Here is a 67,168-nt window from a genome sequence, read left to right as displayed (position 1 = left end):
CTCTATAAATTAGACACAGAACTTTCTACAACGCAGGCAGCAGAGTACAGTTCTGGAGACTCTTATGGGCTCTCGCTACGGCTGAAAAGGTAGTGCAGACGTGGCGCCTAGAGAGAGGTACCAGCCTCCGCCACCCGTGAGACCCACAAAAGGACAATTATAGACGGGGGTGATTGTTGGTTGTTGCGTCAGAGAAAACGTTCCTCACCCTATGCATAGGCTTACACCGCGTAATGGTTAAATACACCAAGTACGGGAGGGGAGATTATTTTTAAGGAGAAGGCTAAGATGTAATGTGAGGTATGGTACATAGAGTGGTACATAAGTGGAACAGCCTCCCAGCAGAAGTGGTAGAGGGTAATACAGTGAGGGGATTTAAACACGCATGGGATAGACATACGGCTCCTGAATCTAAGACGAGACCAACGACTGATGAAGGTTTGAGTCTTTACAGCAGGAGAAACGGGTAGACTAGATGGGGGGCCGGATGGGGGCCGATCTGCCAGCTGGTTCCATGATTCTATGTTTTCTGTAGATCTGAAATTGATGGATGTGAAGCACAGTGATGTTTATGATGTTTGTTCCATTATTCATGGCTGGCACGAATAATGGAGAGGAGGGGGTGATGGTGACACATTTAATAGGGTGCATGTGAGGAATAAAATGGCGGCCAGCGACCAAATAAAAGGGGCGCACGCAGAAAGGTTTCTCAGAAGGTCTGATAGCAGCGCTCGTCGTAATGTCTATACACCCTGTTTAGGGGGATTCTCCCGCGTTGGATGATCATGCGCTGGATAGCAGGTTGGAGAAGCGGGATCCAGAAGAAGCAATTAACCGAGATGACTAAGTCTTCACGTCTCCATCGCTTCTGCCCCTGTTTTCTTTGCTCTTACATGTTATGTGCAAACACGTAAGAACGGTTCTCCTCCTACACATGGGAGATAGACGTGACAGGCTGACAGACCTTGAGAGCGTGTCACAAAGCGGAGGAAAGCTGGTGATTTACAGATGGGGCGGAAAAACAGTTGGCTATTGGGAGGGGGGGTAGGGATTCCCTCTTATGCGAGAGCTTTAAGCTGATTAAATGCAACCACCGTCGAATGAAACGGACACTCCATCCCGTCCGTCTATAAATGTCTCTCTATATCTACAGAACCACAATAACCCATTAGACTCCGCGAGGGCCAAGCGCAAAAATAAAAAATGCCCCGTTATTACTCTGTTGCGATAACGTTCTAAAAGACTCTCTGGTTTTGACCTTCAAACGTTCTAAAATGATCCGTGTAGCGGGAGGAGGTTAAAGAGACCGGAACAGAGAAAGGATAGGAAAGAGTTAAGATGACAAAAATGGCAAAGAGCTGAGAAAAGCGGAGTTCATAACCACGGGTGGTCGGAGCTGTATGGAGGCAAATACCAGAAGCGCGAACAAAAGAGGGAAGAAAGGTTCCCCGTTGCGTTTAATGGATTGGCAGGAGATTATTGGGATTAGGACTCATTAGAGATTACCCTGTGACTGGATGTCTTCTCGCAGGGTGCCCTTAAATATAAAGCCCCCTGGTCTTGGAAGGAACGCGCTTCCACCTATTTGGAGACAGGGCCAGGTGGATAGTCCAGATGTCCTAAATTCCCACCGAGGCTTCGTCCGCAGGTCACAGGTGAAAGAGCGGTGGGAGATGACCGCTGTCAATTGAAACATACTGGGAAATGGTGGGGTGCAGCTGGAAGTGGGGCGGTTCATCCAGTTCTATAAATATACACCACCCTTCAAAGGTTTGGGGGAAAACAAGAACATTTCTGGCTGTAACAATCGCAAAAAGGGTTTTCTATCCATCAATTATCCTTATAAACTTAAACTTGGATCAGGGAACGCAACGTGCCATTGGTACACGGGAGTGATGGGAGTGATAAAGGGCCATTGGTACACGGGAGTGATGGGAGTGATAAAGGGCCATTGGAACACAGGAGTGATGGGAGTGATAAAGGGCCATTGGTACACGGGAGTGATGGGAGGGATAAAGGGCCATTGGAACACAGGAGTGATGGGAGTGATAAAGGGCCATTGGAACACAGGAGTGATGGGAGTGATAAAGAGCCATTAGAAAACAGGAGTGTTGGGAGTGATAAAGGGCCATTAGAAAACAGGAGTGATGGGAGTGATAAATGGCCTCTGTACGCCTATGAGGATATATTAAAAACATGCTTTTCTTTCTAAGTGACCCCAAACCTTTGAAAGACGTTGCCTCTTTCCTTTTAAGATGTTACTCCCTTTGTCTGAAACATGTTTGAAGGATTGTGGAGGAGCCCGGCATCCGTATATTAAGATAAACGTTCAAATATGCGAATCAACATTATATTTAATAATTTATGGGACAAATCTTTGTTTTAACCATTCTAGAAATCACTTTGTATAAATGGAGTGCGGGAACTGAAGTTGGCCTAAAATGGCATTGAGAGCTCCAGTTGCATATAGGGTACAGCTTTTCTTTTCCGGCTAGCCCAGGCTCTCCATACATTCTTAGTTTTTTTCATATTTTATGGGAGTTTTGGGATCAAGTTTGACAAGACAGAGAGGAGATGAGAAATAACAGACGGTCATTCAGCTTCCCACCACTCTCGTCCTCGTCAACCCTTCACCGCGTCCCTCTGGCTTATTTTTCCTTACCATGTAATATCTTCTTCCTCACATTTTTCGCCCAGCCCCCATTCCCTGCCATCTCTTCCTTTCCTCCGTTGTTTTTCTTGCATACGCACATTACACCTTAATCCTGTGAAATTGTCTTTTTTTCTGGATTAACTGTTTCTGTATGGATTCATTCAAAGCTTCTCCCAACACCACGTCCTTCACCCTGTTTGTTTAAAACTTTGTTCATTATTTTTATTCTTTTATGACTTTTCATGACATTCTATGAAGCTTCCTCCCTATCACTTGAGTTATTATGAAGTTCCTTTTTCCTTTCTTCCTTTTTTCATGTTTCTTCTTTCCTTCCCATCTCATCTTTCCTCCTGAACCCTCGTTATTCCTTTCCATTGTCCCTCCCATCCCCAACCGCTCCTTCTTCCTCCTTTCTTCTCTCCCGTTATTTTCCATCACTTTCCCGCCGTCTCTCTCTCTCTCTCCCTCTCGACCTTGCTCTCTGTGGTATTTCAGTAAGGTATTTAAAGTAATCCTGATTACAGACTTCCCCTCACCTGAGACACCTCTCACCTGAGATTAGAAACTCAATTGAGGTCACAGACTGAGTCACTTCAGCAGAGAGATGTCTAAGCCAGCAGACTCATTAAATGATGATGTTCTGAAGCCCTCATATTCACATGGTGACGGGGGAAACGTAGCACCAGGTATCTCAACTTACATCCTACTTTATCCCACCGCATGCATAGAGGCATAGAGTTTGACGTCAGATCAGGCCCACCTAGTCTGCTGGTGGTCCCGGGTTTCTGGCCAAGTGAAGCCTATAACGTATCGTTGTCAGACCAGTTTGATATTCTTGGACCCATTTGCAGATCCGCAATCTCTTTTCCAGCGATTATTCCTGGCATTGTATGTTTGTTCCTCTAAATTGCTTCGAGAAGAACAATAGGTCAGTTGTGGTTTGGACCTGGCCTGGTTACAAAGTATCTTCTTCCTCTTTAGAAGTTTGACTTGGTCCCACCAAACGCCTTGAGGTTTTTTTTTTTTTACCATAAATACAGTGAAAATGTCTCAGCTTCAGCTGGCTGTATAGATTATTCCCTTCTGATAATCAGCCCCTTCTTCTAAACGCGTAAGAGCCATCTTGGCACGCTGCTAAATGTTGCGAGCCTCTTGAATCGTTTTTTTTTTTTTCAGCCAGCTCTAAACTTCAAAATCTCACACAATGAAGACAAAGTATCTTTAATTACGGGGATGTGCTCCGGATATAGCAATTGTCAACGCGCGCACGGTTTAATCCTAAAACAGGCGCTGAGTCACTGCCAGCCGATTTTAATCTTTTACATTTTAGGAGGATTTGGTTTTTTTTGGTTTTTTTTGCAGAAAAATGTTAATAGCAATTAACGTAAAACAGAATTTATACAGAAGGTGGTTTGGGGTCATGTACGATTATAATGGATTTATGTTTTAAAACTGGCCGGCCAAGACAAGCATATTATGATATTTAAAGGGACCATGGAGTCTCATCCCATTGGTCTACAGCCAACAGTCTCCGTCGAGCTAGAAAGGACAATTTTACTAAATCATGTATTTTATATTGTATAGTAAAAAAAAAACCTTCACAAGGGTGTTTGCAGATTAAAACAGCCAACGTTTATGTATTAGGACCTTCGTAGACCATTGGATCAGCAGTGATCATGCTGTATGATGTGACGTTAACGGAAAGTATGGTCCTTCCTCAAGTTTACGGTGTCTTTCCATGAGGAACACTCACCAAAGGCTGTGCATTTTTAGGATGTTGAGCACCCTTAAAGTATTCTGGCTTAGGTGATCCTCCTGCCCCCCCAATCTACCCACTTCTGTGGGGACAAAGGCCATAGAAGGGCAGCCAGGCATTGGCAAAGTGCCCGTTGGCAAGGTTTGTCAAAGTCCATAGAACAACATTAACTTGTCCACCACAAACCCCAATACATGTCCACCATGAGTAATGTTGGTGCCAGCCCCTGGGGGCAGCTGGGGACACTGCCCTGGGTCAAGCCTAGGACAGCACCCAAAGTAAATATGTCCCTGACCCTAGGAGATGTAGTGGTGGTGCCTATCGGGCCAGGACCAGCCATCTAGCACAAAGTGAAAATGCCTGGTATGTCATGGCTGACGGCACCACACGTTCTAACCCAACCTGCCGCTCCGCCTATGTCATCAGGTGACTGCTGGTCTTAAAGCTCCAGGGCCACCTCGTGGTTGCCCGGTCTGGCACTGGTGGCCATATTTCCCTTCCATAAGATGCAAGAACATGCAGGGAACATCCATTAGCACGATATCTCTGCAAGCAGAGCTTAGTAGAACTGGTTATGGTTACATCTTTTCAGAGAGAGATTTAAAAAAGGAGATTAATGACATTCTCTCTAGTTAAATAAATCTATATTTTTATCGTAAATATCATGCTAATCCATCAAAGTCCTCCCTAGGATTTCCCTGAACCCTCTTAACCTTCACGGCATTGATCCACCACTCAGAGCTTGATATTTATAGAATCTCCTGCGATTATAAAAGAGGAGAAGCAAAAAGGATAATAACAAAATGTTCCGAACATATTGAACAACTTAAATCTTTATGGATACTTATTTAACCGGCACGGGGAATCTGCTTCAAACGGCATCCGAAAGAGTATTATGAATGCTCCTGATCCCTGGATGGTCGGCGACCACTTAAAGAGACTTGACCATATAAATGTCCATTAGAAAATATTTTTAACCTGCTTTCTCTTGAAAATCCAAAAATCAGCTAGAATTCCTAATTTAACAAATTCTGATCCTATTTAAAAGACAAAAATTCAAAAGAAAAATCATATTTTAGGAAATAAATGTTTCTGGGAATAAGACAATTTTATAAGTTTATAAAACAAAGTTGGGGGTAAATTACAAAGTTTCTTATAAAAGGTTATATAGTTAATATATTATATTTTTAGTATAGGGGGGGAAAACTCTATTTTGACAACTTTTAGAAAGTTCTGATATTTTTAGTTTAATTTGTACCACCATTTAAAAAACTGTTATTGTGATTTCAAGCTGATCTTCGCAAGGTCTCGTCCAAATCTCCTGCGGTGACTCGATTTTCCATCTGAGAGCCGGGGGATACGGCTCCTGTGAGCGATGATGCCTGCGTTCTGACAGCTGCTTTATGATATATCCAAAGTCAATCAAACGGAAAATCCCTAACGACAGTACGTGGAGGGATTGCTACAAAACCGCAGATTTTAAACGCTGTGCCCTTAATTTCGCCAGAACCATCTGTGGCTCTCCAGACGCGACAAGCCCATTTCAAGGTTATTTAACGTAGACTGTGATACCCCACCGGGGTGATTTTCCTGACCCAGAATGGCCACTGATTACGCTGCAAATTTCCAATTTGCACGTAGGTTAAAATTTCACGTGTGTAGGAACGTGATCATCACACCGAATTAAATCACTCTACAGCCATAACGGTGGTTTGTTATATAAAGAATAACAATAGAATTGCCTATTTTATTCCAAATCCATCCATCATTAACTCAGTTAATGGTAAGCCATGGTATTAAGAAGCACATGTCTACTGATGAGCATTTCCAGTAGTGTGCATGGTGGAGAGACAGACTCACCGGCGTGTAATCACAAGACACCAATACAGACAGACCCTATGTGCTACATCTGGCTTACATTCTACACACTAGTAATTTCTTTAGAACATCACCAATATTGATCTCTGGCCAAATCAATAGCTTCGCCAATGCCTGTGGTTATTGCACGGGAGTTAAACTCGATACTGTATTACCATAGACATCGGTGTTTATGCAGTATTGGCATTTAATAGAATTACAGTGTCTTAAAACTATCTGATTAATTACCCCAGAATTAGCACCAGGAGTAGATGAGAGGAATGACAGGCTCTGTCTGGAGAGAGATATAGAGAAGAAACCCATGGAAGCAGATGGCGGCTGGTTTTTGTTGAGGACCCATGGGTGACTTTGGAACCCAACAGGCTGAACAATTTGTTGAAGGCATCAAGAAATGTGTATTTATTAAATAAACATTGTTCTGTTGAGACTTTCTTGGCACTACATGGAAAGTTGGCTCCTGGAGATTGTATGTCCGAACCTCAGACCAAGATAACAGAAGAATTGTAACAACCAGTAGACTTCATAGTTGAGCCAAATAATAGGTCAAAGTATGAAAAGAAAACCTTCAATGAATTGACAATTTTATGATAATCCCAAGAGTGCACCAACATATGGGCAATAAAGCACCCTGTGCCTGGGTTTCACCCTTTCCCAATTGGTGGGCATTAAGGTCCTAGCATCTGGACCATGACCCAGGACACAGGTTGACTTCAAGTCTACCCTTGTGTACCCAGCAACATTAGCACCAATTCACGTTAATGCCTAAAGAAACGAGTGCAACGGACGGCAACCGAGAATTAAAAGGAAAAGCAGAGGAAATAAACTTTAAGACCAAAAGCCAAAGTGAGTTATGTCCCTCTGGAAAGAACAGGTGCCCAAGGGGGTGGTCTGATTATCAGGGGGAAGGGATAGGAATACCGAACGCTCAAAGCAATAGGATGTCCCTTTCTATAACCGGGAACATTGTGTCACCTTCAGCATAACGAGGGCTGATACATTACTGAATATCTAACCACGGCGATAGCGGATAGAGTGGATACATTTAGAGCGTTGTGTATGGTACAAATTGGAGTATGTGTTAAATGAATGACCTAGAAGGCGTAACGTTGTTTCTTTTTGGCGAGATGACCCCCATGAAGGAGAAGAAGAATGGAAACCAAAAATCTGGCTTTTAGAATGATGTCATCTTTGCGACACAATAAAAGTCGGCATATAAGGATCGTGCCTGGATTACGAAATAACCGGTTGGGTCAAAAACGAATTGACGCAGGCAACGTAGGAGTCGAACGTATAAAATTCCAAACAAATGTGTTCTAGATATCCAAATGTGATGTGAATTCATTTTATGCTACAGGAGATACATTGCATTAGCGCCCGCTGCCACGTCCTTGGGTTCTGTGTCCAAGATATTGGGATGAGACCCAGACGGATATCAGCGCCACGATGACAGATCAAAGCAACATTGTAACTGCATTTGTCCCACATTCGGCTGGTTTAAAGCATTATAATTATAGGATTTTAGAGGAAGGTAAAATAAATGTATTTATCACAGATTAGTCGCCACGGGCGGCGCTGCTATGAAGGCAATTTAAGCAGAATTGATCAGATAATTGTGATTATGTGAATGCGCGCATGTGGATAGTTAGAGGGTTTATTCACAAACCAGAAGTCTGCAAGAGATAAATGATTTCAGCTTTCTGGCTTCACTCTGCATTACCAACGGCCAGCTCCAGAGAGCTTTACCAGCAAGAGGGGCTGAGCTGGCCACGTAGAAGGAATAGTTAAAGCTATTAGATAGTGATCAAGAGCTTACAGGAGACGTCCCATGGAAAACAAGTATTTTTCTCCTTGACCATAGACTCCAGCGCTGTATACAGTAATAACCCGCCAGCGCTGTATACAGCAACAACCCCCGTGGCTGTCAGTCATGTGATATTTTGGGTGACTTTCGTGCTCAAACACCACACTGAGCTGACGCTTTATGGCGATGCTAATGAAGTCCGTTCCTCCATAGACTTTCATTAGTACGAGTGTCTTATTAGGTGAATAAGACTGAGCCATTCTATTCGTTCACACAGGCAGTATGATAAGGAGTCGGGGTTTGTCTAGTAGCTTGGGGTTCAGATAAGCGAGAACTCATACAAACGGCTAATATGCAGCTGCCTGAAAACAATATTACGGGGCAAAAACTACAACTGGGGTAAAAAAGAAAACAGGGCGATAATGATGAAAACGTATTTTTAATCTGATACTAGAAATAAATAAAAAGCGATCTTGATCACAGTCTCCAGTTAGAGGGCTAACAGTTGAATGTTTAAGACCCGCAAGTGTTGTCTCTTTTAAAAAAATAAAAAAAGACATTATATATATATATAATATTTTACACAAAATGTTCTATTTTGCAATGAAACCCTCTAGCCGGTGGGTACGATACTCGCCACGCGCCTCCAGACACACACGCTTGTGTCCAATTATCCCGCGTCTCCTCAGATAACCTCCGTAATTAGAGAGAACGTTTCCTCTCCCAGAACATTAATCTCTGGGTCACTGTGTCACCCTCCTGGGTCCCGGATTTCAGGAAATTACTTTTCATTTCCTACGTTTGTGGAAAATTCCAGAATCTACAGGTTCGTTTAATGAGACGTAATCATGGTTCACACGAGAAAGGCCGACCTATTCAGCGGCGCCGTACAAATGTCCGAAAAATTATTCAGCCAAAGTCCCCGAGCTGAGGAGTAAAGTGTTAATTTTTTTATTTATAACTACCCTACTTAGCACAAAGAATTACACGTTTGTGTTAAAAAGGCAGCAACAATTCCTGGAATTAATAAGCACGTTGGGGGGTAATAAAGCCCCGTACCCCTAGGACCAGAGGGCAATGTGTATAGACCAAATAGACAGTCAAGAGGTTAATCAAAGTGATTTGCACCTCTAAGACCGAACGCCGGGGGCCTGTCTCGCCCACGCTAACCTCTCATGTCACCTCCTTGGCTGTCACTCCTAGTTTCCATGACAATAAATGTCAGCCAATGGGCACCTGCCATTAGGGCAGAATATGTTGCCATGGTAACCTCTCCATCAGCAGTCCAGCAATCTCCATGGCAACAGGAGGCAGGATCGCCATGGTAACCTCAGGGCAGGTCTCCCGTTATCCACCCAGAACAGATGGAGGGGAAATTAGCGTAGGCGCGACCTTTAAGGGCGATAGAGGGTGACCTCTAGGACACTGCGCAGGGGCTAATATGCTGCATTGAGACAGGAAGTGGGGTATTTATTGCATGCAATGTCGCATCATGCATCGCATTGCATGCACCCAACTCAATTGCCTCTGTGCAAATATACAGCCAGCAGATTAACCATTCGTCTCCCGCGCCACGGTGCTTTCCCCTCCATCTATACGTTATGCCTGAGGATTCCCTCTCTCACCACACGCTAGGCCTCCAGGAGCAGAGCCCACATTTACCGCCACGTTACACGTATAAAAATAGAAATTATGTCAGCAGTTACTATGGAAACATAAGGGATCTGACTTCCCTGTCACGACTGCCCCCCCCACTCACTGGTATTTCCCCTGATCTCCCCATTAAGCTTCACTAAGGGGGTCTCCTGGAACCTTGAACGCAAACTACAGGACTCAGGGGGTAGATGGTTAACCCTGTGACTCCCAGAGCTTTTATGACTTTATTAAAGATATTTCCCAGGGTTTGGACTACTACTTCCCATGAAATGTTCACCCCTCTAACACAAAGAGTTAAGGCTGATACCCCTACAGATGCATTAATAATTTAATACTACTAGCATATCTGCTTTTTATTTAGTTTTTACCATTTGAAGGGTTACAGAGAAACAAGAGCCAGAATTGGGATCAATAACATGGAAGCTAATAAAATTGATGCAGGAATGCCAGAGTATTTACTATTTACCCCCCTCGGGGGTGATTTAAAGAAGCACAATTATCGGCAAATTTTTTCCAGAAACAGCTCTGCGGGACAGAAGGTCTTCAAATTACCCTCAAGAACCTACTTTTCAACCCTATTGAAAACCTGCACTTGTCCTCACCCACGCCATATTAAATCAGGACGCCAAGACCCGCCGCCCGGCTGAGCCGGCTTCAAAGCACTTACCTCCAAACGCGGGGGCTTATAACGGAACCTATTCAATTGCGGCGATAATGTTTAAACAAGTCGTGGAGTGTTAAAATCTAGATGGCCATCGGTTTGTGCTTTACTCACCTTTGGGGACTCTGAAACGGTTAAACGCAGGTTTCCAAAAGCCTGGTCTCTCTTGATGCCCCAGTCAGTGTGTGTTCTTAGATCTCCTCAGCCTCACCTGTGATCAGGGTGATCAATCCACCTGTGTATTTAGAAAATACCCTTCCTAATACCCCCCCTGCTGGCGAGTTTTGCAGGTGCCCCTGGCTTTAATGTGCTTATTTCAGTGGGCTGCCAAACCCTGGGGTGGAAAAATCAGGATTAGCCTATTATCGGTTCCCTTTTGGTTCCATACTTTAAAGAAGCTCAAATGAGATTGACGACCTTTCATCTAAACTAATACACATGTAATAAGCACTTGAAAGGCTACTTACTCTATCTAACCCATTGTCACATCAAAACGGGGAATATTTGCTCCACAAGCATCAATAAATGTGATTTACATTTCTTCTTTATAATTTCACGTTTGAAATGCTAACTACTTGGGAGAACCTGAATGGAGGCCCTCAGATCTTTATAAAAACATGGAGGCGAAGCCAAAAACTCAACGACTTCAGTGGACTAGGGGTTTTATATCCCAGATGTAGAGACCACCGTCAGAGGGACGCGGCATTTCCAAAAACATCCCCCAAAGAAAGCATCCAATCTTAGCCTTCATGAAGGATGTCCATGTCTGTTTTTTTCATAAAGCCTCTTTCATGCCCTAATTGTACTTTGACTAGACCACCAAGAGATCACAAAGACCAAGTAGAAGCTGTCCATGGGTTTCTTGTGAAAACATCAGTAAAAACCTGTTCATCTTGGTGTTACGCACCATTAATTTAAGAGCACCCAGCAAGTGTGCCAATGTCTTTGAGTAATAGCCATTATTAAGAACTTTGGGACCATGTGGTCAAATTTGACCACGGTAGGTCTCCATAAATGCTCCACAGTGTATCTCAGACTGTTTGCTCAGATGATGCATCATATAACGTCATGACATGGATCGCTTTATGATGTGAACAAGGAATGGCATTCTAGTTTGGGGGTCTTAAAGGTGTATTCGGCCATCAACATGGTTGACCACTCCAACATCTTCCATCTACAGGGAAAGAAGTCTAGAAGAGAAGACGTAATTCTTTTTGTGTCTGCTGCCATTGAGAAAGAAACAGTGATGGGGAATCTGTGATCACCTCTGATGGATATTGCCACAGAATGGTATAGGGATTTCCATGTCTGGGCCGGGGGGGGGGGGGATCAATGCCACGTCAGGTCTTCTAGAACAGAAAATGCACTAATGTTCTAATTAAGTATTTATTAGCAAGGCTATAAAAATCAGTATAGCTATTAAATGGAGTGACAGCGCTAATAGATGCAGAATTAGCAAATGGTGCACATGGGATATGATCCTGTAAAACAGAACCTGTTCTCACGTTTACTACCAATATTTAAGATGCACAATGATCGGTGTCTGCCTAAGAACGTGTGTCTTCAATGTATATGAAAGTGTATGATATCTACGCACCTTTTCTTCAGGTTTGGGCTGGAGAACAGATCCTGCTCAGCAGCAAGGTATCAAGCTAATGATGCTAAATTGTTTGCTTGGACATTATGAGCGTGGCAGGAACAGACTGACGGGCAGATGGCCTCTGTTATCTGGGAAACCCAAGCAGCAAACTCTCCCCAATCTGCTGAACAAATGCTTATATCACATAGAAGACAGGTACCAGAGTCTGATACCAGAAACCAGAATTCTAGCCTCGCCCCAGCTACAACCCTTATGTCTTCTTACAGAGTCTGTTGGATCTGAGGATATTGTATTACAGCAAGGAGGTCATAACGGAGTGTGTGATCATAGGAGCCAATATCCAAATATTCTCTTGCTTCACAACGTTAACACTATTTGAGAACTGTTGGGAACCACAGGATAACTCTTCTTGGTCTATTCCAATGAAGAACACCTGCTTTTGTTAGATCTTCTGAGTTGCTCTGTTTTGGCATGATCTACGCATGAGATTCCCCTGCCCTCTCTGCAAACCCTCTAAAAATGTGGGGTTGGTTGCCCATTTCAATTATGACAGGGCCAAGGAGGTTCTCAGCATAAGGTCCAGACTGGACATCTGGCACACTTGGGAAATCCACACTCAGCCAATGTACTTCTCCAGGGTTGAGGCCATCGGCTGGATATGCCTGGCCACGAGCTACATGAGCATCATCAGGAGGCAACTGGCCTTAAAGTGCCAGGGCTTCTCCATCATCACAGTCAGGCCTTGCCCAGCCTGGTTTTCATTGTCTCACAATAGAGCCTTGTCCTACAAGATCTTATGAGAAATGTTTGTTGAGTAGAAGTTGACAATTGACAGTTTTACCCCTTCCTTGTGCATCAGTCTAATACATGGATTCATTCCCTGCCTGATGTTGTCCCTCGTCCCTTTTCCTTTTTTTCTAAACGCTTGAACATTCAATAAACTCAAAAAACCCTGAATACTGTAACTCATCTGCAGGAGAATGGTTCATTTTTTATTACATTATGAATGATGCTGGAAAGCGAAAAGGTAGCAGATACCGACCGAGAGATGCACATTTGGAAGATTCGCCGATTGTGCACCACAACCCAATTCACCAATTCACGTCCAATCACTTTAACCTCTTTCTCTGTAGCAAAAAAGACTCAGATCCCAATATAAAGCCAAAAATGCCATTTCTTTCTCGTAAAGTGACCCAGCTGCATATGTATGTACCCCAGGGGGCACTAAATGATATTTTGGAGAGCTGTGTATATAACAATGTCCTTCAATTAACATTCTAACTCCTTGGATCTTTGTTAAACATGTTTGAGAAACATTGCAGATTTCGTTCTGCTCCCTTTTGGTGATGTCTCTTTGTCACGCCTTAGAAGATCGCTAAAAACAGGCACTAAAAAGTATTTTGAATGAAAAATGTATGAATGAGGACTCTGTACCCCCCAATGTTTCTGTTCTTATATTGTGTTTTACAGTTAGTTGAGATATATGAACTGTGTACACAGAATTCATCTCAGGAAGGACTACCAGTAGACATAATTCCCAACTAACTTACTTAAGAAGACAAAGAGGGAGTCTAAGAATGGTTGACGCATGATGGAGCTTCTATCCCTGGTGGAGCTTCCATACACGGTGGGGCTTTACCCCTGATGGAGCTTCCATACATAGTTGGGCTTCCATCACTGGTGGAGCTTTCATACATAGTGGGCTTCACCCGTGGTGGAGCTTTCATACATAGTGAGGCTTCCACCCCTGGTGGAGCTTTCATACATAGTGGGCTTCACCCGTGGTGGAGTTTCCATCATTGATTATACCTTATGATGCCTCATTGCTGTATTATAGACAAGGATCCAGGCTCCAATGCTGATAAGTAGAAGTTTGAGCAATTTGTGATCCTCTTGACCTGCTGGGTATGTTGCTTGACAACAACCCCACAAGGTGGTTAAGGGGTTTCCTTATCACCTACACCCCACAGTCAGCGTCTTCACCGCATTAAAAGCCGATGATCTGTCTATCCATCTATCTCCATCTCTTTATCATCAATCTATGTTCTGTTTCATTGTGTATGATAACATCTTTTGGAACACTCTATCAGGACAGCTTGTATTAGTTCCCTTCAATTAATATGACTCCCTGTTTGCAAGATGTTGGGCACTTCCCAGGAGCAAGTCCTAGCATTCTGCTTCCTTCACAATAACAATATTTGGGGAAGCTCCCACAGCTTGTTAAAAAAAGATCTGCACCATCAGCTAAGATCTTTCCCCCCACCGTTTCCCAACAACTCTCTCCAACACAGATACCTCTGATCCAGAAGGATTCCCAAGAAATACATTAAAAGGACACTCCAACCACTATAAGCACTTTAATGTATGTGATAGCTGAGTGGCCCCCTTGTCTCCCTTGCAAATGCATGGGGGTGATTGTGCAAAATCCACCTATATGCATTAACCCTTTCCTTGTGCAATGGCCTCCCCAGTGAACACTTCATAGGGGTCTTTGTAACATTATATCTTGTTGCCACCCCCCATTATCCAGCCCCATGATGACCATACCAATGGTTTTACCCCACGTTGAAGGATATAGTCACCAAGTGACCTCTTGTAACAGTTAGTGTAATAAATGCAATCTACCCCCAAATTCCTTAGTGTTTTGTGTAGCGTTACATATTTCAAACTATTAATAATTAATCCAGTCCCATCGCTTTCACTAAAAGGGTAAAAAAAAGTGAGGGGAATACCATCTGAATTCTGATCCGCTTCTTATCTGAAGGTCATTTACTGCTGGCGCCCCCAGGTGTACAAAAGGTAAACTGCAACCAAACGCACTTCACTAACCCAGGCATGCATCGCGTGCGATCTCTTAGGTTAACAATAACGATATAATCCCTGAAGGAAAGCCGCAGGGCGTTTAAATCCTCAGATGGTGCAGTGTCTGGTAAAAGGCGTTAATTCTTTATCTAAACTTACGGTATGATAGACAGAAGACACCTGAGTATGTACTGCCGTCGTCACTCCATAGGCCAACCCCACTTCGGTATTCAGATTCGGTGCTGCCGTAAACAGATAAAGCAGCTGCTTAGGGCCGCCATTGGTCTAAGGGGCCCCTTAGAGGATTGGGGAAAGAGAGAAACACTGATTCCTCATGTATGGCTATAATGTATCTTTTGTTTTGAAACAAACTTGCGCTCGTAAATATTGCCTTCTTTATTTCATGTACGGGACTGGCAAGCTGGGCAAACACCCAATGGGCCCCTAGCCGACCGTGACTCAAACCCCGCTCCAGCCGCTGGCCTTAAAGTGCCAGGACGGCCTCATAATCCCCGGCCCCGCCGTGTTCATGTATATTTAATCTTCTCACTTCTTATATCACAAATCTTTTTTGTTTTGGTACCAGTAAACTCCAAGGACTCCAGCGGTCACGAGGCAATGACACCCCAACGAGATGAGATCATTCTATACGTTTGCTACTCTGTTTCTCAAATCTATATGGAATTACTTATAATATACAGTATACCATCAAGATGTATTCTCCATATATATTAAATACATATATATTAAAGTATGTATGTAAAACAGATGCATTGTAACCCTCCGTGCGGGATTCTGAATGCACAAGTGGATTGTGATTGCGGAGGACAAGCTCAGAACATTATGTTCAAAGGAATACAATCTGCATAGAAATGAAACCCCTTGACGAGGCATTATAGGAGAAGAATTACCGCCCTACCACGAGCAGTGAGTTAGTAACTACCAGCCCCCCCCCCGCTCCCCCGGGGCATAATTGCACATAAAGGAAACCAAGACCAAAGCAAAGTGTATTTATACCGAGATATACTTGCGTGGCTGGTGCTCGTCGAACGTCTGCACTCCTGTGTAATAAACCTCCACTCCTTCTAGATTGTAAGCTCCTTTGAACAGGGCCCTCCCCAGCTTGGTATCCATTGTACCGCGCAACAGAATAGGATGGTGTCATATAAACCAATAAATAATAATTGTGAAATTTCATGCTGATAATTCCTAAATGTGCCAATTTGCCCCAGAATACTCCGTTTTTACCTTTACAGTTACCCTTGGGATTTAATACTGGAAAGAGCTCAGATTAACCCCACGATGCCGGGCACACTCAAGTTTATGGATGTAGAGTGAGTGAAAACCCAAACCTGGACTTGGACACAAAGCAAGAGGGGCTGGGGAGGAATTTCTCCCTTCACTGTTCAGATTTAAAGATTTTAAGACCCTGGCAGAAACCTTTTCTGTGTGTTTTACATGCAGTTCCACGTGTAGCCACCAGGGTGTGTCGAGTAACAAAGGCTTTATTCAGCAGTTTCACCCTGACTGTATCCTTTGCTCTTCTATATTAAGCAGCAAGTTTTTTTTTAATTGCTAAAAAAAATGGCCCTCAGATTGCTAGCTCTGCGGGCAAGACTTCTGGAATCACCTTTATGCAGCATCACGGTAAGACAAACACAAACACTCTCTCCGCACTCTTCATTCATTTGTATCAAACCTGTAAGTGGTATTGGGGGCAATAATGTGGTGATATCTATTGTACAAATGTCTCAAAGGTCGCATGTCTCCTTAATCCCTATCTCATGGGTAAATCGAGCGATATATACTAAAAAAAAAAATATCTGTAATAAAAGGTGATTGCTGAGGCTTGACATAGCATGTCCGAACCCTGAGTTGGGATGCTGTGCTCATCACTCTCAGCTTCCTTTATGCGGAGGGCACTTATAGAAGACCAGACAGGGTGGTAACGACTGGAAAGGGGCAGACTCGCACATGAACGTTAAGAGGGGACAGTTTATTTCGCACGCACAGCGTACATTGTAAAAGACTGAGGCGTCGCAGTGTTTCTGATGAATACAGAGGAGGCTTCAAAAGACCCCCACCCCACAACAGACAGCTTGGAGGAACGGGGAGGGGGCTTATAATAACGTTCCTTCATCCCCCATAATCTCGATGCCTCTGCTCCCCCTCTCACGACGGAGGTCCATATACAATCTAGTTTCAGTAAGGTCCCTTTCTTCACTCCGGGGCACCAGCATCTAAGGGGTCTGCCAGTCTCCTGTGGTGTGAGAGAGGAGTATGGTCCTCAGGAGCCGGTGGTGGTGGGGGTTTAGGAGACTGGGGTGGTCTAGGCAGTGGCGGTGGGCCTCGAAGAGTCTGTATCCGCCGGCACTCCTGACAGATTCTGAAGTGTGCGCACCCTCCCCTGCTTGAGGAAGGTGGCGCGTCCTCCTGAAGTCGCTGTGCCCCGGGAGCAGGTGGTGGGTGAGGTGGCGCTGGAGGGTGCTGGTGGGATTGGTAAAGGCGGCCATTGCAGAGACGTGTCTCCCGGGTTGAACGCGGTGGCCGGCTTAGAGACAGCAGAGTCCGGCCATGCAGGTGCCGTGGAGGGCGGCGGCGGTGCCGTGACCGAGACGTCTTCTTGCAGGACACTGCGCTCCGCAGCTCACTCAACATCTCCTGGCAGACAGAAATCTGTGAAATATGGATAGAGAGCCCCGGTGAAAGGGATTGAGAGGGATAGAGGGATAGACACTGTAGATAGAAGAATAAAGGGCATGAGAAAAAGAGGAAAGGAGAGCTGGACGAAAAGTAAGCAAATATGGAGAGGAGACACTAGAGAGGGAAGAATTGATACGATATATAAAAAGGGACACAACGGAAGGGCAGATAGAAGAGAAACGTAGGAAGGAAGATGCTAGAGCAGCTTTAAAAATTAGATAGAAATTAGATGCATTGGAAATTATAGGATGGAAAAGAAGAAGCAAGATAAAACTGATGCAGATTACCGGAGGGAAAAGAGGAAAGAGAGAAGGCAAGAGATAAGGTAGAAGATATACAGTACACAAGAAAAAAGAGGGAGATGATAAGAGTAATGTCAAGATAGAGAGCGTGTGGGCTGGAAGAGGCTCAGATATCAGTGTCCTAGATGTCAGGTTATAAATCCTTTTTGGTGACAGCTCTTCTTAACCATGCATGACTCTCAATACCGATCTCCGCTTTTCCCAAAGCAGTGCAGCTATTGTTCATCCAAGTGGCATGGGCAGTCTGGACATCATTTAGGGAGTCCTTGGACCATCTTCTTATCTATTCCTAATTCACTTCTCCACTACCATGTCTGATTGCTCTTCTGATCTTAGTATTACCCATTATTTCTCTTATCCCATCATCTCTCCATCTTCGTCCTCCACTCATAACTCTTTTCTCCTTACTAGCCATGCCTAATCCCTTTCACTGATCTACGAGAGCTTCGCCTCCTTTCGTTCTTACATTTTTGTTCACTTTCCTCTCCATCCCTCCCGTTTTCATCTCCTCTCACCTCCTCGTTGTCCACAGAGCGCCTGGTTGACCACACAAATTCCATGATGGCCACAAACACAGCGATGATCAGACCACAGATCAGAACCACAAAGATTCCACCGATGTTCTCCATTCCAAGACCTACAAGAGCATTAATGTGTAAAAAGACCAAACATAACGCAAGCTTAAAGAGTAATCTCAAAATCATATAGTGGAGCTTGGTGGCGGTGGAGCCTGTGCTGAGAAGATCTCCCCCCTGACTACACATGTATCCCCCTCTATATAACCCCAGCTAAAATGGCCGACAAGAGAGCTAGACAAATTGGGAATGATTTTCCGAAAAAGAAGCATCTTTGAGAGTTTGAGGCTCTCAGAGTTTGAGGCACCGAGAGTCTGAGGCTATCAAAGACAACAGACGTCAGAAAAATGACACATACAGAACATAAGACAGCGATAACTCATCTGGTGTTGCAAAATCACATCAAGGAAATTATTTCAAAAAGAGACAAATTCTTGAATGACGCACAATGGGGAGAAAACATAAAAAAGTGTGATAAAGAGACGTGAACGCTCACAGAGAGATATCATAAAAATATACTCAAACCGAGAAGGGAAAGAGAGAGGAACGTGCCAAAAAGATCAAGGCGGGAACGCAGCGTGCAATACAGAGAGAAAAAGGAAGATGCTACATAATCGATGCCAACACTGAGGGTCAGACGAGCACAACAGGTCCAAACCCAGAGAAAGTGAGAAAAGACCAAACCGCGCAATACTCCACCACAAACAGGCAATGAGCTCAAAATATACCACGGAATACATAGTAACAACAAAGAGAGCAAGCCAAGAACAAAGGAGAGTGTGCAAGCGATACCATGGAGACTGTGCGACGTGTCAAGACACCACCGAGAGAACGCGGCACGGGGAATATCACAGAAAGGATGCTTCAGAGGGGATGTCACGGAGGGGGTGCATCAGGAAAGATACAATGTAACAGAGAAGACGCATGATAAAAGATACCATAGAGAGAATGCTTTAAGAAGGATACCACAAAGAGAATGGATTCGGAATGATACCATGGAGAGAATGCGTCATGTATGATTCCACCGAGAGAATCCACGAGGATGGATGCCACAGAGGGATGATGTTTTAGGAATGATGCCACAAGGCAAATGGATCTGGAATGATACCATAGAGAGAAGGCACAGTGTGAACCCACATGAAATTCATGGTCTCATGGGTACGTCTCATGGGTACGTCTCCTGGGTACTTCTCATGGGTACGTCTCATGGGTGCGTCTCATGGCTGCGTCTCATGGCTGCGTCTCATGGGTGCGTCTCATGGGTACGTCTCATGGGTACTTCTCATGGGTACGTCTCATGGGTAGGTCTCATGGGTACGTCTCATGGGTACTTCTCATGGGTACGTCTCATGGGTACGTCTCATGGGTGCGTCTCACGATTATGTCTCATTTGCTTAGAGTTTCTTTGTGATATCCTAGCACTCTTGCCATACCGGCATTAATCTTTCAGGGGTTGATGTTCTTAAGATGCAACGACACTGGAGAACTATTGAAGGTCGAGGCTCAAGTGATCTACACTCTGCATACACTTCATCATAAGTGTCATTTTCTATTCTGGCACATAACACACAAGGTCGTTTGAGTGCCATTATCACAAATTGGGGGAAAAAATCATTTATTAATTTTTAAGATAGGATTCCATGCTATGTGTGTGGAATAACCAGTAACATTAACCGTCAACCATTTTGAAAAACACTTGACTAGCAAATGTCATCACAATCCCGGCCTCTTAAGAAGTGTATTAAGTCTGGATGGGTTCTCGCGGTGCACTTATACTTGTGATTTTTGCTTATGTATCTGTCATCGCTTCATCATATAGTTACAGAGGAACATTCTATCTCACATGGAACACGGGGACAATTGGAAAAAAGAGAAGGAGATGATTTGGGAAGGGCGTAGGACCTCAGACCTTTGGCACGGTGATCTTCTTCTTTAGGACATTTGCCTCCCTCCCACCATTTGCGCTTCAGTATTTCCAGGCGATTGTTCTCCTGCAGTTGAAGGATTGCAAGAGTAATCTCATCTCTGTACGGGGATCCTGTGTGCACAGAAGGAATGAAAACATGGCGGGAGACATAAGAAACTTTATGACTACATCAAGAAGCACAAATGCGAAACTTCTGAAAGAGGGTTCGGAGTTTTTTAATAAACATGGGAGTATATTCAGATGTATGAAGCCTGTCGTTGCGGAGAAGGCATTATTTTATTCCCAAAACACATAATTCGTAAGCCATGTCAGCAACTTCTGGATGCCCCTGAGCACCTTCCCATAGCCTCTCCATAAATCATCAGAAGCTCCCATGGACAGGGACGGGAAGCCAGGGTCAAAAACTTTCTCATAATCATTACTAACTCCCTTAACATCCTTAGGAGTTCCTCTAGAAGCGTCAAAGCTTGTCTAAGAAACATCAAAAGTACTATCCTTGCCAGCATGAGAAGCCTTAAATAACGCGAGCCCATGCAAGCCCTCGGAGCTCGACATCAACATTATAAATCTTCTTTAATAACAGAACACGATGGCCCTAACAGCCTCTCATCAGAGACTAAACATGAGGCCAACATACTGAAGACCCGCTCATAATAGCCTCTTCCAGCCACGTGAAACCCCGTCAGGCCACTGAATCCCTGGCACTCGCACAATTAATATTGGGTGAGACTCCTCACAAAGATTGTAGTCTTTGTAGTAATCCTCACGCTACACCCCAAGGGTGTGCAATGTCTGCTGGAGAAAATATATAAATGTGTAACTGTAAGTGTTTGTGGATGCGTCTGTGATCATGGTTCAGATGTAACGGGATCGTAGCTATAGAGTAAGTTTTAAGCAGTACACAGGTTGTGCCACAAGGGGGTGGCAGAGGTTTGCACCGCTGTCAAGCTGAAGCAAAAGCCGCAGTCGCTCCTGTACCAGACAAAGTTTCATTGCAGATTAATACCCCGAGCCCTCATCAATTAATACACCGAGCCCTCATCAATCAATACCCTGAGCCCTCTTCAATTAATAGACCAAACCCTCCTCAATTAATACCCCGAGCCCTCATCAATTAATACCCCGAGCCCTCACCAATTAATACCCCAAGCCCTCATCAATTAATAGACCAAACCCTCCTCAATTAATACCCTGAGCCCTCATACAATTAATAGCCTGGACCCTCCGTACCCCTTGTTTCTATAAGCCCAATTGTATACTACTTTCTATGTCCTGTTTACCCATATTCCAGCCCTGCGGAATATGATGGTGCTATAATAAACCATAAATTATAATAACAACGGCAGAGGTGGTTTCAAAGCAGAAGAAATCGAGTTCTAGAGAGCAAAGCGACTTTAGTTCATATATCGTCAATGTATGTACGTTATGGTGTGTGCGCATGAGTGTACATCTCAATGATGACATCTGAGATGACGTGGTCATAAAGGATAAGATGGTGTGATTTTGTACACAGCATGGCATGCCGGCTTGTATCCTATACACATGTAATGTTCACACAGTGGAGTGTGTAATCCTTGTGTGCGGACTTGTGTTAAAGTCTCCATGCCGTAGTCGGATCCCGAGGCTCCGAAGAGTTATGACCGAACCAGACAGATGGAAAACGCAATTAGCCAAACGTCTAAGTGGTTCAGACAACTCAGGTACCCTGAGGAATTACTGGATTCTGAGGTATCGAGAACAGACATTTACTCAAGGGAAGCCCTTATGAGATTTAAGATTTTCCATCTGTCCCCCCCCAAGTGCACCATTTGGAAAGCAATAGAAGTCTTGCGGTCTCCGCACAAGTTCACCGCTGTGAAATAACGCAGAGGGGGGAAATGATAAACATGGGGGCAAGTTTAAACTAGGTCACCATGCCTGCAAAGACCTGTACTTATTGGCGTAATTAGATCCCCACTAACCGCATAGATTTCATTTCCGCCTCGCTAGTAATTAGCATATGTGGACTTTGAGTTCTTAGCCCCCGTGGTATTTACTCGCTTGGAGAACATGTACTACCTCCAGCTATTATTTTGAGCAAAGGACATGGAGAACATCAGGAGAGAAGCTGTTTTATTACAATTAAAATATTTAGAAAGAAATGCATTTTGGATGTAATTGTTGCCCTTTGGAATGTTGGTCCCGTGATGTCCCTAGGCTGGCTGGAATAATAACAGCATGATGTCAATATGAAGTTTGTTGAACAGAAGATAAAATGAAACTAAGAGATGTAGCAGGTGGGTAAAGGAAAGCTGGCCAGATGCCTTCAGCCTCTACATAGCTCTTCACTAATGGCTGCGTTGGTCATCGTACACCTGAATGGTAATAGATCTAAGATTGAGTGCCTTGAGTGGGTCTCTGTGCAAACCCAAGCTGGATTCCCCATAAAGCAGCAGAGTAGGCACTTGGTTAGGCAAACTTTCTAGTGTGAGATGTCTAATGATCCCACTGCCTGACGCTACTCTGACGGTGAGTACAAGGCTCCACTCAATTCCCATCTATAGTCCTCTTAGTAAGACTTTTTAGGGGATGGGGGTGCTCGTTGCACCTAGGGTCACATACAATGTAGACTCTGCTAAAGAGTTCAGTAGTGACTGCATGAAAATATACAGCAAGCAGCTGAGGTCCAGAGAAGCTAGACCAGAAGAAGTCCACCATTGAAATCAAGAAGGAGCTAAGTCAACCTCAGGAGAGCTATAAGGAATGAAGGGAATTAAGAATACACAGATTCAATAAGATAGGCTCAAGAGGTGCTTAAGGCAACTTTTTGGGCCCACTGGAACAGAGAATTGGACGCGACTAAATTTTTAATTCTGCTACGAGGTTTGTGGAGCCCCTGGATATCTTGGTGAAACGCTTCGCCTATTGTCAATCATTGGATATTATATTAATGGTGTCATGCAATGTGGTATGATCTCGTAACAAGTATGCTGATCAGTGTGGATATGGCAGGCTTGTGTAAACACAGTAGGGTTTTGCCCCAGTGCAGGGTAAGTGTATCTCACCAAGTGGCATCCCAATGCCGTATCCCTTGGTATCCAGCAAGCCTCCGATCTGGGTTAGGTTGCAGTTGAGCCGGCGGTGATATTCATTCATGGTAGATTCCAGCAGGAAGGCATATCTGGAGTTTAGCACACGGGCAATTCCCTCCTCTGTGCTCTTCACAAACACACTGGGCTGCTTGGAATTCATGTAGTTCCACATGCGCTGGTATGTCTGGTATCGGGAATTCTGCAGGGACAGGACACACTCAGCACACTCACACACGCTGCTGGGTTTTCATAATGCAGGTGTAATGATTTTCCAACCTTTTTCCCTATACCCCTTGCAACATTTTTTATTCTCTCCTCCCTTGCCAGACATTTCCTTTCCCTCGAAGACTGAACTAGAAGCTCTAATATGTGCCTCCTATTTTATTTTCAATGTTTTACCTGGAAGAAGGTCATTGTTGATCCACCATGAATGGTCCCATATTCAATGTTGGTCTGATCTGCAAGGTCGTCGGCCGATTCAATTGGAACTTCCATTCTTTGAACAGTCAAGAAGGCAGCAAGATTGGCCGTGTAAGAAGAGATGATGATCAGAGTGAAGGCCCACCTGGGAAAACGACATAGACAGTTCATACGATAGTGGTTGACCCTACATGTGACCCTACTTGACCCAAACATGAAGATGAATCAATACAGATACTTTAAGGGCCATTACATATATTTACTTCTCTCGTTGATGTAAAGAGAAAGCCAGGACAATGGCCAAGAGTAAAAAAGAAGCTGTCATGGATATTATGACTCGACTCAACTCAACTCAACTCCAGCCTTCGGGACAGGACATGGTCAGCCAATCCACACACAATGTATCACAGCGTAGAACAATCTGGATTATAAATTCTCAAAATTCAGGAATAAGGGGCTTGGAAATAAACAAAGAGATCCCACTAATCCATAGTCACCTTTGTTTTATGAGTTCACCTTTTTTAATGGTACATACCAGACTCCACTAACGCATCTGGTGGAGAGAGCCCGGGGCATGACCTCTGACCCCTGCTGCATAAACCCTCCCACAGGGAACCATAAACTGTTGCCCAACGTGTACTGGTTCTCCAAGATGTGATGTCGCTCACGTAGGCAGGGGTGTGGGTTATACCATTCATAAGGACTCAATCTGCAGGGGGAAAGAGAAATAGCAATAATTATACCATTAATAGGTTTATGGTGCCTACAAGTGTAGAGGTGTGGATTATACCATTCATAAATGAGGGGGAGAGCATAGATCTGAGTTATATCATGCCTTCCATATACAGCATCTAGTTTCTTCAACAGGTACGGATGATCTCCATACTCCGGTACCCATGAATCATAAGCATTCTCCGTAAAACAAGGCTTTAGGTCACCCTACTGCGGGGTCACCTTAGGATCTCAGATTATATAATGTTCTAGATTGGGGTGGACGAGACAGCATGTGCTAATGATACAACAAACACACTGTTTGCGCATGACCAAACATAACAGCATACACAATATTTGGTGCAAGGAAGGTTAGACGGTGCTAGGTGTGCACAGGGACACAGAGGAGGAACGGCATATATTGGGTTACATATGGTTTACTATGAGACGGTACCCTCAGCCATGTATGTAAGGGATTTAGGAAGACATATCATGACAAAGAGCTCAGCTAAATACAGTATATACTGTCTTGCCATGGCTTTATCCCCAAGGTCTCCACGTGATGCAGAGTTCAGTGATTGTATCATTGAAGGTGAAGGAAATGGTCCAAGAGATGCCCAACCCTTCATTACCGCAATTTACCATCCTCCGAACTCAATATATAGAGATGTTCTGAATGGTTGGAATTACAATTAGAGATGGTGTTAGAGTAATAAGGTGGATGTGTGCAGGGATCAGTACGCAGGGGATATATGAGGGTCGGCGCGCCGCGCGAACACAGGTCGGGGCAGTACGCGGGGTTTTACCTGGCCGCCAGGAACAGCACGCAGCTGACTGCCAGATAAGCCAACAACATGAAGAGCCAGACAGCAGGAGAGAAAGGATCCAGGAAGGAGAAATAACCAGGCTTCCGTCCCTGCAGGAGACAGGGAAATATATACAAGGGGATCACGGTGAGAGGGTATATATCCGGTACATCACTGAGAGGGTGCAGTGTAAACAGGAGAGGGTGTGGAGTGTATACAAGAAACGGTGCGCCTGGTATAGATGCAAGAATGAAGTATGAGGGCATTCTCATTCGAAACAGGAGACAATGCACATTACAAGCAAAAATCGGCCATTGTATGCGATGCCCGACATGTGGAATGCTGTGGAATCTGAACATTCCGTTCTGTTTTTAACGGGCATTGTACAGAATGCCAAGCCAGGCTTAACCAACATATAAAAAGAGCATAATTCTAATTCAAAAATAAATATAAAAACTAGCGGAATAACGAATGTCGCACTGAGTTGGTTTCTGTTAATATTTTTTAAAGAAAGTGGCACCCCCCCCCAGTTTCAGATTTTCTTCTATTACAATTTTGATTTTATGAAACACAGAAAATGCTGAAAACGTTTATTTAGACAAAGAGAGAACAATGCGAAGATGTCTATACAGAATTACAGATATATTGAGGCACTACAGAGGAGAACACAGTTTGAAAACCTTTTTTTATGTTCATTTAATAATTCTGGCACGTTTTACAGTCATTGCGGGTATTGTGGCGAATGAATGAGATTAATTCAAGCTTTTAAAAGAAGCATTCTTCAATTCCCTCACTGCATTTATTACCTCTGTTGAGCAGCCGTTCCATATACCAACATCATGTCTTCTGAAGTAGTACTTCTAGGCTGATAAGCTGCCACCTTAGCACCTTTTCATGTCTAACAAGTTTGACCTTTGAGGACCTATTCATATAGGGTGACTTTTAGAAACATTGTTGGCGGCCATGTTTTCCCACTTTCAGTTCTCAAGATGAGAAATTGGGTAACCAGTGCCCCGACAATTACATTTATGGACAGGGTGGCATGGATGAGTATAAGGGTATAAGGTAGTACCTACCATTTGTACACGGTACAGAATGCTAATCCCGAGGGTCATAAATGGTTTGGAAAAGTCTATCACTTTCTCCCGTTCCGCCGTGATGGTAAAAGCTGCAACAGCAAGGTCCGCCTTCTGTGGAAAGAGATGTGGAGTCGGGACTCAATGAACAAGAAGATGGTTACAGAATCCTAAGCAACAAGACCAATGATCCCAAACATGTTTTATTTTAAAAAAAATCCCATTTTTTTTTTTTAAATTCTCGCAGTTTAACGTTGATAAATATAAAATAATGCACTTGGGATGTAGAAATCCCAAAGCAGAATTTAACAATGGGGACACACAACAAAAGAGAGGAACCTGGGAGCATTTAATAAAGCAAGTAGTGAAGCATGAAACAGATGGACAATGAGTTCCACACAAGTCCATGGGGTTACTTTGGAATGTTCAGCTTTCATTTGGAAAATATCATTTTGAAGGACAATGAGGCACCACATCCAGAACCAAATCTGATTTCATGTAGGACCCCACTAAATACCTAAAAACAAGGGTTTTGAACAAAGCCGGAGTATGAGACTACGATAGCATGAATCTAGAGGGCTTGATACTGTCGATGACTCCATCAATATTTGACAAACATTCACCAAAATCTTCATCATGGAGGACATCAGCTTCATCCTACTTGAGTATTCTCCAGAACTCAGACTGACCCGAAAAAGCTCAGCTTTCAACCCAAAAAAATCTCAGTCCACATAACTAAATTCCAACTACTGGAAGAGAAGGGCCAACGACTGTCCGGTTTTGATGGACAAACTCATTCAAATACAACTCAGCTCTTGGTCAATGGGCCAGAATGTTCAGGCATTATCTGGTGATTAATGTCTGGAATTCTGATCAATCAGAAATCACGATTCTCATAAAAGCCCAGAACGTTAACCATGTAAGTTCGCTATACATAGTAATTAAATCTAGTAATTACATCTAGACACTCACAGGGATATTTAAAAGCCAGCCAAGAAGCATATAATGCATGGAGATGAATGTGTGCTGTAACTAAAGAGATTCAGATCTCCCAAGTTACTCCACCGCTTAGCTTTTCTACCATTATAGTATTTTCCACACGTGGTTAATTATTAACTAAAACAATCTACAGAAAGCAAAAAATCTTGTAAACTGCCACCGGCGTTGTCTCTTTCATGTGTCCAGAACCTCGACCGAAGACCTGGTTCGCCCCGTTCCCAGAGGAAAACCGCCATATTAGCCAATAACCTTAAAGAACGTTCAGAAGAGCGATGGCGCAACACATGGAATATTTCACAAAGGTAATAAAGTTCCACTTTTTTTTCCTGCTATAATCTCAGATATTATACAGCTCGGCGGTTTGTATCTCTATTGGAAATATTTATTGGCCTATCTGACGACCTGACTCCAGATTGCTCGCCGTATGCATTTCTAATCATTCAATGTCCATTCAACGCATTCATTGGCAGGTGGGTTTATTAGCAATCGCTCTGCCATTCTCAGATTGGACGCAATCAATCTGTTTTACAAATGGAGGTTTTCGTCCAACATGGGGAAGAAAAGCAAAAAAAAACACGTATCATCCTGACAGAAGGAAAAGCTATTTACCGATCGACCTTTTAGTGCCAAAAGAGCAGGTAAAGCACTGGGTAGAACGCTAAGGATTAAAGAATTGGAGGCAAAAACTTGCGGCAGATACAAACAATCTCCATTGTGTCGTATCATGTTTAGGGAAGGGTAAAGGTTGTTGTTATGAATGTGTAGGAAAAAGCCAGACGATAAGTCAGTTAGGAGAATGCTGTGGCAGCTGCAGTTTAACGTTGATAAATATAAAATAATGCACTTGGGATGTAAAAATTCCAAAGCGGAATTTAACGATGGGGACACAACAACAAAAGAGAGGAACCTGGGAGTATTTATTTCTCATGAAAGCTAAGCAGGGGATTTAATAAAGCGTCGGAAAAAGCAAGCAGGGTGCTGGGTTGTATAGGGAGAGGCTTTAGTAGCAGTAAGGGGTGGTTCTGCCGCATTACACATCTCTAGCCAGACTTCGCCTAGATTATTGTGTACGGTTCTGGAGACCCCATAGATCAGGTTACCTATGGATTACAGAGGATCATGGGAACTGGGGTATGGGAATATGATTTTAGCACTATGCACAGGCTGATCAAAATCAAAGACTTTTAGGTAGGACCACGATTGCCCAAGGATCGAGAGAGTAGCTGTTCAAAAACAGATTTACTGCTCCTCTATCAACGGTTGCACGAGGATATTGGGAATTGTAGTCCATCAACTATCAGACTCGGTTTGCCTGTTTGGAGTCTATGTAAATCCAATGAAAACAGTGTTTAAAATATTCTAGATTCTCATCTTAGCGAAAATGTTGCTCACGATGCTATTGCAAGATGTGCGAAAGCACCCAAGATCTAGTCGGAGGTGGCAGCAGGAGGCTGCAGACAGCGATATTTACATCCGAGCCGCTCGTGTGCAACCAAAGCAAGGTTTTTTGTTGATGATGAGGTCTGCGGATCCAGCTGCTCTGTATTCAGCTGCCTGAATCCCTTTGGGGCTAAATAGAATAAGAACATATTGCAAGCCAAAATTCAAAAGCCATAATGATCAAATGCTATTTATTTGAATAGACGCCTTGCTTAAAAGTAAAGACGCCGTCCTCATCAGGTCTAAATTATTGCAGTGGGATACTATGACAAATTCCATAGCAAGACGACCTAGAATGCAGGAACCTACAGCTCAACCAGGCTGCATAAATGTTCCACAACGTGTCACATTAGGGATGTGGACCTAATTAGGTGGTCTCTATGACTGAGACATCTTAAAGGGACAGTTTAATGTCACGGGCAGCCCCACTGGAGAAGAATGTATATTAAATAATACGTGACCTACCCTAACTAAACATACATTCTTTAAAATCTATATTAAAGGTCGGATCATTCTAGCCACTGATTGGTTAGGGGGTACTTTCTGCGCAGCGTTCAACGAGCCAGCTCTGGCAAGGAGATGTGTCCTGCCGGGGTGGAGGGCCATGGGGCAAACGCTTATAGAGATAACTCTTCTATCAGATGCGCTTTAACGGCTAGAATGTCCCTAAAGTGTCGAAAAAGTAAAATAGAGCAACTCAGTTAAATGCCATGAAAAGCTTTTTTTTAAGTCAACAGCATTATGAAAATCCCCAGCAGCCAATTTACTGCATCGAACACAAGCCCTGAAATAATGCCAGTGATATTAAATATAATTAAAAAATATTGATTTAAGTTATATCTCAGACAAACTATTTCCGATGATACTTCCTTTATTCATACTTGTTGTAATCATATATATATATATATATATATATATATATATATATCATAATAAATGTTCCAGGGTCCCCCAAAAGTTCCTAAGCGGTAATCAAGGTTAACAAAAATGCAAAGCGACACAAATTTCCAAACAAACAGAGGAGGAAAGAGAGGCATCAGGGGAGGTAGGGGATACATTCTCTGGGAAATCGGTGCCCGAGGATACATCCGTATACCAGAAGTGATAGGATGTCCTCATGATGGAGCATCTGAGATTCTTATCACCTACCCTGTTGATGAGTTCTCCCACCATTCCCGTCCAGGAACCATTTGGTTCAGGGGCCCCATACAGTCCGTCCTCCACAAGTTTGATTTTGTAGTTAAAGCGGAGGAGGGACGCCAATTCCATCAGCATCTCGGCGCAGAATCCCTCATACTGGTCATTTCCAGACAACGAGCGGTAATTCGCCTTGCGCATCATGTATGGGTTCTCCTGTAGAGTAACGGAGGCACATTTGTGCTGGGGTGGTAGAAGAAGGGAAGGGGTGTAGGACAGCTAAAGTAAGGGGGCACTGAAAAAAGAGCAAGCAACAAGTTGGTGGATCTGTGAGTCAAGTGAGAACAACAGAAGGAAAAGGGTGAGTTCTAGAACACTGAAGGTTCAACCCAAAATAACGGTGCAAAAGAAATGTTGGATATGCCATATACACAGCCATGTTTACTGTGGATGGAGCGTCGAGGGAACTTCTACTTGAGGGACCATTGCAAAGGACATTGTAAGATTCTACGCCTTGACTATAGGAGCTAGAACTGATTTCAGATTCCTCAAGTCTACCTGAAGGATTTTGTGATCTTCTACAGCTATTGATGGGTAAAACAGATACATTAATTATTGCTCATGAAAAATACTCATGATGGAGGACAAACAAAAAAATCCCTCTTTGTATTTGCAGCACTTGGACTGTGAGACCAATACAATGTTGGAAGAATATACAGGAAAGGATTAGTGGAACGTTTTAGATGGGGAGGACTCACCAGAATAGTTGTGACCACCAGAGTCTTATTCTCCAGGGTCTCTGAAATGTTAATATCCAGACTGGTGGCATTCATGGCCAGGGTACGGTTGGAATACCAGACTCCGATCTGCAGACATAATTACCCAATGATTTATAGTGGCTATATCTCCAATATTTATCTTGCCACACCCCTTTTTAATTAAAATAAAATAGACGTTTTAAGTATTGAGTTTTATGCAAACGTTCCCGATACACAGCCACCACCTCTACCCATCATAGCCACCACTCTCGCTATGGCTCATACAACCAACTACTCCCTGTCTACCATTTGTCTTCTCCATTCTTACCTCTCGGTGACTGTCCCCTGCCTTCTCCAGGATCCGCAAAGTGTAGTTTGTTCTCTGCCCTTTGCTGTTGAATTCTACCCTTCCAGTCAGGCCATCATACTCTACCTAGCAGGGCAGATGGAGAGGGGGGCAACAAACAAGCAGGAGAAGTGTGGGTATTAGGGAAGAGGGTAATCGGGGCATGTTCATTAGGGGAAGGGGGGACATGTAAGCAAAGATCAAGCTTTAGCAATACAGTGTTCCAGTTGGAGCGTGATTTTAATGTTAAAGAGGTGGTTTGTGAGTGAGTTGAATATTTTAACACGTTATTTCTTACCATTCGCAGATAGTTCATGAGGCTCGTTCCGTGTTGCCAAATCTGTGACGTGCTACAAGACAGCTGCTTCACCCCAATCTCCTGGCTTCGGTTTAACTCTCGTACGGCGTTGACTACAACATGCACAGCATCAAACATCAAGGCAGCGGAAAGCTAGAGAGAGAAGGAAAATCGTTTTAAAACCGGAATGTAATCGTTGGGAATTCAGGAGGAGTGGAGGTGTTATCCCCAACTTTACCGAGGCACTCACCGCTGGACCCAGGTATCCGCCAAGTTCACAGTTTTCTCTCCATGACATATTGAGGCTCCTTAAGAATTCCAAGTAGAAGGGATGGCTGCTGTTATACATGGAGAATCCCAAAATATTGGAGTGATCGCTAACTACTCCTTCCAGAGGTAGTAAGGGGAAGTCCTGGGCAGACACAGAGAGCTTGGTTCTTATTCATATCTTATTTCTTTACAATTTCAACAGCTGTCCCAGACCTCTCTGTCTACAATATAACTACTTCTCCTTTACTATATCAGCCCTCACTTTCTTTTACACAAAAGATATCGTGTTCAATGAGACACGGTCAAACCTACCCTATGCTTTCTGTCCCCCATATCTCCAGTTATCCTGCTCTCATCTCACCAACCCCAATCCTTAATGTCCTGCCCTCCCAGTCACCAAGTCTGCGGTCTTACCATCGTGGTCAGTATGTACTTGTAATGAGCAGATGTCATTCCGAGCTCTGAGGCCTGGGAAAGAGATAGAGAGAAGAATTATGTTGGGGATTCTGAGAGGATGGAGCTTGTTTTGAATAACCTTGAGCTCTCCATATGTTGTTATATGTCGTATCATCCTGGGGATGACCACATCATAGTCTAACAACAGTAGGAGACTCAGAGGTTGTCCATAACAAGGTTATATCAAATGCTACTGATACCTATAGGTAACTTCCCCACTCACCTTCTTAAGAATGAGGTGAGACACTGTTGCATTGGCATCAATGATGATTGTGGAGACTTTGTCATCACGAATCTCTTTAAGTAACGGCGTTGGGTCATTAGTCTCATCTAGCATCCGCACAGATAGCGTGTCCTTAGAGATGAGGAACTGACGAACAAGTTCCTCCAACCTCAACAAACCTGGGTGTAAAAAAAAATACAAGGAAATGTAAGGTTCTATGGAATACAACAACAAAGGAAAAGGCTGTGAATGAGAGTCCAGCTCAAAGGAGAACGGACAAGGATGCAAGTGCTGGAAATTAAACAAATATCTTGGAAAAATGTTTTTGATTCATAAAGGCACATGGGAGGCATAAGAATTAAAATATAGGTTTAGGGTGGCAGACAACTCAAGCCCGCAATGTTTCTATAAATACAGCTTGTGAACTGTTATTCCGTAGATACAATGTGTCAGCAGACAACACGTCATTGTCCTGAAAGCCACACAAACTTCTATATAAAGCACCCTGCTTCACGCTCTCGCCACGTCTTCTATTTTAATATCATTTATTAACCTCTGTCTCGAATTACACAATTGACACATTGATCAGCAGTCTCACAGAGAAATTGTAGGCGTCTATCCCTATCGGCACATTGCAGATCCACTCAATTAGAGACTGGGTACACTCAGAATATGTTAACATAAAAAATAAAAAAGATACAATTTGAGAAACCAATCAGGAGGTGTGATTAATGCTGGGGAAATTCCTATATTTCCAAGCACAAAACATAGCAAATGGCTTATTAAACATGTTAACTGTTAACGTATTAATCATGTTAACTTATTAAACATATTAACTTAGTAACCTTATTAATCATGTTAACTTATTAAAAATGTTAACTTGGTAAAAATATTAATCATGTTAACTTATTAATCATGTTAACTTATTAAGCATGTTAACTTAGTAAACTTATTAATCATGTTAACTTATTAAAAATGTTAACTTAGTAAACATATTAATCATGTTAACTTATTAATCATGCTAACTTAGTAAACATATTAATTATGTTAACTTATTAAACATGTTAACTTAGTAAACATATTAATCATGTTAACTTATTAAACATGTTAACTTAGTAAACTTATTAATCATGTTAACTTATTAATCATGTTAACTTATTAAGCATGTTAACTTAGTAAACTTATTAATCATGTTAACTTATTAAAAATGTTAACTTAGTAAACATATTAATCATGTTAACTTATTAATCATGTTAACTTATTAAGCATGTTAACTTAGTAAACTTATTAATCATGTTAACTTATTAAAAATGTTAACTTAGTAAACATATTAATCATGTTAACTTATTAATCATGTTAACTTATTAAGCATGTTAACTTATTAAAAATGTTAACTTAGTAAACATATTAATCATGTTAACTTATTAATCATGTTAACTTATTAAAAATGTTAACTTAGTAAACATATTAATCATGTTAACTTATTAATCATGTTAACTTATTAAAAATGTTAACTTAGTAAACATATTAATCATGTTAACTTATTAATCATGTTAACTTATTAAACATGGTAACTGTTTTTCAGCTCTAGTGATTAAGGTACATTTTTAAGGAGGGCAAAACAAAGGGTATTACAGTAGGTATAAGTACCTATTGGCCCCATCAATCTCTTCTTTATCCTCTTTGAAATGTATTCCTAATAAATCGGGTCTTTTCATTTTTTTGTTAAGTATATTTTTCCATTCTACTTTTATTAGCATCCACTTATGCTCGCATGGCTTAGTACTTATGTGAATGAGAATTCTGTCCAAATAAACCCTTTTGATTACCAATGGAATGGTCCCAATGGTGGGTGCCAACAGAAAATGGGATTTATCTAACTCCCAGCGCAATAAATGGTTTCCCATAATAATGAAAAATCAAAAATAATAGGCGATAAAGAATAAAAATTAGACAATGAACAAAAGTCCTTTCACCCCATGCATTTTTTCGTTAGGCTGTGATTTCCCTTAATGGACTAATAGATCATCGGTATGATATTCTGTTGAGTAAGCATTGTAGAATTTGGAACACTCACAATAACTCTTCCAAATAGTTCACATAAACACTCGCTGTATTACTACATAATTCTACCTAGAACTACTGCCCACATCACAAAGCTGCCATATCTCCTCCGGATAACTGCTGCCTTCTATTAAACATAACTTCTTTCTATAACTCCTCCGGTAGCTACTAATGTCCAGTTCCCACAACTCTTTTATATTACCTTAAAGAATAGTAAAGCTTCAAGATAAGAGACATCAAACAGATGGACATCTTCTCTATCCATCTATCAATCTATCTATCCATCTATCTATCCATCCATCCATCCATCTATCCATCCATCCATCTATCCATCCATCCATCCATCTATCCATCCATCCATCCATCCATCCATCCATCCATCTATCTCTCTATCTCTGAACTACACTGTGAGGATTGAAGCTAAGTCATTCATTTTCAATGTATGTGTGAGCATTCAAAAGTGTTCCGATGTCATACAAAATCATGAACGTAACTAAATGACAGGTTTTTGTTCCCTACTCCTAACAAGATCTACCTTGGGCTTTGTGTAATTAATTACCAAAGTTGAAGAAGAGAATGCTGAAAGGGACATGTCTCTTTTAAATACTATTTCATTGTAACATTCCATTCAAGAAGGCAATTTACAGGCATTACAAATAAATTTTCCATAGCTAACAATATATTGCGATATGGTATAAATATAGATTCTTCTGCTTACATTCGGCCTTGGCACAGATAAGGCTTGTAGATGGGTTGTGGAAGGATTTCAAGATGTGCGAGACAGCGAGGCTAATGTCCTCATTACTAGGGTACAAACTGACGGAAGCAAATCGCAGGTACTGAAGCTTGGGGGCTTCTTCTGAGCCCACCTTTATGTGGGGGATCTAGGAGAGGAAATAAGAAAGTGAGAGAAAAGAATAAGAGGCGGGGAGAAGATGACCATCAAATGAAATAATGAACGGGGAAAAAAGACGTCACGTGGAAATGAGAGAATGGATAGAAAATATAACGAGTAGATTGGAGAGAGAATGTGAGGGAATGAGATGCCTGACATCAAGAACGGTAATAAGAAGTTAAGGGGGATAGAAAAGGATGATGGGGAGTTGAGAGAAGATGAAACAGAGTTGGTGAAGAATGTTATACTGAGATGAATGGGAGGAAGATTTATTGAGGTAAATGAATGAGATGAGAAGAAAGGGTGATGAAATGTTTCATTAAGAGATCTAACATGAAAGTAGGTGATATAAAATAGCAGAGAGGGAATGAGAGTGAGGATGGGAAAAGGATGGAGGAGATGATAAGGATGCGGCACAATGAGTTAATAGAAATCAGATGTTGGACATACTTGGGAACTTTCTAAATGAGCTGCTCCTGAGACTCTACGAATATTAATAGCCCATCACAAAGATCCTATTGCTAATTCTGGCAACTAAATGTTTCTTATAAAGGTCCTTATGAAACCCATGACTTGTTAAAGATATTCCCAATGAAGTCAGCTGTATTAAGCCGTGATATTGGATTAAAATACCCCTCAGTCAGTCAGTTCCTAAGTACGGCGATGAGCGGACAAGAAGAAGAGGTGAACGGGATAAGCAAAACAGAATGCGAGGGGAGCGAAAGACAATAGAACGCGATGGCCTCTGTTTAACAGCGACCGAGAAATGAAAGCAAAAACGGACACATTCCGTGATCTAAAAAAATGTTCTACGCCCGATCAAAAACACTCAATGAAAGCCGATGACATCATTCTTCTCTTGAGCTGCCCTTTAAGAATGAACCGGACGGCCGATCCAAACACACGCTCACAAATTAGGCGATATATTTAGATGACGCCGGCTCCACCAGAGTTTGAGCCATACATCTGTAACCTTGAAGGTTCTCGATGTTCAGCGTCGTGTTGTGTTTTGGCTCCGCTGCTCCTTTAATGAACAATGCTGAACTTCTCACTTCACATCACGGCCCCTTTTCCACAGATGGATGTGAGCCACGTCTGTTCACTTGTCTCTATAAATGAAGGCTCTGTGGTTCGCGCGTCCAAAAGCCTTTCTTTTCACACTGATTTCTTAATCATGCGTTAGAGTCTGTGACGTGAAGCATCCTGCCCCGCGGCTCCCTGCGCGTTAGCGATACTTCAGAAAGACTGCAACGTGTCTATGCTCTTTCTGTGCTGCACCGAGTATTCCCGGCATCGCTATAACCTTGCTATCTGTCACCTCGCCGGTCCCTCGACGGACTTTAAAACTTCATCCCTGTCTTGTTCATCCCCGTCTTAGTATGAATTATCTGTCCCTGAGAGCGATGTAAGAAAGCACCTTTTTTTTCCCCTCAATGCACTTAAACATTGTGTCTTCCAAAATATCTACCAAAAAATGGATTATCTTTACCTATTGGTCTCGGAGGATAACCCCGATGATACTTCTTAATCGACCGATGTTTACGGACTGAAATGCATAAGATTAGAAGACCTCAGTGGTCCTCCCTTTAAAATCTTCGCGAAACGTCCTAAATATATACCCGATAAATGCGAAAGCTGTTGTTTTTCCCACCGTGTGGTGGTTGAATGTCTTCTGCCTCTCAAGGAGTAAAGCCCCCTCCTGGGTCTTGTTTGGTGCCAGTCGTGGCTGACATAATTCATTATCTGGCGTTACATAGGGTTCCGAGACCACCATATGGAAATATGTATGCATTGCTCCTTACCTCCTTTTCCCCACAGATGTGACTGACAGTGGATGCAGAAGCTGGACTGTTTGAGGGTCCGAGGACAGCAACTACTCCTTTGGGTAAAATCTGACACACTGCATCGAAAAAGAAAAACGAATGAGGAACTTACGAAGATTTGTATCGTATATATACCACGTACTTCATGCAACGCCACCCTCTTGCCCCTTGTGTTTATGTTCTGTGCCAATGATGCCATCACACCTTTCCAATGCCAACATCTCCACCAAGGCTTTGGCAACATTTCGGAACATAACAGATCCCTTACAATTTTGAGTGTTGATACCGTCCCTGGTGGATCTAGACGGACGTGAGAACATCTACAGGTTCTCCTGAGTTATAGAATCAAGAGGTAATACCCAGAACATCCCAATAATCCCAAATACATTAACCTCTTACTTTGGGGTCTGGAACACACATCACCCTTCAAAGGTTTGGGGTCACTGAGCTGTTTTTATGGAAAACAAGGAAATTTTTGGCTGTAACATAATCAGAAAAGGGTTTTCTAACCATCAATTAGCCTTTTAAACCTAAATTTGGATCAGCGAACACAACATGCGATTGGAACACAGGAGTGATGGGAGTGATGGGAGTGATAAAGGGCCATTGGAACACAGGAGTGATGGGAGTGATAAAGGGCCATTGGAACACAGGAGTGATGGGAGTGATAAAGGGGCCATTGGGACACAGGAGTGATGGGAGTGATAAAGGGCCATTGGGACACAGGAGTGATGGGAGTGATAAAGAGCCATTGGAACACAGGAGTGATGGGAGTGATAAAGGGCCATTGGAACACAGGAGTGATGGGAGTGATAAAGGGCCATTGGAACACAGGAGTGATGGGAGTGATAAAGGGCCATTGGAACACAGGAGTGATGGGAGTGATAAAGGGCCATTGGAACACAGGAGTGATGGGAGTGTTAAAGAGCCATTGGAACACAGGAGTGATGGGAGTGTTAAAGGGTCTCTGTACGCCTATGAAGAGATTCCATTAAAAATCAGCCGTCTCCAGCTTCAATAGTCATTTACAACATTAACCCCGTCTGCGCTGGATTTCTGATCCATTTCATGTAATTTTAAAGGACAAAAAAAAAGAAGGAAACTTCTAAGCGACCCCAAACTTTTAAACGGTACGGAATCTTTCCTATCTACCCCCTAAAGTTACGGCAAATAGCTGGTGGTACTCATCACCCATTCGTTATAGAAGGCTGGGGATTCCTCGTGACACTTTTATGTTGAGACTATTAAAAAAATCATGAGATGCATAAAAAACGAGAACGTCCCCAGTTATACAATATTTGGTTAACGATTAATTTCTTCCTCCTTGACAAGAATCTTTTTTTTTTTCTACCCGTTAATTATCCTTTGATGTCACAGATAATGGTTGCCGTACAACCGCATGTCCTAAATATTATTATTAATTATTAACGGCACAAGGTCTTCTCTTAACAAGATTCCTATGAAGAGGGGAAGACGAGCTTGTTGATAATTTACCCCCAACACAAAAATATGAGAAGAAATATAAGAAGAACCCCCTCTTCTGATATAGTAATACCCGGGAACTTTATAAATGGGTTAATCTTTAAATATTAACTCTTTAATAGCACATCGTGAAAAGATTCAATGGAGCGACTCATGAAATGTATTACTCAATACCGGCCCTCGTGGAAACCTTGACTTGTCATTCTTTAAAGATACACTTAATGGAGTCACCTGCATTCAAGCAGGGATATCAACCATAACATACTGGGCGCAAAAGCACCAGCTGATATATGATCACGGCGGGGAGAATAGAAAGGAGTCAGACTGTGTGACCTGCAGAATCTGCCCCTTCACTCTGAGACTCCAGGGCAACGTATTAACCCCGAGGTTGACTTCCTGTTTCGATAGGAGCAATGGTTATCTTAATCATATTTTGGTTTTCTTCCTGTAATGGATCGAAGCGACGCTCCTAGAGGCCGACCTCATTACATCGGCAGCCGCTAATAACATCTGCAGAGGGAACGTGACGCCGAATAAAATCTACAACTTCATTAGAACTGCAGACATTCGTAAAAAAAAAAAGAAAAGAAAATGGCGCAGAGGTTCTAGAGGCACGGCCCTGCCAAAACACGGACAATTTAATTGCCTGGCGCCCCCCTTTAAGCCCCCTAATTAGATATGAAGGGTTTGCTCACAAGAGCTTACAGTCTAGAGGGCAAAAAATAATAAATCGCGAAGTTGACGTTTTGAAGGCTCGGCAGCGAAAAAATGAAAACACTTTGTCACAGTTTGTGATTTCACGGCATGGGCCTCAAACCTCTGCCGCCAGCGTTGCTATGGCAACTGCCGGCAGAAATTAATAGGAACCTCTGAACAAATTAAACTTTACACTCGATCTTCGCAAAGCCCCGTGAACAGCCGAGAGAAACAAGTGCATGCGGATCGCCAACATGTGGAGAGATAAGATATTAATATCCGGGACCTCTCAGGGTTTGGCCCCTGAGTCTCCGGGTCAATAAGCAGGTTGTCGGGGGTCACCCAATATGGCTACTTAATATTTTATTATGATTTAATGGCATCTGAGCATCTCAATAGCTGCTATTCTCACTGCTGTAATCACTGCTTGAGTACAGGTGACTCCAGAACCCCCTGACAAGTCATAGACGACATAAGGTCCACCGCTAGGACCATTTGGTTGCCACCAGCGTCTCGGGGCAGGTCACTCAGACGGCTCCTGGGTTACGACGATGTTAGGTTTAACTTACTGGTGTCTGTAGTCTCGTATTGACTGTCTCTTTGCAATTCAAAGATCTCCACTTCCACGCGTCCGCTAGACGCCCCCTGCGCGTGGCTGTTGATATGTTCTCGGGCTAACGCGAGGGCCAACCTCTCTCCGCGGCCGCAAACGGTCTGATCGTCAAGTATGGCAGCTGGAAAACAAACATAAAAAAGAATGTTACAAAAAAAAAGAGACAGCCCGGGAAGGCCGGGCAGCACGAGACATCCTCGTCTGTGAGTATTTAATGGCAGGTAAGCCTGTGGTGATGCATTAACCTCTAGAGCGCCGGACAGGCGAGAAAATCCCAAGTCATGTGCAATTTGGAGGATTTGTAAAAAGAGAGCGTCTTCTTGTTGCGCGCCGGGAGGTGATGCAGGGGATATAATTAGAGACTGCTTTGTAAATGGCGCGGCAAATTGCTTGTCCCCGCTCACCCCCTGATGTCATTAGTCTTGTGGCTAAAAGGAGCCGCCATCACAGAGCGCCTTCGTGGGCGCAAAACGTTTCGTGACAGGCGAGAAAGTGACCGAGAAAGACGGGAGCATCGATGCGGGAGCCCGGTCTCCGCGGAAATGAAAAGAGACAGCGGGAATTGGGTCTAAAAACCGATCGATCCTGGTGCAAAAGTGGTCTTATCACCATAGCAACCAATGGACTGGTCCAAACACCAGAAACTTTCTAATGGCTGATTTGAAACTTGGTATCAGGGTATGTATGGCGGAGAAGATCTGGTCCAGGTAGAGGACATCTTCAATCACTACGAAGTCCTTGATTACCTATCTATGCCACCCCATGTTTTTTGCTTTAATGAGAGGGTGGTAGATAAGGGCAACAGTCTCCCAGCAGAGGTGGTAGAGGGTAATACAGTGATGGGATTTAAACATGCATGGGATAGACATACGGCTCCTGAATCTAAGACGAGACCAACGACTGATTAAGGTTTGAGTCTTTACAGCAGGAAAAATGGGGCAGACTAGATGGGGGCCGGATGGGGCCGATCTGTCGGCAGATTCTATGATTCTATAATAATTATTATAATATTAATATAAAGATTTCAGCAGGAATGGTATAAAGTGTTTGATTCTTTAGCGTGCACATCGGCGGTGCAGCAATACTGAGACTACCGAGGTCTCTCTTATATCCCATTATGAAAATGATGATTGCCGGCCATGAAAAGACTTTCCAAAGCTGAAGCTCCCACGAGTCCCATTAGCAGCCCGATTCCTTGAGTCACTTGCCCTTTAAGTGTTTCCAGTGACCGGATCATACCGACAACCCGAAGGAGGACAATGAAGGTATCGGTGACCCGCTCGGCGCCAAAAAAACTCCCACCGATCCCTGGATACTCGGCGTCACCGAGAAAGAGATGGGGGGGGCGGGTGGAGGATCCTTTGAAGCTTTTTTTTTTTCATCTCCTGTCTTTATTCAAAGATTTATTACATTTCTTTATTCCGGGGGGTTTTTGATATGTTAATTCTCGCAAATTGTAGAGTATTAAATGTGTGTCTTTATATTAAAGCTTTTATGTGTGAAGTAAGAGAACACAAAACATCTAAAAGACGCCATTATAATAACCTCCCTTCACAGCCTCTGCCGGTCCAAACAAGGATTGGAGGGGAGATTTCCGCTACGCGTTTCCCTTTGGCGGAATCGTATCTTCCAGTGATAGTCTATGTTCTAATGACTTATCGTATGGGGGCATTGGTCTGGGTATTTCTTACTGCAGGGGTAGCCAACAAGAAGCCCCCCGTAGATGCCGTGAAGCTACGTTTCCCAATACCTGGGTGGTCTTGAGGTTCATCATGGACATTATGCATGGAGCAAGAGGTGGAGGTAGATACCCCATATTATAAGCACCCCGTGGTATAGTACCCCATGGCATTGCCTTCCAAAAAGAGGGGGCAACAGAAAATACACACGATTTAGGGACTGGTCACCCATCATAGATGGATTCACTTCTGAAGAGAAGAGGTCTTCACCCGAGAGACCTCAGCGGGCATCGAGCTGAAAGGCGCTCGGCGAAATGCGTTTCCCACTTCAATGCAACACATTACACCGACTTGTAGCCAGATGCCACAAACTCTGAACGTGGAAGCTGGTGGAGACATCTCCTGCATTATCTCGGCTCAGCTGCGCACGCCGAAGCCCCGATGATTCACTCAGCAAGCGGCCAGACGGCCCCTCGAAAAAACAACCAAAAAAGCCCTTCTCTACCGGCAGCTCTTTAGAAAGCAGGCCGAGGAAACAAATTGGCCGAATTAGGAGAGCAATTCCAGTTTGTCATGAAATCTTCAGGTGCTTTCAGCTCGTTATCTCTCCAGTGGTCCTCAGATGGGGAAAAAAAAAAAAAAGGCAGAGTGCAGGAGAAATCTCAGAGGAAGTGAGAGAGAGAGAAGAGAATAACGCCAACACGGAATAAGTTGTTAACAATTGTCTTAATCAATGCATTCATGTCTTTATTGACGTGCCCGTTAGAACTAGAACCAACCATATATGTCGGTGGCTCCTGGGGTTTAATGATAATTGAGCTGTGACACATTTATCCCCGTGACAAAGGCCTATAAAGAAAGCTCCGGGGGAATATTGAGTCATATTCTGATTACAGGGGAGGAAAAACCAGTAACTACAAGTTGTTGGGCCCCTGTGACCCTTTGAAGGCAAACCCAAGGCAAGCGATGACCAAAAGAGGCCGGACGTGAGTGCGGGGAGCTACAATGTAACAATATCTATAATAGTTCTGAATTCTAGACCAGAATCGAGCTAATTCTACAGACGGGGCGGTGTATTATTTTCTATTTAGATGAATTTACTAAGCAGAGGTTACGGGAACATTTTATGAATAGAGAAAAACCTTTGGTGCTGAGTCTTTTCTTGGGCTTTTATTCTGAGAGCTCCTTCTCCGCGGGATGAATTAGGAATAATGACCTCTTTGGTACCTCTTCAAGTCCACTCCTAGCGGGAATGTTGGTCGGCGTTTATACTAAGCAGCAAAAACCACTTATCACAAAAAAAAAAGAGCTGGGGCCAAGGCTTTTACCGCTGCCCCGCGTGACGTAACGTCTGAAGATCTGGCGACCTGCGGTTAGATAAAGCAATGCCAGCCGAAGACAATCAAGGCAGGTCACAAGGAGCCAGCGTTAGCCGGCGAGGTCTGATCACCGGCCTCAGAACTGGTGGAAGCCAGACAGCCGCTCCATCTGGACTCGGGATCAAAGGCCTACATGAGCCTCGTAGAGATGGTGATACCCCAGCTGGGAGGGCATGTGGGCACCAGGACTAAGGAGTAGCTGGGAAGTACAAGAGATGGAACCCCGTTAAGGGTCTCGTTTTATCTCCATCCATGGAGCACCGAGGCTTTATTTCCAGAATTCTCACCATTCCAAGAAATATCCGCCGTAGACGAAGATGGTTATTTATAAGGAGCCATTGTTATGGAACGTGGCCACAGCAGCAAACAGAATGTTCATGTTTATTTGATAAGTGCATTGGTTGCTAAGGTGATAAAACCACTTTTTTTGTAGATTAACCCTTCCAAAATGTGTATTTGGTTTTCCTTACTAATGTACAGAAAAGCTGGGTGACCGAGAAGCCCTGGGGTGGGATAACCAAAGACCATAAGCAAAGATCATAGAGACTCGCTGTAAAGAGAAGTACGGACTTCAGCTCTGTGTGTTAACAGTCGGAGGTCAGCAGGGCACTGGGGTAATGTATGTGGCAGGAGGAGTGATTTATGGGTAATGAGACCTCGGAAGGGGGCAGGGCAGATCCATCACAGAGGATCGATAGGCTGAACGGGAGAGGGGGCGGCCGAGTAACTCCGTACCCCACAGAAACACAGCCTTGGGGTAGGAAGGGGATGCCACATGAGGCCACGGATAACGTGAAGTCAGTCATTTAGGAACCTAGAACACTGAACATGGCACAGCCTGGCCAACGAAACGTTCCTGGGCGGCCAGTTCCCATTGATTAGATTAAACCCGGCACTTCCTACCCCCTGTTGGTATTTATTTACTCCTGGACTGGGGCAGGTACTCACCAACACGTAGCGATGAAAGCACCGAGACCCCCGGGGAGGTGACACTCAGGAGCAGTAGGAGGAGCGGAGCTCCCAGCTCAGGCTGCAGCATCTTCTTCTACTCCTCATGGAGACGGATCGGGGCGCAGCCAGGCTGACACCACCTGTGGGGACAGAGGACAGGGTGACAAAGTGACACAATGGACACGGTGACAGCTGATGTGGCCCCTGCGTGACATAGTGACAGGAGGACAATGATATCTCGTGACAATGTGACATGTCGGAGGCGGAAAGGAAGAGAGGGGACAGGTTTATCATCCCAAAGGAGGTGCCCCCGATACCATCTACATGGCAGCCTCAGGACATAAAGACTTATTTGGGGATCCCAGAAACCCCTGCATGAAACCCCCACAAAAGAGACTCTTTTCAAACACTCTGAGACCGCAGATAAAAGAGAGCGCAATAATAAATGGAATAGAGGGGCCAGATCCACAGAGACAGCTCCCCGGCCCTGCAGCTAAATATTCAGTATGAAGCCACCGAAGGAGATTGCTCCCAATGGGAACCGATTATGGCGAGACACACAGAGACACACAGAGACTACACAATGCAGAGACACACAGAGACTACACAATGCAGAGACACACAGAGACACACAGAGACTACACAATGCAGAGACACACAGAGAGTACACACTGCAGAGACACACAGAGACACACAGAGACACACAGAGAGTACACAATGCAGAGACACACAGACTACACACTGCAGAGACACACAGAGACTACACACTGCAGCAACACACAGAGAATACACACTGCAGAGACACACAGAGAATACACACTGCAGAGACACACAGAGAATACACACTGCAGAGACACACAGAGACTACACACTGCAGAGACACACAGAGACTACACACTGCAGAGACACACAGAGACTACACACTGCAGCAACACACAGAGACTACACACTGCAGAGACACACAAAGACTACACACTGCAGCAACACACAGAGACTACACACTGCAGAGACACACAGAGACTACACACTGCAGCAACACACAGAGAATACACACTGCAGAGACACACAGAGAATACACACTGCAGAGACACACAGAGACTACACACTGCAGAGACACACAGAGAATACACACTGCAGCAACACACAGAGACTACACACTGCAGCAACACACAGAGAATACACACTGCAGAGAGACACAGAGAATACACACTGCAGCAACACACAGAGACTACACATTGCAGCAACACACAGAGGCTACACACTGCAGCAACACACAGAGACTACACACTGCAGAGACACACAGAGACTACACACTGCAGAGACACACAGAGCCTACACACTGCAGAGACACACAGAGACTACACACTGCAGCAACACACAGAGACTACACACTGCAGCAACACACAGAGACTACACACTGCAGAGACACACAGACTACACACTGCAGAGACACACATAGAATACACACTGCAGCAACACACAGAGACTACACACTGCAGAGACACACATAGAATACACACTGCAGAGACACACAGAGACTACACACTGCAGAGACACACAGAGCCTACACACTGCAGAGACACACAGAGGCTACACACTGCAGAGACACACAGAGACTACACACTGCAGAGACACACAGAGGCTACACACTGCAGAGACACACAGAGGCTACACACTGCAGAGACACACAGAGACTACACACTGCAGAGACACACAGAGACTACACACTGCAGCAACACACAGAGACTACACACTGCAGAGACACACAGAGACTACACACTGCAGCAACACACAGAGACTACACACTGCAGCAACACACAGAGACTACACACTGCAGCAACACACAGAGACTACACACTGCAGAGACACACATAGAATACAACTGCAGCAACACACAGAGACTACACACTGCAGCAACACACAGAGACTACACACTGCAGAGACACACAGAGAATACACACTGCAGCAACACACAGAGACTACACATTGCAGCAACACACAGAGACTACACACTGCAGCAACACACAGAGACTACACACTGCAGAGACAGACAGAGACTACACACTGCAGAGACAGACAGAGACTACACACTGCAGACATTTCTCAAGTTCAGGGCTGGCCGCACAGAGCTGCACAAATGGGCATAAAGAAGGCAGAGCACTGGGTTATCTGCCCTGTACATCAGCCCCTGGGTCAAATGGGACCCTATATGGCCGCCATGGCACCATGCACTCCATACTGGGCACCATGCCTCTCTAAACCAGTTAGAAGCTGGCTGAAGGTGACAGGAGTTAAGGTCCAGAAACAGCTGGCGGGCAGCAGGTTGTCCATCCATGCGGTAGACAGAGAGGTGTTGTGGCGAGGAGCTCCGTGGCTGGGAGCTGTCACTATGAATGATGGCCTCCATTACTGTCCCCTGGTCATTAATACCGAGATGGAGCTCTCTCCTGATGAATGGGACAGCGCTCCAAAGGTAGCAAACATCAATACCCCACCCCCACTTAATGTATGCATATATACATGTATGTATACATATAGAGTGCATACAATAAGCATGTAATTAGGTACGTCGATGATCTCACGCATGATTCGGGGACACACACATATAATGTTCACCAGCCTAGAATACCGACAACGAGACGGGCTTCTATTCCTCGGATACAGTTTAAAGAACAGAGAGAGCAGATGCTGACACATACAATATAAATATACATATGAGAAACGCTGTCTCTGGCCAAAATCCTCCCATCATACGCGTACAAAACATGTAAAAACCTTGTATATCAATGCTTCCTACAACCTCGAGTATAAATTATGCATGCGCAGAATAAACAAGTGCAAAGTATATTCAGGACCTCACAGTACGTGGAACCGGGAACAGCACAAAGCGGCTGTAATTCCATAAAATACTATCAATACATCGCAAAATGATAGATGACTGAATAGATTGTAAGCTCACAAGGGCAGGGCCCTCTTCTCGTTTTGTACCGGTAGTTCTTAACATGTGTTAATGTTATAAACCATTTGTATACCGTCAGTTTTAATGTTGTTGTGTGAGACTAAGGAGGAAGGGGCAACCATGGTAGGGCTGGCAGCATTCAGCCCAGGGGGGCAAATCCAACCAAGGGTCCCAGTACTAAAGGAACCCAAAACACATCTGGCAGAATATGTTCCTCAGAAAGAAGGTTTAGAGAAAACCCATCAAGAGGACCTAGTCTTCATGAAAAGGTCAACTTACTCTTGATAACATGGTGGAGGTATGTAGAATATAAGGCACCAGGTTCTAGGTAGTGGCCCAAAATCAGGTAGGTAGTGGCCCAGGGGGCAATTGTACCCTCCTTGCCAGCTCTGGGGACAACGGTGACTTTTTGACACAAGAGGAGCCAAGATGACCTTATGAGCATTTCCGTAAACATCATGAGATCTCCTCAACCAGCCCAGGGCTTGACCTCAAGAGGTCCACAGAGGACCACAACTGTGCTAGCCCAAGATCTTGGACCCTAGGCGACTGCTTAGCATTATTTTGTTTTTATGTTTTTTGGTTGGGAATCACAACCCCGTTACACTGTATAGATCAACATCTTAACCCGTACAGTCAATATAACGCACACCGATCGCTGCAGACAGATGCAGGGGGGGGGGCGGAAATCAACCTTCTTCTCCAGAAAACTCCAGATACTCTTAAGAAGACCAAATTCTAATTAAACATTACATAAAATATTAAATGATTAAATATAATAAAATATAATAATTAAATATATAAGATATAAAAATAATATATATAATAATTAAATATATAAGATATAATAATAATATATATAATAATTAAATATAATATGGGCTGTATCATGAGAACTATTGTATGAATTTATGAAATCAAGGCAGTAACTAGTCATTTTATTTGTGTGTATGGTCTGGGAACCACACGTACCCCCATCAGTATCCTTGTTAATATCTAATTTGCTTAATTAAGCTTAATGACCCATAGCTGTCCTTGTAATCTTGCCAACCCTGAATTGTTTCCTCCTGATTTCCTGCGATCCTTTCCCTGTTATATATTTCAATATTTATCCCTCTCCCCTTTTTTCCTCCTCTCACTTTCCCCCCCAAAATTGTCCACCCTCCCTGACTCAGATGAGACCTTTTTTTTGTGCATTTGCATACGTTTTTTTTTGTAAAAAAAAAAAAAATTAAAAAAAAATTAAAAAAATAAAATAAATAACTCTGGAAGCCTAATGAAAAAATCCTCAGCAAAGAAATAAAACTTTTTTTATACAAGGTTACGGTAAATAAATACAAATTAATACCTAATAAACACGTCGTATAATAATTACTATGTGGGTTATTTAAGATGCTTGTCTGAGAGCTTATAGTTAAATAATATGAATATTTATTACATCTCCACAAATGCTAATAAAAAAGGAAATTGTTTTTGCTTGTTTTTTGTATACGATTAATTTAGCACCAAAGAAAAAAAAATATATATATTTTTTTAATTTCTATAATAGATTTGAAAGTCTCTCTTTTTCACAATTTACTGAATGTTTGTAATAAAATAACAAATTAAAAACTGTCTTGGTTCGTCTTGGGTTAACCATTAGGAAGTTTTCAACAACAACAAAAAAAAGGAGTTTTTCGAAGAAGAGAACAGGAAAGGAAAAATAGAAAGGGGGATGACAGAATGTTTTTGAATATGTTAATCCTTATTCGATCATATCTAATATTTATTTATTTATTCATTTATTTATTTATTTATTTAGGGATGTTATGGGCAATAATTAAAGAAGAAAATTGAGTTTTCCCTCTTTTATGAAAAACACAAAATTGGGAAAAAAAAAAAGGAAGTGAGGAAATTTTCCATTTTAAAATTTCTACCTTTTAAGTATCTTTATTTATAACTTACTAGCCAAACATCAAATAATTCAATTAAATTTAATTAAATTAAAAAAATATATATTTTTCCCTTTGGATTTTTTTTTTTTTCAATTTGTAATTTCTACCTGTTCAGTATCTTTCTTTATAATTTATTAGCCCACCATAAAATAAATATTTGTAGAATTATTAAGGCATCAAAATTAACATTTTTAGACATTCTTCCTATATCTAAATAGTGTAAAAAAATCAGATTTTTTTTTATTTTTTTTCCCAATTATTCAACATTAAATCAAAATGATGTTGAAATTCGAATTTCAGTTTGAAAATCACTCGAGTTTTAATATGTTAACGTATTTCTGTGTCAATACGAAAAATCACATTTGTTTGGCGAGGGGGGGGCGTTCTAAATGATGATCCTTTTTACCTTGAGGAACCTTCAATAACTCATTAATTAGAAGTGTTTTAACTGATGGATTATAAATTCCTTCATGCGATTTACGGGCAAACGATCATTTTCTTTTACGTCTCCTTTCCGATTCACGATAATGATGAAGAGTCCTTATTGTGTTTCGTTATTGCAACAATCGTTTTTTATATTTACTTATTTATTCTACTTGACACCTTCCAAGAGAACAACGTTGCTTTTCTTTTTCTATTACTTTGATGGAAACTAAGTAACATTTAGAAATGCAATTATTGTCCTTAACAGGTTGGTCATCATCATCATCATCATCATCATTTTTCTTTAAGGGTCAGTGAAGTGTGACCATGCGTTTAATAACCTATTCTAGAAATTCTGCATGTTCACACTATATACTTTATATAGTTTATATATATTTATATGTAGATAACAATTATAGCTATATATATATACCAGTATTTATTTATATATTATATAATATATATATATGTATATAATAATATTATTATATTATAATATTAGTTATATATATAATTTTATATCTCTAGAGATTTGTGTAAAGATCCCAAATTAGATTGGATTAGAAGTATAATTCTAGGAAGGAAGATCCAGTATATTTGATTTCTAAGAGACCAGTGTTGGACCATACCATTGAGCTGCATCCACAGAAATGACAACATGCTTTTTTGAGTGTTTCTCAATCTTTTTTATGGGAAGTTACTTTATCACCCAATCAACACTTTGTTTCTTTAGTAAATAAAGACTCATATGCTAACTGTTTTGCTCCAAGAACCTATAGCGGACTGGAAAACACGAGGCAGCCCTGGTACTCTAAGGTCAGCGGCCGCCTGATGACAGGAGCCGCCGACAGCTGGATATGCACAGCTGCGTGGTTTGTTTTTATGCTCATGTAGCCACGTAGCCACATATACAGCCACTGGCCGAAAATGTCTGCCGAGGAGGACCATAGAACCAGCCAGCCTGCTGGGGGGGGAGCAGGAGACAACTCAAACCCTCAGAAATCACCTAGTTTAAGAAAATTATTCATCATGGTATGAATCAGTCGTTGGTCACATCTTAGGTTCAGGAGCCGTATGTCTATCCCATGCATGTTTAATACCCTCGCTGTATTAACCTCTACCACATCTCCTGGGAGGCTGTTCCACTTATCCACCCCTTTCAGTAAAGCAAAAAAAAAAGCACACGCTGTCCCAGTTAGGCAGCTATATTAGTGAATCTTCTTCCACTTAAAGGCCATAAATCTTCTTCTTTGAGTGTTTCGTTCCTATGGTTCCGTTAAGGATAGTTTATGTTCAGACCTTAAGGTCTCCATTGAAATGCAGATGCCGTGCCGTGCTTCACGATAAAGGTAATTAACTCTTCGATAAACCCTTTATAGACCCCAACTAACCAGATTAGAACCAATCACACAATGAGGTCTAGAGACAGTTATGAGGGGAGACAATGGAAAGAGACCACCTTATCTAAAATACGAGAGAGACGGCCACCTCAGACCGCCTGACTTGTGAAAGGAGGCAGCTCCATCTCCGTCTCCACGGAAAATGGGAGACATCACAGACTATTCAGTCTCCCCTCCCTTCTGTGGAGCAGAGAACAGCGAGCACCCCGCAGCCTCCCCTCCGCGCGGCGATTTTGCTGCTTTGCTCCGCCGCTCGCTCTGTAATTCGGGTTTCATCCAGTTAAGGTTAATTAAAGTTAATTTTCACGCACCACAGAACCTGCAATTACAAGCAGAGCAGGGACAGTGGCCGCGAGTGACAGCACTGCCCACTGACATGTCATCTGGCTCATTCTCTCGCTCTCATTCTTTCACTTTTCTTTCTGCGGATCTCTAAGTGGCAGTGTCATCGCACACACACGCACGCCACCAGTGCCCCATGTCACTTACATATAAGCTGGCCAGGGAGGCTGCCCCCCTGAATGCCCATGTAACACAGACAGACCTCCAGACGCACACCGTTAAAATTTTAATGCCCCTGTCTGTTGGTGCAACACCACCAAGGGCACCATTGGTTTAATTGCCACAATCAGAAAGATGCCCCGTCGACGCGTTCAGTCTGTCGGTGTAACGCGCGGCAGAGAAGCTCACTCAGTCTGCCTCGACGTGCTGGTGTTATACACACCCAAGATGGAAGCTCCTCCGGTGTCACACATACACACTCTATACCGCTGCCCTGTGATCCCCATGAAGAGCTAACAGGGGGAGGAATAATTTACCCAACAGCAATTGCCCCTTTGGCTGTCTGACAACATATACGTCCTGACAACATTCTTCCATGTGTTCTTTTTTTATGGGCTTTCTGTTCGGCTCTTTTCATGCACCAAGCCCACCATCACTGGGCCACCTGGCTGGGTCTCCCCATTAAGCCGACCCTGCCCCACCGCACATCTCATCATAACCATTCAGAGCCGATACTTGCAACCATAGAAACATGGAATCTGACGTCAGGTCGGCCCCATCCGGCCCCCGTCTCGCCTGCCCGTTCCTGCTGCTGTAACGACTCAAACCTTAACCAGTCGTTGGTCTCGGATTAGATTCAGGAGCCGTATGCCTATCCCATGCATGTTTAATACCCCTCACTGTATTACCCTCTACCACCTCTTCTGGGAGGCTGTTCCACTCATCTACCACTCTCAGTAAAGCAAAAAAAGCACACGCTGTCACAGTTAGGCAGCTATATTAGTGAATCTTCTTCCACTTAAAGGCCATAAATCTTTTTCTTTGAGTGTTTCGTTCCTATGGTTCCGTTAAGGATAGTTTATGTTCAGACCGTAAGGTCTCCGTTGAGATGCAGATGCCGTGCCGTGCTTCACGATAAAGGTAATAAACTCTTCGATAAACCCTTTATAGACCCCAACTAACCAGATTAGAACCAATCACTTCTATTGGTTGAAACAAAGTAACGATTTATCCTCTACGCTAAATTAGTATCGGTTCACAAGAAAAACAAATAAAAGATCGTTTGTGATTGTTTAACAAATAAACCTAAACCTGATAAAGATAAACGTGATGCGTAGTCCTGTTATGTGCCAGCGGATAGAATTCCAGCACCACGGACAGAGCGCTAGACAGCGTCTACTATTTAAAAGAATGCACATGAGAGAGAAACTGTAGCTGCAGAGCTGCAGCTCCCCCCCCCACCCTCCTTCTACGTCTGAAATAATTCCGTGCCACTGATTGGCAGATTGAAGAAGTCAATCAGTGGCAGGAAAATACTTCCGCCCCGACGTGCAGCGTTCGCCGAGCCAGCACTGGAGCAGAGTACATTGCGTGCATTTGGCTGGACGCATCTCCCCCGCTGCAAATAGCTGGGGGGGCAAATGCAGAAGGGGGGATTATGCAGAATTCCCCCCCCCATGCATTTAAAGGGACCTCTAGACACTGATAACAAGTGCATGATTCTGGGATATCTTGTATGTGACGGTCTATGAACTCGTGAGCGCCACAACGTGAGCGCTGTGCTGTACACACTCCCAGCCTCCCCCACGTCTGGCAGTCTACGCGTATATCCGGCAACCAGACGCACGCAGACATGTACCCACGTGCACGGCCAATGTATCAATCGGTAAGCAGTGCTACATGATGATATCATATAGATAGGAAGATGTTTTACTCTCCTCTACCACTTCTGCCGGAGGGCTGTTCCACTTATCTACTCTCCTATTTTGAAATAATCTCCCCTCCTTTCCTTTTTTTTAAATCCCTTTAAGTATTTAAATGTCTCTCCCCATCCCCTCTCTCTTTAATCTCCTCCAAGCTCCCGTAGTCTTTCTTGATAATGTTTCTCCTGCACGGTTAGAAGCACGCGGTGGCAGTCATGGTGATTCATAAAAAAAGTGAATAATTCATAAATAGACACCCACACAGGGCCGGTCTGAAGTCTAACGCCTAACCCTTCTCACGTCCCAAAAACACCAACTCAGATCTTGAAGACACCGACCCAAAATGCTGGATATGCGCCCAAGCCGGTGGGATTTGGCTATACCACACGCACCCCTAAAACATATCCCGCACCTATGTCATATGACTACGTGAATACACGTATCATAGAACAGCCTTAAAAAGACTCTACATTGGGGGGGGGGACTAATTTCCTGCAACAGATGAGAAAATCAGATGTTCCGATGAATTAAAATGAGAGCGCGGTGAGATCGCGTTCCAAAAATATACCGTCTGAAAACTGGATTACGCGTTCGGTAAAAATATTCCATAAACGATCTGCTTCGTGCTCCCGACGCTGGATACAAACCTCAGAAAACTCTGCGTTCCATCTATCTGCCGATCCGAGAAACGGCCGGCCGTCTACTCCATGGCCGTATGGATTTTTTTTTTCTCCTTTTCCTTTTTTTTTCCCTTTTTTCTCAATATCTTTCTCCTCCCCGAGCCAGTTATGGTGATAATTACCACGTAATCAAGAATAAATAATGTACAGGGCGACAGTAGATGTGAGACTCGCGATGGTGTCCATGCCTGGGAGCATAGGAGTTAAGGAGAAGGTCGACCGTAACGCATTTCCTTTGACGATAAGCCGCGGAAAGGGTTAACCCAACACATAATAAGCTATGATTAGACGCTCGTCGTGGTCTTTCTGGGCTTACAAAGCGGTAAAGCGTTTGAGAAGGAAAGACCAGTGTTTAATAATATGTTAGAGCCACAGAGAGGTATAATCAGCTCAGTCAGATTATTTCCATTCTTCGCAGACGTCTCCCCTGCGGCAGCGTTCCAGGCTCTTATCTCGCGTTCTCAAAAGTTTGCGAGAGGTTAGTCCTGAAAGAACAAATAAAAGCAGGGGCGGCTTTGTCCAGGTGGATAACGCGATCCCCGTGCGCCGGGTCTGCCACCAGGAGGGGGGTGGAGAAGCTGCTCCAGTGTTGAGTAAGACGGTGGCGTTGGTAGACAGAGGAGATGGAGGGGATGGCTGGATCTCAAGGGTGAGGAGATGGGTGGAAGGCTGGTGGAAGGGGGCAAAGATGGACATAGGTCTAGGGTGAGTGAGGAGGGGAGGGAAGGATTGGAGGAGAAACGATAAAAAGGATTGAAATGAAAATGGGGGAAAATGATGGAGTAAAGAAAGAAGGCTTTGGGGTGATTGAGTAGAGGAAAACATTGGAAGGAGGTGATTGGTAAGGGGATTGGAAATGGGGTAAAGTGACACAAAGGTTACAGGGGAGAGATGGCGGAAGAAAGTAGAGCAAGAGATGAGACAACCAGCTTGTTCTACCATTGACCAGCTTGGCGATTACTGGTCTTTGCACAAAGCTCATCAGGGTCTTAAACCACCAAGAAGGCATGGCACAAAGACATAGTAGAATCATCTGGGGGTAATGTTCTGTTGATTAAGGTGAAGAGATTTCCCCTACATGGGATGCATATGAAAAAGAAATGTACCCCTATGACACCTAAAAGCATCATCGCCCGGTCTGAACATAACACGAAAACTGGGCAGACTAGGTGGGCCAAATGGTTCTCTGCCATCAAATTCTACGTTTCTATGACTGTTGGTTGCCCATTACCTGAAGACATTCTGTGGTCTATGTACTGCACTAAGCTGAACATAGAACATCACATTGTAAGACGTTTGCTTCCATTTAGGGGCTGAAGCTAAAACATTTTCATCTCATTTGCTATGAACAGGGTAAGATTTCAGTGGCTGTTGGCAGGGTTTGCATTTCCACCACAGAAAGCATTTCCTACCACATTACCGATGTCACCATTCATTTGTATCTAATACATCAGGCCTCGGGTCTTCTTGTTACACTTTAATCCTAGATGTTCCTCCATGTCCATTACATGGTGTGATTATCCTCAATACCTCAGTGCTCTCCAAATTAGCCCTAAGATTCCAAAATCAGATTCTCACACCTCCGGCAAGTGGAAAACACGACTATTTACTAGAGTCCGAGTTGCCCCAAAATTGGTTGACTCTCGTCATTAACCCAGAGGTCGATCCTTGCTTTGTTGCTGAAGAAGTCCTCTGCCAGCTCGAACCCATTATATTTCTACAAAGCCACCAGTTGACATTTCCTCCACATGTCTGGATTCTCCAGCGGAACCCTCGTCAGAAACATGGAGGACTCAATGGTCCAAGCCCACAGGAGCGTGAAGCTGGTTAGCTTCTTAGATGTCCACCATTTCTTCCATCTTCTGTGTGTGCAGTTCCACTTGCTCTGAATTCATTGTTTGGGTGCCGGTTAGCATTTCTGTAGTTTCTCAATATGAAATTTCAGAGGTTTGGTCCTTACTAAAGAGCAATTTCCCTTCTCACCTCTCTTTTCGACGCCGTAAGCGATTTGATCTCACTTCACCTCGCGATCAGGTCTGGTGACTCCGTAAATTGGGTTTGTACCACACAGGAGAGGCGTTCAGAGGTGATCGCTAAACACAAAAGCATTCGAGAACTTTACGTTACACAGACTCTAAAGATCACAAGCGGAAAACCTTTGTCTCAATAGACGATTTTTACCGTAGTAGACAAACCGTGAGGATACGTTACCGGGGGGGATGGGTGATGTTGGATACAAGCCATCAAATTAGTATCTACAGCCAAAACGAAAAACATATAGAAGAACTAAATAGAGGAACATGTATTTATCATAAAATTGGTGTAGAAGTCTAGTTTTGGATTTCGTGGTACAAACTGTAAGCAAATTAGCCATAATTCAGGTTTAAAGGGACATTTTCCCATATTATAAGAAACGTTCATTCCGTCTGATCACCCATATATAAAAGACTCAACGGGGATCCTTGTTTCATTTCGGCGTGGAACATGTCCTGTTGCTAATTTTCCTTCCCCTCCTACACAAGCAAACAGCCGGTCACACTTTATGGCGTTTTTTACAGTTTACTCCCTAGGCAGACAAATAGATTGGGATGAGAGTACGATACGACTCCCGTCGGGGGGGGGGGGGGGTAGGTCGTGTAGGGTTATCTCCCACGATATTCAATTAAAAAACAGTTAGTGTGAAAAAAGCTTGTTATCCGTTAGGAAGATGCTGGAGAAAGGTCCAGATTTACAAAATTTATATTAGCGAAACGCGTCAGATCATGGCACGCCTCGCCACGTCTCTAACTCGTTTTAACGAAACCTGTGATACCCTCATACCCATCGAACATTCTGAGCTCCTGGAAAAGAGGGGGCATCGAGGGAGGAAAGAGGGGTATCAGGGGAGGAAAGAGGGGCATCAGGGGAGGAAAGAGGGGCATCAAGGGAGGAAAGAGGGGCATCAGGGGAGGAAAGAGTGGCATCAAGGGAGGAAAGAGGGGCATCAGGGGAGGAAAGAGTGGCATCAAGGGAGGAAAGAGTGGCATCAAGGGAGGAAAGAGGGGCATCAGAGAGGAAAGAGGGGATTTGGGACCTAAAGAGGCCTCAAGAAAGTTTGCACCGGCGGGGCTGGTTATTCAATGTCTAGCTTTTTTTCTTGCCCCTTAAGTGACCTTATTAACATAATCTCAATCCTTATGAAGGGGCATTTTTCATTATGGTATTCTGTAAAAGTCCTATTTTCAGTACATTTCTTAAACTTTCGTTAAGAATTGTATAAAGAGGTCTGGTGCAAAGCTGGAAAAGTTGTCTTATCACTATAGCAACAAAATGAATGGCCCAATGTGCAGTGACCCTCCATTGGTTGCTATAGTGATAAGACCAAGACACAATTGCGCTTATTATATATAACCCCATCTGTGCAAGCCATGAAAAAGAACACGTTTAACCTGTTTCTCGGGGTATATTCAATAAAGTAAGTCAACAAGTGTGCTTCGGGTCCGAAAACACTAAACTAGGAACATTTTAAGTATATTAAAGAGATGGGGGAAATGTTCATTAGAGAGAGGGGGGCAGGTGCACAACGGAGAAACACAACAGTGCAATAAATGGACCCGCAATGGAAACATCTGAAAAACTACTTACGGCCGTTCCAAACGCTAATAAAACAGATAGTTTGTTTGTTTCCTTCTCTGCTGATGACTACAAGGCTTTTTAGGGGCACGAACGCGTGCATGCACCTGCTCTAATTGTAATGCAATGTACAGATTCAGGGCAATTTAAAGCTCTTAAATCCCCCCCAAGCCGCCGAACAAAAGTTAATGTCTCTGCCAAACATCTAGATCCCCGTTTCTCTGCTGCGACATATAAAAGTAACAAAAAAATAGTAATAAAAGAATATTACAAACAGTGAAACGCGACGGAATGTTTACATAATAAAACTTTTACATAAATTCTATGGGTTTAAAGTAACGGCCAATCCTTTGCATCTTAGAGAAAAATGATCTATTCCACCTCCCAACATTCCGAATGGCCATAGGAGCACTTTTGTTTTAGGGGGTGTGGTTAGAGGTGTGGCTGAGGGAATAATTTACTTTATACACAGTTATATTTATATTTATGTTTCTAGACACATTATTTGGGCAATTAGGGCTATAGAACTGCGATACCCTCATACCCAACAAACATTCTGAGATTCTAGGGGCATCAGGGGAATAAAATCCAGCCCTGCTCTTGATCCTTTATAGGGTCCACTCGTCTGTCGCATCATATGTTTGAATTTCCTTAGCAACCTCTACAAGGTCCATCTTCGGAATTCAGTGGCCACAAATAGACCGGGATTTCTGGAAGTACCTACATGAACACAGGTGACAGTTTCAGTCGCTTTGGTCTAGAAATCATGGCATACCCAGCAACGAGGTCTACAGTTTGACACTAAAGAGGCTCATTCTTAAGAAGCAGTAACTCCTCCAGAGTCTGAAGGATCAGCTCGTTAACATGTAGTCTAGAAACATAGACCCTTTCAGCCCATCTAGTCTGCCTGTTCTTCCTGATGTACACACTCTACCACTTTTGCTGGGAAGCTGTTCCATTTATCTACCACCATCTCGGTAAAGTAAAATTTCCTTGCAGTAGATCTAAACCTCTGACCCTAGAACGTCCCTGTAGAAGGGTTATCTTGAAGTACCAGGCAGTGCGTTGACCTCAAGGAGGTCATCCCATCTATAGATCTAACAGTGGCTGAGCTATCTCAGAAGTTCCGTCCAAAGCCCAGCTGGAGCTGATGCCCCAGTAAGAACCCCAATGGCCATTTCCCAGGGGCCCTAGCAAAAGCCAAGGCTGCCCTTTGGTCCATCCATGGCTCAAAGTTTGAATAAACAAATATGGAATCTTCAGTGTAAACGATATCCAGAATATTTGGATCCATACCCATCCAAACCATCACCATAACACCACATTGACAGTTCTTTAATTGGCAATCACTGGACGGTTATGACAGACGTAGACACGGCACGATCTGCCTGTAAGACACTGTGGCTTCTTGTGTTATGTTATGATGTGTTATGACAGCGTGTAGCACACAGTAATTTGTTGTGATGTGGTATAATAGTGTAGGTACAGTGACACGTTGTCATCTGATGTGACATGTTGGTAAATGGGATACATTTGATTATGCCCCGTCGTGGCATGGCGTGCCACTGCATAACACATCATACTGTTTATAACTTATTGGGCTCTTCGTCGAAGGGGATACTTTAGATCAGGCCAAACATATGTGAGCTTTCAAGACCTCAGATGTGTCTTCTTCAGATGGACCTCTGAGGTCTCCGAATCATGTCATTTTACATGCTTCTCTATGTTGGGCCAACAAAATGTCATCATGTTCCACTAAACACTGTGTTCTCTTGGACTAGTACAGCTGTATCCATTTTTCTTATCGTATGGAATGTGGGAAGGGGTCAGGTCACTTTACAGGTCACCGGTCAGACCGGTCAGTGCTGATGTCCATGGAGGTTCTCTTTGGGCCGACTCAGCAGAGAATCCTCCAAACACAGCCAAGTTACACCATAATCACACCTAATTTTACCATAACTTAAACTATCATCTTGACCAAACAGCTAACGATCCAATGTGTCCAACGTTCGGAGATCCAGTGCTGGGTTTTGGGTTTTTTTGGAGAGATTTATGGTTTAGAGCAAAAAAATAGATACATTCAACTTTAATAGTTGCGTTCAGAACAAAATACGTTCTTTCAATCCCATATTCCTGGCTCGTAGGACAAAATGCTGCATCTCTCTAGCTGTTGACAATACTTCCCATTATTCTTCACAAGCTTGGGGATTCTAGGCATTGTAGTCCCCACAACAGTCGAAGAGCCAGAGGGTGCCTACCGCAGAACCCCGCGGAATCTCCCCGCGCTGGAACAATGATGGATTCCTACATTTAGAGTAATTTGAGGCTTGTATGTGTCATTAAACAGCACAGCAAGTGTGGTATTAATACATAATGTTACTTGTGCCTGCGCTGCCCATGCTTAGAGGAATAATAATGGAAACACTTCATTCAAGTGGCTTCGTAGTTGAACAAAGCGCATCTCCCCTTACCGGAGACGGGAGGCTACAAGTCATTTAAAACTTTAAATTCATCGCTGCGCCGGGAAACTCGCAGAAGTGGTCGCTGACCAGGGAGATTCTATTGGCTGTGGGGTTACCATGACAACACTACGTCCCGGGATAAAAGAGCTTGTTGGCTGTAAGGCTTTACATACTGGAACAGGGTACAACGGTATCTTAAGCCTTAACAGATTCTCCCACCGGGGCCCTGAGGCGTCTACTTACGCCCCTGCTGGCCAAGTTCTTCCTGCAGCAGAAGCTCACTGGGGTTGGACCTTCATAATGTATAGTGAAGTCAAGGAGCTGGAACAGAACTTTCCCTTTAGTGAATAGACCCCCAAAGACTTACATCATCGACTCACTTGCTATATGTACCTCTTTAAAGATCTTTCCTGGTGCTCAGTTGGGCCTAACCATGTGCTTCCACCCAGCACCATCCATGGTCCCACCTGGATCACCTCTAGACTTACTCCAGCTATACCTTCCTCGTATATCTTGAGAGCACCTCGTTAAGGCTGCCATTGTTGGAAGTTGGACAGATGAGGAGTGATTTCCCCATGGGAAGGGGCCGCGGGAAACTTTGCTGAGGCAGCCCCTCTCTATGGAGGAAGCAGGGGGCATCAGCTGTCTATCTCCGAATGGAAGAAAGGGGGTAAAAAAATCAATTTGAAAAGGTCGGTGTCGTAAAATGTAAATACGCGCGTACATCTGTACACACATATGACACGGCCCTACATAGAACAATACACATACAGGATGTGTACATAGAGTTAATGTATATATGTACATAGCTTTATATTCCTATATGTATTCAGCATATTGAGGGAATTAGTTGTATGTCCACTATAATTTCATCCTTATACATAAATATGTGTTGCTATGGTGTTATTATTTGTTTCTATCTATATATTTGTGATGTGGTTTATTTATTGAAAATCAAAACTACAGAAAACTCTAAACTTGGTAAATACATATTTCATGTAATGTATGTATGTGCATGTGTGTGCATGTATGTATGTGTTTGTATGTGTGTTTGTGTTTTTAATATGTGTATGTGTTTGTATGTGTATATATGTGTGTATGTGCGTTTGTGTTTTTGAAATGTGTATTTGTGTGTATGTGTGTGTTTATGTATGTGTGTATGTGTGTAGATGTGTGTATGTGTGTTTTTGATATGTGTATGTGTGTATGTGTGTATATGTGTGTTTATGTATGTGTGTGTGTCTCTGTGTGTGTAGATGTGTGTATGTGTGTGTTTTTGATATGTGTGTTTGTGTGTATGTATGTGTACATTCCTGTGTGTATGTTTTATATTTTGTTTGTTATAGGTGCATAGTTTAGTTTTTTGGAGCGGCTAAATGCATAATAGATGCCACCAAGCAGGGGTACCAAATTTGGACCAACATTCTTGCACCATTTAACCTAATTCAGAATACAGGCCCACAATCAGCATGCACAACCCCCAAATAATCCATGTGGCCCCTGGCACCCCCTTGCCTTGATTCCAGGGGCCCTAAACAATACCATCGGTTGCTTTGTGAATCATCAGTCTGTTACTTGGCTGCAACAGATAACGGACCCCGGTATTTCAGGCAGATCTAGGCGAAAATCCCTGTAAAAAAATCCTTTATTTCGGGGCAAAAGGAAGCATTTAGGGTCATCCAGGTGGGAATCTTTCGTTTTTGGTTGAGCGTTCTATTTCAGAATGTATAGGTGTAAATGACTGCAGACGTGTGGTACTGAATGCCGAGCCCTATACGTTGATGCGAACACCTTCTGTTTGTTGACATATGGGCAGAGGACAGTCGGAGACCACATGAATCCGTGTAACGTGTATAGGAGATAACACGCCGAACACATTAATGACCGGTTGTATGTTTGTTCCAAAGAACATCAGGATGAGCCGTTACATTCTCGCCAACTTGCTCTATACATCGTGCAGCCGATCCCATGTGTTGGCTCACTATCCCTATACAAGGAGCTCAGCGCAGGCCTGTATGTAATAAGGAGGCATGGGGGGGGACTGCAATGTAGAGGCCCCCTCCCCAATACCTAGCACTGCTTTTTCCAGAGCCTCCCCTCGCAGTCGCTTTATGGTATTGGAATGCCGAAGCAGTCAAAACCTTTTCTACCCCCCCATTTTACGGTCGTAGCCCCCCAAGCACACACACACCTTTTTACCCCTTTCGTCTCTACAAATCCAAACCTGGGGATGCTCAATGCTTGCCTCGCACGGCCATTTTTAAAAGGCCCCCTTTGGCCAGTGCTCACAGCTTCCTCTGCCCCGTCACTCACATTTTAGAGTATACAGCCCCCCCACTTTTCAATCCCCCCCCACCACCACCACCACACCAAGGAACAAAAAAGAAAAGATGCACTCACAGACAGACGAGTATGCAGCTCTGCAGGTTGGAGACCCCTCTCCTTGTCTCTCTCCCCCTCTCTTCCTTGATCTCTTAGTAGCCCACACACCGGAGAGATGAAGAAAAGCTAGAGGGGGGGGAGAAACACGGTGCAGAGGAACAAGGTGGGGGGGAGATCACACCCGTTTCCAAAGCCCCCCCAAGATAAATCACAAGGAATCCATTGCCCTCCTCCTGCTACACAATTCTGTTCTTCCTCCTCAATTCCTTCTTCGTCTCCCGGAGACCGCGCACGGAAGGGGGGCAGGATTCCGCCTCATCCAGAGGGGGGGGGAGCGCTCGCGTCCTTTCGGGGAGGGCGGTTGATAACGCTCTCACTCTCCCCCCAGCCAACCGATGCAAGACGCAGGTAATGTCATTAAGGCACGGAGTCCCACAGGAGAAGGGGCTTCCACCGACGCGACCAGAGAAAAGCGAGAAACGATACAAATGCACAGTCCAACAAAAAAAAACCTTTCCGGAGGTAAGCGGCGGCGGTCACCAGAAGACCCCGGTGATGCTGAGTATAGGGGGTAGCTGGGAATGAGCAGAGAACTGGGGGAAGGCCATCCTGATATACCCCTGCGGAGAAAATCAAGGAAGACTCTGAATGGAGAGGGATCTGTGCTCCTTTCACAGAAGCGACAATGAGGATTGTGAATGGGGTGAGTTTAGGGTCCTCAGCGGGAGGGTGGAGAGTTCTGAGTGATGGGGAGGGTTGGAGGGTTCTCATAGAGGAGGAACAGAGGGCTACGAGGGGTAGCACTGGGGCAATTATTCTACAGTTCAGAGAAGTAGGAACGTCTAAAGCAGACAGAAGATTAGAATGTTCATGAATAATTCTCTCTCTCTCTGTCTCTCTCTCACTGTCTCTTTATGTCTCTTTTTCTTGCCAAACGTTTCCCCAACGGCCAAAACATAAAAGAGTGCAACGGAGGACCCGCCGTGGCAGAGAGATTGGGATTCACAGGCCTCCTTCCAAAATCACAAAGAAGATGTGTGTGCCGGAGGCAGGCGGCACAGAGGGTGATGTGCGCAGGGAAGCAGTGTGCGCACCCAGGTGATGTGTGCAGGGAAGCAGTGTGCGCAGCCAGGTGATGTGCGCAGGGAAGCAGTGTGCGCAGCTAGGTGATGTGCGCAGGGAAGCAGTGTGCGCAGCCAGGTGATGTGCGCAGGGAAGCAGTGTGCGCAGCCAGGTGATGTGTGCAGGGAAGCAGTGTGCGCACCCCAGGTGATGTGCGCAGAGAAGCAGTGTGTGTACCCAGGTGATGTGCGCAGGGAAGCAGTGTGTGTACCCAGGTGATGTGCGTAGGGAAGCAGTGTGCGCACCCAGGTGATGTGCGCAGGGAAGCAGTGTGCGCACCCAGGTGATGTGAGCAGGGAAGCAGTGTGCGCACCCCAGGTGATGTGCGCAGAGAAGCAGTGTGCGCACCCAGGTGATGTGCGCAGGGAAGCAGTGTGTGCACCCAGGTGATATGCGTAGGGAAGCAGTGTGCGCACCCAGGTGATGTGCGCAGGGAAGCAGTGTGCGCACCCAGGTGATGTGCGCAGGGAAGCAGTGTGCGCACCCAGGTGATGTGCGCAGGGAAGCAGTGTGCGCAGCCAGGTGATGTGCGCAGGGAAGCAGTGTGGGTCCCCAGGTGTACTGTGTACAGATAAGATGCTGTGTGCTGGGTGTCTTCAGCGCTGCATTATGTGTCAGGTGTGTATAAGGAGGATATTGTGTGTTCAGAGAGGAAGCTGTGTGTGTGTGGAGAGGGTGTTGTGTATGTAGAGTAGATGCTGCGTGTGTAGAGAGGTTGTTGTGTGTGTAGAGAGCATTCTATGTGTGTAGAGAGTATGTTGTGTGTGTAGAGAGTATGTTGTGTGTGTGGAGAGTATGTTGTGTGTGTAGAGAGTATGTTGTGTGTGTAGAGAGTATGTTGTGTGTGTAGAGAGTATGTTGTGTGTGTAGAGAGTATGTTGTGTGTGTAGAGAGGATGTTGTGTGTGTAGAGAGGATGTTGTGTTTGCAGAGAGGGTGCTGTGTGTGTAGAGAGGATGCTCACTTCCACCCTCCACCTTCTGCTATCTGACTCATTTACTTGGAGGTGGTGGACAAAGTTATTCTGCCATCCAGGGACCTTATACCGTGACCCTGACAGTTGGTGCCAGATGAAGTTACTTTTGCAGTTGGTGACAGATGAAGTTACCCAGGCAGTTGGTGGCAGATGAAGTTTCTCTGGCAGTTGGTGGCAGATGAAGTTATTTTTGCAGTTGGTGGCAGATGAAGTTACCCAGGCAGTTGGTGGCAGATGAAGTTTCTCTGGCAGTTGGTGGCAGATGAAGTAGCTCAGGCAGTTGGTGGCAGACAAAGTTACTCTGGCAGTTGGTGGCAGATGAAGTTACTTTTGCAGTTGGTGGCAGATGAATTTACCCAGGCAGTTGGTGGCAGATGAAGTTTCTCTGGCAGTTGGTGGCAGATTAAGTTACTTTTGCAGTTGGTGGCAGATGAAGTTACCCAGGCAGTTGGTGGTAGATGAAGTTACTCTGGCAGTTGGTGGCAGATGAAGTTACTTTTGCAGTTGGTGGCAGATGAAGTTACTCTGGCAGTTGGTGGTAGATGAAGTTACTCTGGCAGTTGGTGGCAGATGAAGTTACTTTTGCAGTTGGTGGCAGGTGAAGTTACTCTGGCAGTTGGTGGCAGATGAAGTAACTTAGGCAGTTGGTGGCACATGAAGTTACTCTGGCGGTTGGTGGCAGATAAAGTTACTTTTGCAGTTGGTGGCAGATGAAGTTACTCTGGCAGTTGATAGTAAGAGGCAGCTGACGTTTGCTTCATCCCTTATTAACATGATAATACGTGAGCTGTCTCTCTGACGCTGCTCATTATACCTGTCACCCATTATTACACTCACTTATTGTGAACAGCGGGGGGTGTTGATGGTGGTCTTTTAACCTTGTGTGGTTTAATGTTTGGAATGGCTGTTTGCCCCTTTAACAATGGTCCCATTTTTTGTACTACATTAGTTTAAAGGCGATCTTTCAGGAATCATTTTGTTCTGAAAACAGCAAGAATGTAACAACAATTCTTTCAATTCATGGCATTTCTCTGAAGGGATTTTATACGGCGGTTTTGCAGGTTTGGGAGCCTTTAATGCAATAAACAGAGTAAAAAATGCTCTGGAAGATTGCTTCAGGAGCAGCATTTACTCCCAAAAGAGCTTCCAGGAGAATAGTAATCAATACCACCGGTACAAATTATATTACGCAAAACCTCTTAGTCCGCGCTCTCCTCCGTAAACCGGGAACGAAGGTACCCGTATCTATACAGTGACTATTATAACCTTATTACACAGCTGCCAACATTCCTGAACTCTGGAAACCATTCCCAACAGCTTGGCCAGCTGCCAAATGCCATGTTTATTGGGGGCCGCTGGTTCATTTAGGAAGCAACCAAAGTGGGCAATATGGGCACCTGAGAAGAGGAACCGGTGGCGCTCTATGGGCAGAATGCCAGTGATGTCACGGCTCTTCAATATATTGTTAGAGGAGTCATGCATGACATCACACGCTCACCGATCAGTCCTTGATCTCATCTTAGATTCAGGAGCAGTATGTCTATCCCACGCATGTTTAAATCCCCTCACTGTATTTACCTCTACCACTTCCACTGGGAAGCTGTTCCACTTATCTACCCCCCTCTCAGTAAAGTAAAACGGACCTGACACGTAATGATAATGATTTTCTATATTAATGATCTCCCTGGCTGTGAGACGCCTTCCTTTTTGAAGCAGAATCAGGTGGATAAACGATGATGTCACAGGGAGCTGCACTCGCCTTGATTATTAATTTATAGAATATTTTTCTGGCGTTTATGGCTAGATGTGTTACCAGCAACATGTCTTACGGTCTTTATCTTCCAATCGAACGCAGCACTCACACTCACACTCTACACTCAGTCTATCTTGCATTCCTCCCGCGGCCTTCTATATGTTTTTCTCCGTCTCTTTATACCTTCCTCTCTTTCGCATTCCCTCCTTCCGTGTCTTGAATACAGATAAAACCTTTCAATATTCTGGTCGCAGAGCCGCTAACGGCATCAATGGGGAGAGACAGAAAAGGAGGGAGGGGGTGGAGAGTCAAAGACAGAGAGAGAGAGAGAGAGAGAAGGGGGGTGATAGAGAGAGAGAGAGAGAAGGGGTGATAGAGAGAGGGGGTGATAGAGAGAGAGAGAAGGGGGTGATAGAGAGAGGGGGGTGATAGAGAGAGAGAGAAGGGGGTGATAGAGAGAAGGGGGTGATAGAGAGAGAGGGGGGTGATAAAGATACTGGGGATGGAGAGAAGCGAATGTGGTAGATTAGAGACAAATCATACTACGCCCAAAAAATAATTCACTAAGTATCTCCGACGCCAACCCGCCACCCCGACGTTGTATAATTACCATCCATTATCTCTATCAGGTGCCTGGGGGGCATTATGAATTATCGGCAAAGTGGTGCAATCACCATAGCAACCAGTGCTCCGATTCCCCCACTTTGCACCAGTAAGGCAGTATCCAGTAAGAATGATACACGGCCGGAGATAAATCCCGGACCTGCCTCCTGCATGGCCAGGGAAGGGCTTTCACCATTCAGTCCAGGGGGCCGAGCCAAAGATAGAGACTCAATGATATAGCGCCTCAAAAGATTTAGCTGACAATGGCAAGGGCAACATGCTGTCCTGTTCAATGGAGCACAGAAAGGATGCAGCCAGGGCGTAAATAGTAGTCACCCCGGTGGCTATACATAGAACTGCAAGCGAAATACACAGTAAATGCCACTGGCAGCTGCCCAAAATCTTCAAATTGGTGCACCCTAGGGGGCAACTGTCCCTCTTGCAAGCCTCCAGGACACGACATCATATTGCAAGCTCTGCCTCAGAAGGTCCAACAGGTAGAGGGAAAAGATATTACGGCACAGAAGAAAGACCTGGGATCTTCCCAACCCGCCCGTTGAGTAAGTGGCGCAAGCCCAAGGGGTTGTGTGTCCAAGGGGTAATACTGCACAGGGGCTGCTCGATCCCCCAGACCTTCCGATCGGGGTAAGAGAACGCTGCTGTCTACGTCTATGACACGTGAGCCGGCTCATACCTTATTCATCAACCTCTTCTTAAAGGGCCAAAGGTTAGAATAAGACGTGCGCACCCAT

General features: G+C 43.9%; 1 protein-coding gene across 1 annotated transcript; it reads right to left on the bottom strand.

Annotated features, from left to right (window-relative positions):
- Positions 1-16,472: 16,472 nt before the first annotated feature.
- GRIK5 (glutamate ionotropic receptor kainate type subunit 5) lies at positions 16,473-62,661 on the bottom strand. Its single transcript, XM_053451858.1, has 20 exons — positions 61,982-62,661; positions 43,905-44,047; positions 39,855-40,019; positions 37,087-37,184; positions 35,108-35,273; positions 32,326-32,504; positions 32,061-32,114; positions 31,627-31,788; positions 31,377-31,529; positions 31,061-31,165; positions 30,733-30,840; positions 29,987-30,190; positions 26,399-26,512; positions 25,323-25,432; positions 24,341-24,514; positions 23,785-23,950; positions 23,359-23,584; positions 20,297-20,425; positions 18,328-18,449; positions 16,473-17,483 (listed from the first exon to the last, which is right to left on the bottom strand). Exons 2-20 carry the CDS (start codon positions 43,993-43,995, stop codon positions 17,028-17,030), a joined length of 2,982 nt encoding a protein of 993 aa, XP_053307833.1. The 5' UTR covers positions 43,996-44,047; positions 61,982-62,661; the 3' UTR covers positions 16,473-17,027.
- Between the last annotated feature and the right edge of the window lie 4,507 nt (positions 62,662-67,168).

The sequence above is a fragment of the Spea bombifrons genome, chromosome 12, assembly GCF_027358695.1.
Source record: "Spea bombifrons isolate aSpeBom1 chromosome 12, aSpeBom1.2.pri, whole genome shotgun sequence".
Lineage (NCBI taxonomy): Eukaryota > Metazoa > Chordata > Amphibia > Anura > Pelobatidae > Spea > Spea bombifrons.
The sequence above is the reverse complement of the archived record's forward strand: the minus strand, read 5'-3'. Positions and strand labels throughout refer to the sequence as shown.

Excerpts from the sequence above, each read along its gene's own strand:
- GRIK5 (XM_053451858.1), bottom strand. The coding sequence starts at position 43,995 with ATGCTGCAGCCTGAGCTGGGAGCTCCGCTCCTCCTACTGCTCCTGAGT. Across the intron at positions 24,515-25,322 it reads GTGCTGTTCCTGGCGGCCAG|ATTGAGTCCTTATGAATGGT; the intron begins GTAAAACCCCGC and ends TTCCCCCTGCAG. Across the intron at positions 17,484-18,327 it reads GCTCTGTGGACAACGAGGAG|ATTTCTGTCTGCCAGGAGAT; the intron begins GTGAGAGGAGAT and ends CATATTTCACAG.